General features: G+C 33.5%; 5 protein-coding genes and 2 pseudogenes across 6 annotated transcripts in view; 2 read left to right on the top strand and 5 right to left on the bottom strand.

Annotated features, from left to right (window-relative positions):
- LOC120188749 (chaperone protein dnaJ GFA2, mitochondrial-like) overlaps positions 1–6,218 on the top strand; it is a 12,527-nt gene extending 6,309 nt beyond the window's left edge. Inside the window, exons 12-18 of one of the 2 annotated variants that reach the window (XM_039192144.1) lie at positions 3,665–3,737; positions 4,231–4,322; positions 4,938–5,009; positions 5,365–5,418; positions 5,543–5,591; positions 5,825–5,891; positions 6,084–6,218. In XM_039192144.1, coding sequence (XP_039048075.1) covers positions 3,665–3,737; positions 4,231–4,322; positions 4,938–5,009; positions 5,365–5,418; positions 5,543–5,591; positions 5,825–5,891; positions 6,084–6,111 — 435 coding nt within the window. In that variant the 3' untranslated portion in view covers positions 6,112–6,218. The remainder of the gene's footprint in view (positions 1–3,664; positions 3,738–4,230; positions 4,323–4,937; positions 5,010–5,364; positions 5,419–5,542; positions 5,592–5,824; positions 5,892–6,083) is intronic. The other variant, XM_039192145.1, reaches the window with a different exon arrangement.
- A 2,424-nt stretch (positions 6,219–8,642) lies between these two features.
- LOC120189036 (zinc finger protein WIP2-like) lies at positions 8,643–10,098 on the bottom strand. Its single transcript, XM_039192376.1, has 2 exons — positions 9,606–10,098; positions 8,643–9,068 (listed from the first exon to the last, which is right to left on the bottom strand). Exons 1-2 carry the CDS (start codon positions 10,059–10,061, stop codon positions 8,643–8,645), a joined length of 882 nt encoding a protein of 293 aa, XP_039048307.1. The 5' UTR covers positions 10,062–10,098.
- A 15,903-nt stretch (positions 10,099–26,001) lies between these two features.
- LOC120188580 lies at positions 26,002–28,644 on the top strand (annotated as a pseudogene).
- A 535-nt stretch (positions 28,645–29,179) lies between these two features.
- Positions 29,180–30,361, bottom strand: LOC120188581. Its single transcript, XM_039191972.1, has 3 exons — positions 30,310–30,361; positions 29,841–30,107; positions 29,180–29,335 (listed from the first exon to the last, which is right to left on the bottom strand). Exons 1-3 carry the CDS (start codon positions 30,310–30,312, stop codon positions 29,180–29,182), a joined length of 426 nt encoding a protein of 141 aa, XP_039047903.1. The 5' UTR covers positions 30,313–30,361.
- A 2,501-nt stretch (positions 30,362–32,862) lies between these two features.
- On the bottom strand, positions 32,863–39,776 carry LOC120189170 (annotated as a pseudogene).
- Positions 39,777–41,164: 1,388 nt separating this feature from the next.
- Positions 41,165–45,916, bottom strand: LOC120189035 (carotenoid 9,10(9',10')-cleavage dioxygenase 1-like). Its single transcript, XM_039192375.1, has 14 exons — positions 45,604–45,916; positions 45,414–45,484; positions 45,276–45,290; positions 45,065–45,176; positions 44,684–44,783; positions 44,122–44,184; positions 43,844–43,954; positions 43,692–43,759; positions 42,957–43,107; positions 42,295–42,412; positions 42,114–42,215; positions 41,753–42,004; positions 41,502–41,613; positions 41,165–41,385 (listed from the first exon to the last, which is right to left on the bottom strand). The coding sequence occupies exons 1-14, from the start codon at positions 45,844–45,846 to the stop codon at positions 41,359–41,361; spliced, it is 1,545 nt and encodes a 514-aa protein (XP_039048306.1). The 5' UTR covers positions 45,847–45,916; the 3' UTR covers positions 41,165–41,358.
- Positions 45,917–62,228: 16,312 nt separating this feature from the next.
- Positions 62,229–66,731, bottom strand: LOC120189103 (carotenoid 9,10(9',10')-cleavage dioxygenase 1-like). The gene is made up of 14 exons (XM_039192439.1): positions 66,427–66,731; positions 66,237–66,307; positions 66,099–66,113; positions 65,888–65,999; positions 65,507–65,606; positions 64,945–65,007; positions 64,667–64,777; positions 64,398–64,582; positions 64,022–64,160; positions 63,360–63,477; positions 63,179–63,280; positions 62,815–63,066; positions 62,564–62,675; positions 62,229–62,447 (listed from the first exon to the last, which is right to left on the bottom strand). The coding sequence occupies exons 1-14, from the start codon at positions 66,667–66,669 to the stop codon at positions 62,421–62,423; spliced, it is 1,650 nt and encodes a 549-aa protein (XP_039048370.1). The 5' UTR covers positions 66,670–66,731; the 3' UTR covers positions 62,229–62,420.
- Positions 66,732–72,089: the final 5,358 nt, after the last annotated feature.

Here is a 72,089-nt window from a genome sequence, read left to right as displayed (position 1 = left end):
GAATGATTCACCTCCAAGTCCCACTCCTTCCCCACATAAAAATCCTTAAAAACCAGCATGATATCATCTTTCAAAATAGTCCAGAATTTCTTTAAAAACCCTAAGTTCAGACCATCCGGGCCAGGAGCTTTATTGCTATCCGAGTTAGCAATTGCTTACCAAATTTCCTCTTCCGAAAATGGCTTCTCAAGTGCTAAACTCTGCCCTTCCGATATTTTTAGAAATTCCGGACTTAATTCCTCAACCTCCAAGGTATTTTTTGATTAAACAATCCATTAAAGAACTCCACCACTAAAGCTTTAATAAAGCTAGGATCATCTATGACCTCATTATCCACTTTGAGGGACTTAATACCGTTTATCCTCCCTCTAACTGCAACACTATGATGGAAAAATCATGTGTTCTTATCTCCTTCCAAACTCCATTTCAGTCTTGACTTTTGTAACCAAATTGATTCTTTTTTCTTTTGTAGCTCCCATAATTCTTTCTTTGCTTCAACTAGTGATTTCATTGACACCGTGGAAAGACCTTGTTGCATTTCCATTTCCATGTCCTGAATTCCTTTCTCCAACGTTCTAATTTTTCCTAGCAGCTCTAAATAACTCCTCATAGACCATCTCTTTACCACATCCTTCACCCGCTTTAGCACCTTATACATGGGCTTCCTCTTTACAAAGTTTAACATGTTCCTTCTCCATCATCTAAATCCATCCTCCTCCAATACATAATTAAACATACTGAACGGTTTCGGCCCCCAATTACATTCTCTGTTCTCCAACAGAATAATAAATGGACCTTGCCTGCAATGATTGGCTTATCTTGGGTAAAAAAGCTAAAAACCTCTGATCTACCAAAAATCGATCCAGCCTCTCAAAAGTGGGAACTTCCCTATTGTTGCACCATGTAAATCGACCTTCAGATAGAGGCAAATCAAACAAATTCGCCTTACTCACAAAATCTCTGAAAATATTCATTGATACCGAATTCACAACACCTCCTTTTTTCTCTTCCTTTGACAAAACAACATTGAAATCTCCTCCTAAGCACACTGGGCTGTTAGCATTTTCCAAAAATGATAATAACTCCCTAAAAAACATCTCCTTATCTGCGTCCACACTCGGACCATACACATTAATGAAACAACAAATTCCTGGTAATCCTTCCATAATCCCTTTTATTGCTACAAATCTCTTATTAATGACTTCTTCCTTCACCTCAAGCTCCTTCTGATACCACAAGGTTATTAATCCACCAGCAGAACCTACAGCAGGAGCTACTATCGAACCAGTCAGAATTTTTCCTCCCATTTTCCTCACTAACATATGATTGACAACTTCCAATTTAGATTCTTGTAAAAATAAAATTATAGGTTTTTCTCATCAGTAAACCTCCTAATAGCTCGAGCTTTAACCCTCTTAGCCAAACCTATAACATTCCAAGACATTATCGACCACTCAACCATCATTATCATACCAAAACCTTACTTCCCTGTTCCAATTACCGTCCCTCATTCAAATTTCTCTCATTAACCAGAGGAACCACTTTTGTCATGAAAGTTTTCTCACCTCCTTTGAACTTAACACCCAACAATTTGGAAACATTCCAACATTCCAATGCCTCTGCCACCCCCCTCTCTCATTTGCTGTAAAGAAATCAGACTCCTTACCATTGCAACTCTTAATTTCCCACCTCCTAGAATAAACATTCTTATAAAAACCTCTCTCAACTTTACTAACCGACGCACTCTTCCTAGTATGTCGATGCAGTGTCGGGGAGACAGACCCGTTCTGCAAGTTTAAAGTAGCTTGTTCAACATTTTTCACTTCTACAGACTTATTACCAACTCTATTTGATCTCAAACTGCCCTGATCAGGCCCACTCACTTCTATCCTACCCATGCTGATATTAAGCCCATTATCTTGGTCAACCTTATCATGCCCCGAATCATGCCCCGAGGTGCCACCTCCCATGCTCATCTCCTTTTCTCTCCCTTCATTAAAAACCTCCGACACTCTCTGCTGACTGGGGACATCACCTATTGTTGTCTCCTTATAACAAAAGTCAACAGCCAAATTTTTTTTTATCCTACTTTTCCTTTCAAACTCCCATCGATAAACGTGCCACCCCCTTGTTGAGCATCCCGAACCCATGCTTCTACCCTGTTCTGAGAGTCTGACAAAGTCTGCTTACCCAACTGTCCTTCTTGACCTTCCTGATCATCCCGTTGGCTCTAGTCCGATGAATTCTCCTCCCAAGGATCCACTGTTCCGTCTTCTTCAACCACATCATCCAACCAGGAAAAAAATCTTCACTCCCTTCCACCTTAATCTTAATAATAAACGATCTTCTATAAGTATTAATGGTGACATGGGAAGGTATATCGAAAGGACTCTCCACCCTCAACAACATATGTGCTACTCTTTGAACTGTTTGCTCCTGGATTTTCACTAGCTTGCCCCATCTCGATGCCAAACTTGTGAAGAATGGAACCGACCAGCAGTTTAATGGAACACCTAACATGGAAACTGCACAGTAAGCTAATGAACACATTTCTCATCCATAACAGACTCCAGCCTTTCGAACCAGAAGGACAATGCCTCCCACTTATCTTCCATCGCTGCTTCTTTCTCCTCCACTGTCTGAAAGACTATCAAACAGGTGTTTTTTGCATAACCCCACATTACCACGTTGACATTGAATCCCTCATTCCTTAATTCCCTCTGCACAAAGTCAACTCGAAAATCGCCTTACAAATGCCTGTTAAAGACGATCTCAGCCATGTCTTTTCCTCCATTGGAATAAAAACTTCTAGAGGCTTTTTCACCTCCCTTTTATCTCCAAAGTTGCTCATTTGCTGGCCCTCAACTTTTTTCACCCCACTACCGTATCCTTATATGTCCTACCGACATGAAACTTGCTCAATAGCTCCTTCTTCCCAACATCATCAACTGGGGATATTGATCTTTTCCCTTTCGACTCCTCTGCGCCTGCATCTCTAGACCCCACCACGCTATTACGCTTCATGCTCCTCGTAGCACTATTCTTCTGATATTTCGCAATCGACACCGTTATTCTCCTTCCATCGACCAAGACGTTGCTCATCCTTTCCATTGCATTAAGCAAATCCTCCTTGCTTGCAAAATGCACAAAAGCAAACGTACTGTCCTTGTAGTTAGGTCTCCTATTAACAAACAGAAGGAACACCTTAATCACCTTGCCATGATAACTAAATGTTCCCATAAAGCACTTCTATGCACTGTCCTACTGAGATTATCTACGAATTCTACCCACGTTACTCCTCCAGGCACCACTCTACCTCTGCCTGAAGAACTGTTATCTTTTCAACTCCTCGCTCACTCTCTCTCTAACTCTCTCACTCATGTTATCTTTTTATTTTGTTGCTTCATGCTGTTTTTATTTGAGGGTTTTTTTCAATGGGATTGTTCCTCATGGTTAACAACATAAGTAATTCATTTTCCCATAAATTTGGATTTGACAATGATTCCTTCTTTCTGTTTTTTTGGATAAAATGCCTTTGAGCAATTAATGTTGCTTGTTAATTCATGCTTTTATATCAGAGAACTTATTTTATTTTTATTTTCTTCCAGTTTGATTTTTGTTTTCGAAATTCCATTTGAGATCTCTTACTTTTTGCTGGTTCCAGAAGCTTTGCAATTCATGCAATGGATCTAGATTAGTGAAAGGACAAAAAACAGTCAAATTGGACATAATGCCAGGTACTTACAATGTTAATGTCTATTGGTGTTTGCTTTGGTAATGGTTTAACTTGCCATATCCTGCATTATATGATTCATGGGGATATCTGTTGAGTCTCATGCAATGTGGATACGTGTGTCCCTTTAAGCCAAAAAATCGTATGCGGATCTGAACTGAAGGCATGGAAACTTGCATCTAATGAGTAGGTTGAGCAAATTATAAACCTATAAATGCTGCCTTTGATAGTTTCAAAAACATTTTCTTTTCGCCTTTGATATGGGAACCAGAGAAAGTGCAGTTACTGATACCTTTCGTCATGTTTTATTTATTCATCTTTTTCATGCTTGTTGACTATAACAGTGCATTGGAAAATCGCATTTTCATTTTCAATGTCGGAAATAAAAACAACAAAGTGGTGTCATTATGATCCTTTTTCACATCTATTATCGAAATGCACGGTCTTCTAGGTTTTTTTTATCATATGATTTACTCAAGGTTATATCCTGTTTTCAGGGGTGGATAACAATGAAACTTTGAAGGTTTATGGAAGTGGTGGAGCTGATCCTGATGGAACTCATCCCGGGGATCTTTATGTAACCATTAAGGTAACCAGTTTAGTCCTTGTCTGATATTTTGACCGTTTGCATAGCTTCAAGCAAAGGAAATAATTGTAAAATTTGAGTCTTCTAAAAACAATTTATTTGTAATCTCAATACATGCTTGTTTAAGAAATGGAATAAAATTATAGAAGATATTGAATTTTTTAAGTGTGTTTTTCTTAGCTTATTTCAAAAATGGCTAATGGTGGGTGAACTTGGCATCGACAATTTTAAAACTAGGCTTTAATAGACTTAAAAGAATGGTGATCAAATTTGACACAGTATATAGTAAGCCTTAGTTCATGCCATTGACAGAATCTGGCTATGCTTCAATTCTGGAAACAATAGTAAAGCAGTCAATATGATGTGTGCTGCAGGCTGGTTGTTTCGGATAGTTGTGATAGAAAATATGAATTAAAATTATCGGCTTTTTTTGCGTTGTGTATTGTTTCTACTTAGGAAGTTAAATCAACTAGATTGACGCTCTTACACCCCCCCTCTTCTACTGCCTTCTTGTTAGGTAACTGTTCTTGGTCTTTTACCCTTGCAGTTGGGCAATGGGTGTCTTTATTTTCATTTCTTAAAGATCATTGTCTCCATTGATCATGTTTATATTTGCAGGTCCGGCAAGACCCTGTTTTTCGTAGAGAAGGTGCCAATATTCATATAGATGCTGTTTTGAATGTTGCTCTGGTAGAACTGGAATTTTAATATTCTTCAAACAACCTATTAAGTGCCTCACACGTTGAGATATTGAACAATGCCTATATTTGATAGCACAATTCACGTAATTGCTCGTCTTCCATGGGATGTTTCTCTGATTTAAATGTTCATACAGTACCAAACAACTATTTTAGCTTTTATCAGCGTGCGTTTCTTTTGTTAGAGGTTTCTAAGTACTGGCAAATGGTTTTAACAAATCTAGGATCATATCCTATTCCTGTTGTTTGCTTCAGTATGCCTTTTGTATATGTCCTCCTGGTGAAGCTGGTACTTCTATCTGATTTATCTGACTTAATTTGAAAATTTTCCCTTGTTTTTTTTGCAGGCAACCTTGGGAGGAACCATCCAGTTCCCAACACTTACTGGTGATGTGCTTAAGGTTTGTTGGATCGAGTATAATTGGTTTAAAAGCATAGGAACTGGTCTTTAATCATTTCTTGTAGTTATAGCGAATGCTTATTTGGCTGAATGAATCTATGTTGTTTTCACTTTTCAATTTGCAGGTCCGCCCTGGCACTCAACCTGGCCAGAAGGTGGTTTTGAAGAATAAAGGTGGGGGGGGAAATCTGGGGATCAGATAAGCTATATTTGATTTATTTTTAAGTTGATATAAAAAAATATCATCGATCTGTTAATCAGTAATCTTAACTTAATTTTTTGAAAATGCCTTCCTCATTATAGAAATAAAGGGCCTCATTTATAAATAAGTATGGTTTTCGCCCTCTGATAGTAGTTGATTTTAGTTTGCACTCTCTTTGATACAATTTATGTATGATTGTTAACAGGAATCAAAACAAGGAACTCATACTCATTTGGTGATCAATACGTGCACTTCAAGGTTAGCATTCCAAAGTAAGTGTTATATGCCAAAAATATATCTTAAGTTGTTCCATCATCCGATACGTGTTTTTATTGTACTAGAGTCTAGAGCATATTCGAAATTGAAAGAGAATCAATTGATTTACTTGTAAAATCAATATAACTTCAAAAACACCGGTTATTACTGATAATGTTCCATTTCTTTTATCTTTGTGCCAAACCCAGCAAAAAGGAAATGACTGTTGATCACTGAGGTCTCTTCTTCAGCCAGATGCTCCAGCTGCGCGCTTATCATCTTCAGCTTGCTCTTCTCCATCAAACTCTTCGATTAATATGTGTTGTCTTGGCGTCAGATTCCTGTACATAAATCAATTGATTCTCTTTACATAGCAGATCAGTCGTTCATGGAAAGAAAGTAGAGATTCTGAGCATGTCATTAGCAGTTGTAAAGATTGCAATATGTATACCGCTATACTTTCAGAACAACAAATGTGTTGTTGAAAGTATTAACTGATCAATTGTTCAAGGAAAAGAGAAAGGATAGATACTAATAAGTCATTAACAACTTTTATAGCTGAAAAATACACCATCGAAGAATAAAGAAATATGAGAATGAAGTAAGAACATCAAGCAAAGACAGACTCTGAGCATTAGACAAAAATACCACTAAGCTGTATTATATGGATTTTCATTTCAATCTTCATGAGGTAAAGTCTTAAATTTGGTGTATCAACATAGTTTCATATTATGGTGATTGGAGAAATCACAGCCTTCATCCAATTCACTCTTCAGTTGACATGTTTTCTTGGAGATCACCATTATATCTTCACACTGATCCAATAAGATCTTTATTTTATTTCTGCATCATCTGTAGAAAACCTTTGCCTATTGTTGATATCTTATTCTGTTTCAAATATTTTCTTTTGTATGAACACAAGATAATTTCTAAGAATCTTTAGCAATCATTCCTCCCTCCTTTGCAAGATTACAAAATATATTTTCTGTAGTCTTGCATCATCACACCAAAGAAACTTATAAAACTTACTCAAAATTTGGAGGTTAGTTTCTTTAGCATGGGGCACCAATCGTGAGGGCTGTCTGTCAATGAATTGGACTCCTCCACTAAGAATACATTTATCTGCTCTACCAATCTTTCGACGTTTTCATTGAAGGATGATCATAGCAACAAGCAATTACTTGAATTTGTGTTCGTGCAAGTGTATTTGAGACTCATTAATGAAAATTTTTAATATTGGGAAGGAATGAGTCATTGGAGATAAAAAAAAATAGTTTGTATATGTAAAGAAGATACACAATGCTCCAAGAATGTGTTCATTTCATGTCTTTTATGAATATGGCAGTAGGCAGTAGGCAGCAGGTTGGAAGGATCGAAAGGAAAAACACACAGAAAGACAACAAGATAAAAATATATATAGAATAAAATATGCGTTTAGTACCTAAACTTTCAATTTTTTTCAAAAGCATACCTAACGTTTAGTTTTTGTTTCGTTTTAATATTCCTTCGTTAAAAACTTAACGCGTTTAGTACATAAACTATCAGTTTTGATCCGTTTTAATATTTTAACTTTTAGTTTTTTTTAAAACTCGACGTTAAGTTTTTAACGGGAGTACTAAAATGAAATAAAAACTAAATGTTAGGTATAGTTTAAAAAAAATAAAAATTTAAATATTAAAACAGACTAAAACTAATAGTTTATGTACTAAATACGCAATTTACTTAAAAATATAAGAGAGCTTGTGAAGTAAATGGTTTGTAGTTTCAGTAAATGGATGATACAAATGAGGAGAGAAAGACTATTTATATTTGATTCCTCTTACAATGACCGATATAAATCAATTTACATAAGCGATTAAGATTAAAACTCACCTACTACAAAATATCTTTTGAAATATTCTTCAGAAAGATGACATCTATTTTTTAACTATGATTGTCATCTCTTTAGCTAGGGTTTAAGCTCTAACTACGGATTAAGTGAACAGGCCTTTTAACGTATGGGGAAAACTCGAGTCTGAATAAAAAAGGTGAAATTTTAAAAATAAAGATCTTAATTAAATGTTAAAATAAAGCTAAAGAAATTAGAATAGTTAGATGAATGCGATTAAATGATTTGATAAGAGTTGCAAGATTGAAAAACACTAATAAAAAGGGTCTGAAACTGGCATTATGCTAACGGAAGTGAGACTAAGCTCAGAGATTGAAATATTGTTGATTTCTGAATAGAATTATTATTATGATTATTATTATTATTATTATTATTATTGGAGAGAACGATCATTAAATAAAATAAAATAAAAAGTTAATATTTTAAGTAATTATAAGATAATATATGTTTTAAATTTTTCTTAATCAATCATCGGTATACATTAAATGTAACATTTTAGATTTGGATATGTTAGAGAGAACGATCATTTTCATTATTTAAACCGCTCAATGAGTTCAGATACTGGGTTCTGATTATAAGTATTCTACTTACAGTCACTCACGAGAAGAATTGATTGGAATTCCCCCGCTGGACACTGCCTATTAGGTATAGAGACTATAGTCAAACATACCGGATAAAAGAAGAAAATAACTATATATACTTACATATGTGTGTATATATATATATTCGTGTCTCTTTCTCCAAACATGTAAACACACACTCACTGCATGTATATACAATAATACATAAACAAGCAACTCGCCGTGGCGACGCCAATGACTCTTGATGTCTGCAAAGAGGGGACCGGGGAATTGAAAAATGGAAGCAAAAGCCAGTTAATCTAACCCCCGAGCTCAAATTCAGACCCCGGTTCATCATCTTCATCTAAAGAATCAATGCCAAGTGCGCCATGACCGGGGCCAAAGGCCTTGATATGGTCTTTCAAAGACCTCTTGTGCTTGAAATCAGACCCACAGGTGCAATACCAAATCTTCCCACAGTTCTTCTCGTGTGTTCTCCAGTCTCCTTTCACCGCGAACGCCTTGTTGCATTTCCTGCAGGCGAAGGGCTTAACCCCGTGTTTCCGTTTATAGTGCGTTTGGAGGGTTCTGAAATCCTTTAGAGGCCTTGCTCTTGGATGCTCGATTTGGTGTTTGCAGCCCGGTGCACAGCAGTAACATGGGAGCCTTAGCATGGCTGTTGGCTGGCTTCCTCTAAGTGAGTCTGGTCCCTTTCTGTACTGTGATCCATGCCCCCACATATGCATCTGCACAATTTGAGAAGAAAGTTTTGGTAATTTTAACATGGCATGCCTTTGGTAATTGCAATAAATAACAATTACAGGTCTCTAATTTCGATGCTGGAGTGTCAGATTAATGCGATTTGTCTGTTTGGGATGCAAATCTAGGGTGTTTCCTTTTGCAGACTCGATAAATGACAAATCACTGGAGCATTCAGGTTAAAGACCACCTGATATCTGAAACCCTCCTGGAAAATCTCCACTCTTGAAAATTAACCTATAATTTGCACACTCTTCAAAATCCCAAGAAGTAAACATTAACATTTTCCAGGAAACATGACTACCCTAATGACCTAAACCTACCGAGTTGAGTTGAGTCTTCCCTGGTCGAACACGATGGATAAGTTTGCAAATAAGGCAAAAGGGTACTTAAAAAAAACGAAAGCTAATGTTAAACCTAGGCTCTGAGCCACTTAAGGCTAATGAATGGCAATCAAAGAGCGATGAAAAAAGAGGGAAATAAAGGAATTTTTTGCGGATCATGTCCCATGCAACGCGGCATACCTGCAGGTTATTGTGTCTGTTAAAGGTTTTGCAGCAGACATGACATGAAAACTGTGTCGGACCAACGAGAATCTGAGTAGGTGTAGGAATCCAGTACTGTCCCTTGCTTAATGGAAACCCAGAAACTGCACTATGAGCCGCCGGGGAGACCTCCCCAACCTTCAGATCGGAGGTAGGGCTAGGCAGCCCTATGTTTAGGGTTACAGTTTCAGCTTCATCGTCGGCCGCACCAGCGTTGGAGAACAACAGGCTCTTATCACCTTCCATGGAACTGCTTGAAGGTTCAGTCTCACTGCTCAGATAATTGATGAGAGGAAGAGCTTGTTTGCGAGGAGGTGAGCTTTGGGGTTCGATATTGGAAGATCTGTTTGTACCGAAACAAGTAGTATAGTGGGGATTTAGAGGTACGAAGTTGAAGCCTCCTCCGGTGAAGAGATTTGAACAAGGATCTGTCATGATTGTAAGATTGCCAAGAAAATAGAAGGAAATGAAGTGGGATTGACTGTAATCTGGCCACTGGAATGATGAAACACGCATTCATATATATAGATAACATAGATACATACATTCAAATATATGATTGTGTGGGAAGAGTAAATTTTGTCATTAATTACCTACCTAGCTAGCTAGGTGAAAGCTACAACTATAAAGGATAACTTAGATTTTAGGTAATTTAATCACTAGTTCGATTACAAATAAAACATATGTTTAAAAAATTATAATTTAGCCACTTAATTAAAAAAAATTATTATAAATAAATCATTTTGCCATTAAATTGAATCGGATGTCTAATGTAGTCCGGTACAATAACAGTTTTAGTTTTCAAAATTTATACTCCCTGTCCCATTAATTTTGTCTCATGTTGAGTCTATAATTTTAAGAGATAAATTTGACAACAAGTCAAGGTATATAAACAAGGGAAATGAAAAAATTATACTAAAATTTGATCGATAGATTTGACCGACATATTTTGATATAGGTGTAATAGAATGTGACAAATAAGGATAAAAATATATATAAATATTGTTATGTGTTGACTTTTTTAATAGGACATTTTGAATGAAATCATCTTAAAATCTAAAGAGGACAAATTTAATGGGACATAAGGAGTAAATCTTATCAATTTAATCACAATTCAAAAAATAATAATAAAGCTAACATTATGTTTGTCAATTTAATCTTTTTTTATGATGTTGTCAAACCAATTGAGTCCATCATATCAAGCGACATTTGAATAACTACATTATACCATAAAGAAACAATAACATATTTTTATAAGCCTTCCATCGATGAATATTATTCAATTATATAGTTGAACAAGTTCGACTTACACCTCACAAAGTACATGTGTAATCAAACTTATGACTCGAAAATAAGATTCGTTAACAAGTGATATAACATACATTCAATACTTCAAAAGCAACAACAAAACACGGAATAGGCTATCCTCTAAGGGTGCGTTTGGTTCACGGAATGTAAGATTACCAGTGGGAATAAAAGATTACCAGGGAATAAGATTATTGGGAATGTTGTATTTTGTGTTTGGTTGATTTAGCAGGAATGTAAGATTATCGTGTTTGGTTAAAGGAATAAAAGATTATTGAAATGTATATTTGACCAAATTGTCCTTATTATATATTTGTTTTTTTAATAAGTTGGAAAATATTTATATATTTTCTTTAAAAAATTAAATTCATAAAATTTATATTTTTTTTAAAAATTGAAAATATAAAAAGGTTTAATGAAAGGGTAAAATTTAATTTTAACCCTTGAACTTCATATAAAATTTTAATTATAGATTTTTTTGTAAATCTAAAATAGTTTAAGGATAAATTTATAATTTAACCTTCGTAGAATTTTGATTATTCAATGACAGAATAATGATATTTTTTAAAGAAAAAAATTTAAGGGCATTTTAGTCAAAAATGTCGGTAATCCAACAATGCCTAAGGAAAGGGAGGTAATGACATTCCCGGTAATATACCCCAAAAAATTCACTAGTGGTAATGTAAGATTCCCGGGAATGACATTCCCGACCAACCAAACGGGAGAATGTGAATTTCATTCCCATGAGAATCTCACATTCCCCAAACCAAACAAACCCTAGGTGTACAACACAAATCAAATTTCATAAGAAAGATTTTGTCTACTCCCCAACCAAGTGTCTCACAATGAATAATAAACACAATGACTCCATTGATAAAATTCAACATCGTATAAGATATTGAGAGCAACTCTAAGCAACATGAGGGTAATATAACAATTTAGGAGGAGAACAAACAATTTGAGATGTAAAAAAAAGATTAAATTTATTGATTTTTAAATACGAAAACTTGATTTTTTTTTAAAAAAAATTCAAATTAGGATTGAATTGATAGTATGTATAAGTTTTAAAAATTAATATTATTATTATATCAAGTCATGTTAGACTTTTATTTCAATTTTTATGGCGTAGTGACCTGATTATTATAATATTTTAATAGGGTTATTAAATTATAATTTTTAGAAGAAAACACGACTTATCTGTAATAGCGTAATAATTAAATGGCTTAGAATGCAATTACCCAAGTATAAGACTGTGGGGGAAAGTAAAGAAATTTACAACTATCGGTATGCTATGCCGTGCAGACAAGGAAATAAAGTAGAAGGCGGAGACATAAATCAGAGATTTAGACAATCAAGTTCCTCCTCCATGTCTCCTATGATTTTTAAAAAAAAGGAAGTCATGGAAATATAATAAATGGATGTTACCAAGATAGTTTGTTCAAATGGTAAGTAGTTTGATATTGTTTAAGTAGATTTTAAGTTTGATTCCTTATGTATCTAAAAAAATTTCGTTAGGAGACTCATCCACCAAAACTAGATGTACAATTCAAATCGATTTAGATTAATCCAGACGAAGCTTTGGAAATCGAGAGGACAACCAACAAAATAAACGGAGATCTCCTTTTATAGAATTTTTGTATGAATGTATTATTTGACGGTTGATATATGCTGGTAAAAAATCACAAAACGAAATATTAATTCTTAAGGATAAATAAACTTAGAAATTACGACAACAAATTATATATGATGTCGTGGTAAATTATTATTTTAGAATCAAATTTATCCTGATTAGTATAATTATTGTACTAAACAATTTCCTCAAAATTAATATTGTCTCGGTAAGAAATCGAACATCAAATTTGAAGTCGACGATTATAGTATTACTCTTCTCTAAAGGCAAAAGTCAATAAAATAAAAACCTTAAGCCGGGAAAGAAAGAACTTTTGAAAAACATAGGAAATGTAAAGAGATTTTAACTTAAAAAATCTGTTGTGGGATGATGCAAAATACTAGAACGACCCCGATATTTATAGGTTTAATTTAACAATATAAAACGTAAATTCACGCAGAATTACTGTAGTAATAGCAACTTTATTAATAGTTGATATAACCATTGTTGTAACAGTCGTAATTAAAGGTTGTGACAGCTCAAATAAATTCTGAATTAATATTACAGTAAATCCTGATTAAAATCTGATTTTAAATCAATATTACAACCGTTGATTATATGCAAATTAAAATTACCCAAAATCATGTTATAATATTCGTTCAAATTATAAGGAATACTCAACCATGTTTATAATTACAAAAGTGGAAAAAAAAGCAGATTTAAAATTTTAAAGAAAAAGTTTTTGTAAATTTTCTCTGAAAAGATAATACACATATGTTATACAAATGCAAGCCAAGCAATGCCAACATGAACTAGACAAACAAGGGTGATAACACTTGCATGCGTGAGACTTGTCATTCTACGTTCAACAAAGATAGGAAAGATATCTTATAAATTCATCAAGAAGTATTTTCCTACCCAATGTGAGATTACATGCATTTACTTTCTTTTAAGTATTACCAACATTCTCTTATCAATGTGTAAAAATATTCTTTCTGAAAAATGAAAATCATGTTAATTAAAATGTGAAAAGAGCAATAATGAGATTAACAACTTAAGTATTAGTGAACGTATCATAAAATAGTATGTGGTGAAAATGACTAATCATTCTCTTAAATAAGTAAACATATGTTGAACTTGTTAATAAGTATATTGAAAAGATGGTCCAATATATTTTATAAAATACAAACATACATTAAGTCGAGTCGAGTCGATCAAATGGTGATAGAGATTAGAGAACGCATGCGAGGTCCTTACCACTCAATAGTCGATAAAGAATATAAGAAAAAACATCTTATAAATCCATCAAGAAGCATTTCTCTACTTAACATAAATTACATTTACTTATTTAATATAAGTCGTTGGTTAAGGACGGGTCAGGATTAAATATTGGCAGGGGCCAAAATATTAGACTATTTAAGAAAAATAAAATGATTTATTAGGTATTCATAATCAAAATTCAACATGAACCAAGCGACCTTAGTGATTAAGAGATTATTGTTGTCCTTGAGGTCCCGAGTTTGAACATTGCGTATGTAAGAGCATAAGCGTCCATTGTCAAATGGTTGAGTTTTTATATAAATAATATCTTATATTCACCCTAGATTTATTTATTATAAAAAAACTGAAAATTCACAAGACAAAACCTAATTTGTCTAATATTTAAACTTACAATGATTTAAATTGTTACAAGACTAAAAATTTAAGAAGATGAGGTTATCATTCTTTAGTTCAGCCCTACTCGATTAAATATTTAATGAATTTTTATATTTTTTAATTCAAATATTTATTTTTACATAAACTAAAATATTATTAAACCAAAATTATATTGAATATATTAATTTTTTAACAGAGGTCAGGACCCCTTTGGGCCCAACATAGCTTCGCCCCTACCGCTAGTTTTATTAAAATAGAAATATTTTTAAATTACAAAGAAGTTTATAACTATAATCGTAAATTAAACACATAATAATTTTTTTTCTATAATCATTAACACAAGAAAACTAACCACTTAAGATCACAAATGGACCATCTAAAAAAAAGGTTAAAAACCTAGCCAAATAAACTTGAACAAAAGGTAGATACGAATAAATATGATTGTATAGACAAACTAATCACAAAAGAGGATCAAGCTATTGAGAGACTATCGACAAACTGTAAATCTGAGTCGTGCGACGCGAAAAAAACTATCAAATAATGCAAATCATGTATCTAATTCAATATGATGGTTTAAAGCATGGAAGATTAGCATGATAACAAATAAGCGTCATCTTGATCAGTCGTCATGGCGATGTTAAATCTAACTATGAGAAAAAAATACGCGAAAACAACAATCAAACGACAGAAAACATATCATAAAGACAGAGAAAAATGTGCTATAATGACAGAGAAAAATGTGTCATAAAAATAGAGATATTAAAATTTAAAAAAGAAACAAGAAAAAAATACATTATAATAAAAATAAAAGAAAAATAATGAATACCGACAATCGATAACCAACAATAAAATTGATGTCACTATCGATAAAAAAAATAACTATCACTAAAGAAAATAAAGGAAATTAGAACAAAACCTTAACATAATCAATTATAAATGAAATAAACCAATTACATACATTTATTCTCTTTAAGCATTGCCCATAATATCTTCATTATATTTTTGCTTGTAAATAGAAACCGATTATAAATGTTGAAGGATATTCCTTTTTTCTTTCCTTTGACAAAAACCGATCGATACAAAGAAAGTTAATCCAGTCCCGGGTTAATAGGGTCAGCAAAACAGTAAAAGTTGAATAATAAATAAGTAGTAATCAAGCCATTATTGACTTATTGGACAACGACATATACATCCTCACCATTAACATATTGCACTGATACAATGGCGAGATGTTCCTTTCGAGGACGGCCCGTACCACTTGAACCGGTTCTCCAAAAACAACTCATATCAATCACTCCAGAAGTTTCTAGTATCAACGTGAGATCGACACGTGGTGCTGATCATGAATCTGCACGAAGAGGCTATGCTAAGCTTTAACGAATTTGCAAATTTTGGTGTCGGTATGAGAAGCAAGAGAAGAGGTGACGCGTGGAAGCCATGAAAATGAAACCCAATTCAATTAAAGGGTAGGAAACACAACATGCACATTGTTAATACCAAATCAAGTATTATCCATAACAGTAAAGTCAGAAATAATAATTTGATTCGAATTTAACAAGTTTTATTTTTATTCAATAACATTATATCTTTTATTAAAGATTTGAGTTTGTGTCAAGTCAATTTTTATAAAATGTGAGATTGGATCCAATATGGGTTTAAGGTAGAAATCTCTAATAAGATACAATATATATATATATTTAAAGATAATTGTTAAAATATATGTATTTATAATTTATTTTTTTAATTATGTTCCTATTTTATTGAATAAAAATATTTTTTTATATTTATGTCGGGTCAAATTGAGTTAAATGAGAATTTTTATTTCAAAATTCAAATTTATTTCAAGGAAGATGGCATCTTTTTAAATTCAAATTAGATCAAATTCGAATAAGAAAAAACACTTCTCAAATAAAATTAAATTAGCCAATCACTCGATCTAATATAACTCATTACTATCCCTATTTATAATACGGGTAAAGTACACAAACGGTCTCCCGACTATAGGGTGATGCGTTGAGTACTATGATTATTAAAAGTTATAAATGATCTCTCAACTATAGAGCGATGTTTTATTGAGTCTCTGACTATTAAAAGTTACAAAATGATCACTCGACTATTCATATATTTCAAACTCGTTCTTTTTTATTAAAAAAATTGACAACTCTCCGAGCTGAATGTTAACATGTTGATTGATATATGATAAAATCATATTTTACTTATATCTATTGGAATCAATATTACTTTCAAACAATAACTCGAAGACATAATTTTCAAGCATTGGCTCAAAATCATAATGTAAACGAAGAGTCGATACACAAAATATAGGCCAAACGGTTTTAGGATCATATTTTATCATATATCAGTCAACAAGTTAACGTCCAACTTATATGACCATTAATTTTTTAACGAAAAAAGAGTTTAGAACATATAAATAGTCGAGTGACTATTTTATAATTTTTATTAGTGAGAGAACCTAATAGACCAATACCCTATAGTTGAGGGGCCATTTATATACTTTACCCTTATAATATTTACCCTTATAATATTTACCCACACGGGTGAATCGTTTGTCCGAAGAAGAACACACTTTATGACCCTTAATTTTATTTTATTTAATAATTAATTAATCAATTTGCCCAATATTTCACAAGATGTATGCATATATTTGGAAAGAGAGCGTACCAAGCAGCCCGCCTGCCTGCTTCAGTTCATGGCTTTCTTTTTTTTCCTTTTTGTTGTTTATAATTCATGACACTTTTATGGGAAAGTCTCATATACGGAAGATTTAATATACGGTTAAGGAAAGACGATATGGTTTTGTTATTATTTTTTTAATAAAATCAGTAAATGGAACAAACTGAATTAGTAGGATCGCTTTCATCTATGCAGTATCTGATTTGAATTAATCGATCAATAGATCAGATATTAACGATTGATTAAAAAAAGTCATATATATATAAAAAATTAATACAATTGTTGACGTAGTATTTTTTTATCTTTCTTCAATAATGATGTGGCACTTCATCATTCAAATATTAAAAGAATTGATGACGTAGTATTTTTCATTCTTTCTTTAATGATCTCTGTTTTGAAAATCGGACTGGACCGGTCGGTTCAACCGGTTCAACCGGGAACCGTTACTTAGTCCGGTTCAATTTAAACCGGTTGAACCGTTATTAGTGAACCGACCAGAACCGCTGAATCGTTCGAACCGGACCGGCTGAAAACCGGAAAAAACTTAGAAAAACCAGAATTTTTGTTTTTAAAAATTAAAATTAAACCAAACAACGTCGTTTGTTAAACGAGCCAAGTCGAACTCGAGTATTAATAAGCTCGACTCGAACTTGAAAACTTTAAAAGTAAGCTCAACTCAACTTAAACTCACAAGCTAAAAATTATCAAAGTTCAACTCAAACTCGAAATATAATATTGAAACTTGAACTCAAAAAGGCTTGAACTCAAAAAAAAATTAGAAGCTCGATTGAAGCCTAAAATTCGAGCTTTATTGAAGTGAAAGAATAGTTAAATAATTATAGTTATATAATTTTGTTATGATTTTTTACCCCAAATTTATTTTTTAATTATAGTTATATAATTATATTTATTATTTAATATGTTTTACCTTAAATATTATGTTGTAGTTAATTTGAATCATTTTGTTTCACTTGATTTTATGGTTTTTAACTTATATATGTTATGACTTGCTTTGAATATGACTTGTGATATAAAAAATTATTTTTTTTAAATATTTTTGGTATTTTTATTTAATTTTTTAAATAATTATGACGTCGTCCGGTTCTTCCGACCGGTCGGACCGGTTCGACCGGTTGAACCAGTGAACCGGTAGCATGACCGGTTCGCTAACCGGTCCGGTTCTGAAAACCATGTTAATGATGACATGTCATTACTTATGTGAGACGTTAATATCATCATTAAATTTTTAATGACAGGTATCAAACTAAAACTTAAACTAAATATTAAGTATGATTTTGAAAAAAAAGATAAAATTTAGGTACCAAAACAGAACAAATTAATAGTTTATGTAGTAAACTTGTATTTACACAAGTTGAATAACATAACAATCTACTGATCTATCAAAAGAAAGCTTTTCAAATTATGATTTAGGTAATGATCATTAGATTTGACGAATAGATCATGTCACATGCTTAACCTATGATCAATGTGTATTAGTCGAGAAATTACAGAAAGCTACCTGCTACGAAACAGACAATATTATATATAGATGTAATGTAATAATGCCTGTGATGGCGACAGTTGAGAACCTGGCCTTCATTGGCGAATACAAAATATTGATTGCTATGGGGAGCTTCCACCAGCCCCCCATAATCCATGATTGGAACTCACTGTTTACATCTAAATTTGACGTCATTCTCATTTTACTTTTTATTTATTATTATTCAGTGGATCATGGGTTTTCAATTTCAAAATCAACAATCATATGGTACAACTTTCAACGAATGACCAACTAATAAGCCCAGCCTTCACCCTCACTGCATTTTCTATCTCTAACTAAGAAATTGGTGTGGGATAACGTGATTACAGTTGAATCCTGTTAATGGGAAAATAGAACTGTGATCATTTTTGGTAAATCATATTTTTACTTGGATGAGAGTCATAGATGATTTTTAATGATGAAGATGATAAAAAGAGTGAGAATATGCGAGTCTCTCTCTCAATCTTACATTATAATAATATCGGATCTAAAAATGAGTAAATACATATTATTAATATAAATATTTTTTGTATGAAGTGAATATAAATAAAATTTTGAGTAGTCACAATCAATAAAATGAATAATTATTTAAAAGAAATTTAGATTTCATGGTGAAAAAGTATAATGGTGGATTTACTACTGCATGATGATTTATATATCGACCTTTAATGTTAGTGTCAGACTTAAGGTGATGATGATTATTAAATGTATTAGAAATATATTTATCTGTTAGACAGATCATATAGACATGATCACGTCAAAATTACTATAATTGATCAAATCATCGAATTATATAAAAACTTAAAATTGGGATTTAATAGATGAAAGAATGATAATGGAAAAGTGATTTGTTAAGAAAATTCGGAGACGGTATAACAAATCCATATGACCTATAGGCTACCTGAGAGGTGTAATTCAGTTACTCTATAATCGGAAGAGTGGGGGATCAGCTGCAGCATATCCCGTCATCTTTAAGTTTCTTCCCCTGCTTTCCATTTATTCCACCCTAACCAATATTGATTAAACGCAAGCAAACAAAACACAAATACTGATGTTTTGAGAAGTTAGCTAGTTTCTCTTCTCCGAAAACGACTGTGGGAAGGACCTAACCACATCACGATTCAATCTTCGTGCACACACAATGGACCAATCCTCCTCCCCTCTAATGCCCTAATTAAGCTATCGTCAAGAATAACCCTGCAGGTCAGTTTGGAGTTGTGATGCCTCAATTTCACTAAACCTGAGCGATTGCTAATTAAATACGTACGTACCGTCGTTTAGGTAAGCAAGTAGCAACTTATGTTTCCCCATCACGAAATGACTTGCATGAGGAAGACATGCGTAAAGAAAGCATTTGAATGGACGGATAGATAAGATAGGATGAAGACGAAGAAACTCATGAAGCCAGCCAGGCGGAAAACTGCAAAAACCTAGCAAGCGCTGGGGACACTGACTTTAGCCATCAACTGAGCAGACAGATTCAGGGGTTAGCACAAAGGAGAAATTGTGGCCGAAAACTGACCTCTCGATGCACAGATGGAAAGTGACACACCTTACCTTGGCTTTCTCAAATTAAATGAACCAAGTCCTGCCAAGCCATAATGCTGCAATCGCATAACGTTGTTTTCTTTGAAATTTAAATAAGGTTTAAGTATGGACAAAATGATTTAATTAGTCCCAATATTTATACAAATAATTATTTCGATTTTTATTTTTAAAAAAAATTAATTTCAACGTTTCAATCTTTTATTAAAATAACTCATGATGAGTGAAAATTGTTAGTTGACTAACAATAACACATATTATTAGCGTGTTATTTATACATGTATTTAATTACTGAATCAACACATATCATGTCATTAAAATAATGATATGATATGTATCATGTTACCTAAAATGATGATATAATATGTATCATATCACTAATAGTTAACTAATAATTTCTAACTAACAAAGATTATTTTAACAAAAAGTTCAGATGTTGAGAAGCTAAATTACTTTAAAAAAAAGGAGTTAAAAGGATAATTTAAATATTTAGACAAATTTTCATATTCTAATTTCGAAACATCGATTCTAATACTATTTTCATTTCGAAATTTCATTCTCCTTAATTTCTATCCAAATTCATCAAACCACTGACTTGGCAAATATAAAAAGATTCTTTATTCTTTTGGTCTTCATACGTTTACAGATTTTTTTATTGATTTAACTCCTAATTTTTAAAAATAACTCTGGCAAATAAAATAACTCTGGTTTGCGTCACTCTTTATATTTGATTAATTTTTTTTCTTTAATTTTATTTAATCGGTAATGACACTGATTTTGATGTTGTTTGTTGATCTTAAGGTTTTTTTTTTAATTTTTAATAAGAATATCTATGTATTTGTGACACATTTTTCTTTGTCTTTGTGGCACGATTTCGTCTTCTTTCTCGGTTGTTTGACTACTCTTTCATTTTATGTTTTTATCAGGGTTGGATTTGACGACATCTAGGTCTGTAAACGAACCGAACACACACGAACGTATGTATGTTCATGTTCGTTCATTTAATAAATAAACGAACACGAACATAAACAAACAATTTTTTTTGTTCATGTTCGTTTATTAAGGAATATAACTTGTTCATGTTCGTTCATTTAATAAATAAACGAACATAAACGAACACGAACATAAATGAACACGAATATAAATGAGCACGAACATAAACGTTGGAGACCCTACCTTCCATTGTTATTTCATGAAACACAGTTGACAATGCAAATCAACCAAATCTAAAGTGATAAATAACATAAGAGCTTATTAGCAGTGATGAAATGTTTGAAGATATAACTTGTTTTGAAGCTTTCAGTCTCCACTCTCCAGTGAACACTAGGATTTGGAGAAAAAATGGGGGAAAATGAATATTGGTGCGAGGTGCCTCACGGGTTAACATATTGGATTTAATCTCCAAATAAAATTGGGTTAATTATGGAGTTGGTATCATAATATCAGATTAATTAATATTTTTAAGATACTTACAAATTGATCACCAAAATTGATTTAAGAAGACTGGGTTAAACATAAATGAAGGAACATAAACGAACATAACTGAACGAACATAAACGAACATAACCGAACGTTTATGAACGTAAATGAACGAACGAGACCTATGTTCATGTTCGTTCATTTAATTAACGCCGCACGGTTCATGAACGGTTCGCTAGACGTTCAGTTGATTTACAGGCCTAACGACATCATGACTGATCATGATGGCGTTTTTTATAATCATATTGATCTTCCTTGCTCTAGACTCTCAGATTGAATTTGGATATATGATTTTACATCCGTGAATAGTTTCTCATGACAATCGGTTATGATTTTAAGTTATCAGTGGTCTTTAAATTGCTTAATCCTCTTTTATGGTTCGTTTACTGATGCGATATATTTATTCGTATATATTTTTTTATTAGAGCATTTTGGTTGGGGTTTTTAACTTTTTTCATGAATGGTCATTGTATTATCTAATGTGACTAGTTTCTTATGTTAATGTTAACATGTAAAAATGTTCAAATTATGTATTTAGTTTACTATAATAGTTGTAAACCTTTATTTTTTTTTTTAATTTTAAATATTTTCGTTTCATAATAAAACTAAATACTTCTATTCAAAAGGAAAAGAAATAAAAGAACTCTATTTAACATGTCCTCTAATGAACACTCACATAAAGGACTAAAAAGTTCATTAATTGTGAGTCTTCATTTGAAGAGTTTTTTTGATCAATGATTCAAACCAAGGGTTCAACTTGATTTTTAGATACAATTAGAGGGGTAAATCTGAGAAATAAACTTAAAATAAAAATATCATTAATTAATTGAACAATACAAAATTTAAGTTATCTATATTTATAGATTTTTAAGGGCCATATTGTAAAAAATGTTAACATAAAGGACTAAAAAGTTCATTTACTTTTTATAGTTATTAGACCAATAATTAATCTTATAAACTAAAATATAAATGTTAAATTTAAAACGATACAGAAGCTTTTTTGTGCATTTAGAGCATTTGAAAGCTGAGATGAAAAACAGGAGAATCCCGCATATCAAGGGAGCATGTGAGAGGATGATTAAATGTAAAAGATCAAAAGTCAAATCAAGTAACAGGGTACTAGGAGAAACACTGGCCTGGTTTCTTTTGACGGTGTTGCGGTGGGCCGTGTGCAAAGTGCTTTGAAGCTGAAGTCGTCTGCATTTGTAAATGCATGTATAATTGTGGTGGGGGCTGGGGATGCTGAGTTCAATAATGTGAGATGCAACGCAGTGCTTGCTTCAAATTTAACCTCTTCCCTGGATCCAAAACTGGTGTCAAATTAACGATAAGGTGCGCAGGGTTTTGTTAGTTATAATGATAGAAGAACTGGAATGGTTGTGCTACATCGTATTAAACAATTATGCTTCAGTTTTTTTAGAATGGAAGGAATGAAAAACAGTGGAGGGTCGAGTAAGTTGGGAATCTGTTTGCTTCCTAAAATCAAATGGTTGTATGGATTACAAGAATATCTTGTCATGGAATTAAGCTTGTATGATTCAATATATAAAGACTATTGTGATCAAGCATGGCTCTCTTTGGGCACCATGGTTTTACTTTATGTTATAAAAGATATTCTGCTCCTTTTGGCAACTCCGGGAAACAAATGAGAATTAAATAGGATTCAATTGAGTGTTAAGATTTGTTATTACAATTTTATTGATATGTTTGACTAGAAGATCAACATAGTTTGATTTCAATTAATCTAATGATTGATAATGACGGATCACAAAGTTCTAATTTTGTTTGGACCATTGCCTATTTTTGTTATAATTTCTTTATCGTTTGGTGGTTTCTACGATTGAAAAAATCATCGAACCACTTCTTTTATTATCTTTCTTCTGTTCAAACTCGTCAAAAAATGTTTTAATCTCTACAAATCTCAATCCAAACTAAAATTTAAAAACTTTTAACCCGTCACTGTCAATCATCAGATTAGCTTGAAACCAAACTATATTAATCTTTCGATTAAACAAATTTTTCTCACTATTAGAATTGATCGATGACTATTCTATTCGTACAACCAATGTTATCAAAATCGGACCGGATTGACCGATTCGACCGGTTGAACCGGGAACCGGTTGCCTGTCTGGTCCAGTCAGCCTCCAAAACCAGTTTTGCAATGAACCGCTAAAGGACCGGTAGAATAGGTTGGAAACCGACAAAACCGGTGTGAACTGGCGGTTCAACCGGTTCACACGGTTCTGTTTTTTAAAATTAAACCAAACGACGTCGTTTGTTATGATTTTTTTCAACCCCAAATTCATTTTCTGATTTTGCATATGGGTTAAGCCATTTTCACGAACGTTTACAAGAGGTGAACCCTATCCCTTTTCCACTTTGGTTTCCTTCATCACCGTTCTGTCTCCGTCATCATAGTCCCTCACCGGCGTTGTACTCCGTCATCAGTAGCCTACTCCATCACTGGCGCGCTCTACTCATCTTCCGCACAACATCACGACATCATCTTCTTTCGGTTCTTACCATGTCTCAGCCACAAGTATTTTCTTTAATCACAAGTATTTTTTTAGTGTTTCTGTTTGTGCTTGATTGAGTTCCTGCTAATAATGTTTACTTGTTTAGCGTTCCTGTTTTCACTTTTTTCGTTCATGTTCGTTTTATTTTTTTTAATTTTTTTTTCAATCATAAAATTAGGTTAATTAGGAATGGCAACGGGTCGGGTTTTGCTCGCCCCGTCCCCGAACCCGAAATGAATCCCCGTCCCCGACCCCGACCCCGACCCGATCCCCGACGGGTTTTTTATCGGGGCACCCCGTCGGGGATTTTTTTTGCCCCGTCCCCGAACCTGACCCGAAATATTATGCCAAACCCGAACCCGAAAATATTTTATATATAATTAATATAAAAAAATATAAATATTATATATATAATTAATAAAAAAATAAAATATATATATATAATCGGGGCGGGTCGGGGCGGTGATACCTTGCCCCGAACCCGACCCGAACAAATCCCCGAAAAATATCCCCGAACCCGAACCCGATCCGATATCATTCAACCCGACCCGAGATCTTGACCGGGTTTCGGGTTTCCCCGTCGGGTTCGGGTCATATTGCCATCCCTAAGGTTAATCTGTGTTTGTTTATTTTAGTTATATAATTATATATATTATTTAATATGTTTTACACTTTTACTTTTAATTGTTAAGTATTGTTTGTGACTTTAAATTTAATTTTGTATTTATTTATCATATTGCTAGGTGATGAAGATCTTGATGTTGTGGACTTTCAAGTTCAAAGTGATGCTATGGAGTTTCAAGTTCAAAGTGGTGATGGCGGTGGTAGTCCAACTAATGAAGAAGTTTTTTCCAATATTTTGGAATTTGAGGGAATCAATTTCAATGAATATTACGATGATTAATATTTTATCAATTATGTACTTTTTTATTTAGTTGTTGATGAATTTCATTAGGTATTGACCTTAAATATTATGTTGTAGTTGATTTGAATCATTTTGTTTCAATTGATATTATGATATTTAACTTATATATGTTATGACTTGTGATATTTTTATACCTTTTAATATTGTGAACTTAAAAAGAGTGTTATATATATATATATTAATATTGCTTTGAATATTATGTAAAATTTTAAAAAAATATTATTTTATATAAACCGGTTCAACCGCGGTTGAATCAGTGAACCAATACCTTCACCGGTTTAAGATCCGGTCCGGTTTTAAAAACATTGCGTAAAACATTTGGCCTTTACAACGATAGTAAATTTAGGAAATTATAGTTTTATTTTAGAGAAGACGACTTTAAAATTATATGTAAGTATTTCTTAACGACAACTAGTATAGTAATAGTAATAATAATAAAATTAAATTAAAAATCTAACGATAATAACACAAGTTTTAAAAGTTTGATGATCAAAGTGAAAATACTCTAAAAGTGTAGTAACTATCAATGTAGTTTACCCTAAAAAATTTACCTATTTTTTATTCAAATATTCGTCCAAAATATTGTTTATTGATCATCAAATGGAAAGGAAAGGAAAGGAAAGGAAAAAATAAAGGAAGATGCTGTAGCAACAGCCAGCAGCAAGCCAATTTGATATATTAAGGGTCCATTACCCCATATACCAAGAATAAAGTGGTGCATCAGTGGACTGAATATATGAAATTCTTCCTAAATTATTAGTCCAAAATCCAAATGGCAAGTGATAAAGATTAAAAAGAAATATCAATTATTTATGTGTCTCTCTAAGTTATTTGCGTTTAAATTAAGAATAAACTCTTAACATTTTTGTTAAAAAATATTCATTTTTTTCAAAAATATTAATGTTTAGTTATTTAATTTTTTGACAACCAAGAAGACTTAAGACATTTTCATTTTATTTTTTAAAAAATATTTTAAAAAGTGAAAAGGAAGATATTTGAAAATTAAAAAATATTATAAAATTAACATATATGGGCCTTGGCCTCCCACTCACACAAAGACAGCGCCAATAAAAATGGAGCAATAGTGCTATTTTCAATCCCTCCCCTCTCCCGTGTGGAAGACTCTTACTCCACAAAAATATCAGTCGACACCTTCAACAAATCTGTCTCACGCTCTTCTCAAAGGTAATTATCTCTCTCTAAGATCATCCTAAAAATATCAGATCCAATGTTATTTGTTTTGGCTTTTTCTTATTCTGTTAGATATACACTCTTACTCCGGTTTTATTTTACTGTATGTGATTTTTAGATCGTTTATTTTGTGCTCCTTTGGATTTGATTTGTTTTGAAATAAATTGTACCGCATTTGATCTGTTCAATACGGGGTTTTCTATTCCGTTGAAAGATATTTAGGCTTCTGTTAGATCTATCGTTGTTTGCTGCTCTTTTATTGTCAATCGGTGGTGTGGAATTCTGTATGACTGATATTCAATCCTAAATTGCAGTTGGATTCTGCGGATCTTTTGATTGATTTTATTTATAATCGCTGCATCTGTGTTGGCAAACATTTTAGTATCGTTAGTTGCATTGCTTTACTTTTAGGCGATCTAGAATTTTGCTTTTTTAAATAATTTGTTTCACTTCCTTCCGATTGTAACTTGGTTAATAATGGATAATGTAGTAGCGTAGCTATCTATATACATGCTAGGTTACTTATTATATTAGTCATTTGGAGGATGATTTAGGAGAAAAACTTGATTGAGACTGTGTTTAGGCATTTGGTTTGCTTTTCTTTTTCTCCGACAGTGTTTATTACTTGCCTTCTGCTTAGGATTGATGTGATGATTAAGTTATTGAATTGATGAGTATCTTTCCTTCTGCAAGAATAGAGTGTGAGTGATAACACCTGCAGGATGTCATGTCAATTTACTTTCTTGCATCTTTGCATTTTACCTGTTACAAAGGCATTGCTCACATGTAATCATGGACTTATATTTTACCGGACTTAGTTGCTGTAGCTGACATGGATGAATTGAATCATTGATATGTTTGTTTGCAGATGTTTTGTCTAATTTGGAGAAACACATTTGAAATTTTCTCTCATTATACTCTTTGTTTATGTGCTCGTTTGCTTTCTTGCAGGGAAGTCAGAATGGATCACGTCCAACCCCCAACTGTCATGCAGAAAGTAGCAGGCCAGCTCCTTTCTTCTAGCCTTTCCGGAGACGGTCAAGGGTGTGATGGGTCTTTCAGGAGGCCAGCTCTATACCAAAGACGGTTTGCATATGGGAATTATTCCAGTGCTGCAATGGGCTTTCCTAGTGTTCGTACTTATGGAGCCACCGGAGACTAGCACATGTCTCCATCAACAGCATCTGCCATTTGTGTTCAAGCTCCTGCTGAGAAAGGATTTAGCAGCTTTGCTATTGATTTTCTAATGGGTGGTGTTTCTGATGCTGTATCTAAAACCGCTGCTGCTCCAATCGAGCGTGTTAAACTTTTGATACAGAACCAGGATGAAATGATCAAAACTAGCAGGCTCTCTGAACCCTACAAGGGCATCGGTGATTGTTTCAAGCGAACAATCAAAGACGAAGGATTCGTTTCTTTGTGGAGAGGAAGCACCGCTAATGTTATACGTTATTTCCCCACTTAGGTTGGTACTTGTAGCTCTATTTCTTCTCATTGGTTTTGGTGTTGAATATCATATATTGCTCACTTGTTTTATGCTTTATTTTTTTTGTTCATTTTGCAACAGGCATTGAACTTTGCTTTCAAGGATTACTTCAAGAGGCTTTTCAACTTTAAGAAAGACAGAGATAGTTACTGGAAATGGTTTGCCGGAAACTTGGCATCTGGAGGTGCAGCGGGTGCTTCTTCCCTTCTCTTCGTCTACTCCTTGGATTATGATCGAACCCGTCTTGCCAATGATGCGAAGGCTGCGAAGAAGGGAGGGGAGAGGCAATTCAATGGCCTTGTTGATGTCTACAAGAAGACCTTAAAATCCGATGGTATTGCTGGCCTTTAACGTGGTTTCAATATTTCTTGTGTCGGAATCATCGTTTATCGGGTTCTGTACTTTGGAATGTACGACTCCTTGAAGCCTGTGGTTCTGACTGGAAATATGCAGGTTCGTATGATGTCTAAATTTACATTTTGTAGGATGTTTTTCACCTCACGACTGTGCCATCGATCCATTGCAATGTGGTAATGACATCTGTTTCCCTCTGATAATTACAGGATAGTTTCTTTGCTAGCTTTGCCCTTGGTTGGCTGATCACTAACGGTGCTTGGCTTGCATCGTACCCGATCGACACTGTTCGTAGAAGAATGATGATGACATCTGGTGAAGCAGTGAAATACAAGAGCTCTCTCGATGCATTTTCTCAGATATTGAAGAATGAGGGTGCCAAGTCTCTCTTTAAAGGTGCTGGAGCTAACATCCTTCGTGCCATTGCCGTTGCTGGTGTGCTTGCTGGATACGACAAGCTGCAGCTCATTGTGTTCGGAAAGAACTATGGATCTGGTGGTGCTTAACTTTCATCCTTTTATAGGAGAATGGCTTGTGTTTTTTTACGGTGATAAAAAAATCGACTATTTCGGGGAAAAAATCTTTAAATAATCCAAATTTAGAGAGAGAGAGAGAGAAATGGGGAAGTAGATTCTACACCCCAAACTATTTATATCTTTAGATGGGAATTTTAATTGGGGAGACTGAGAAGGTTAATGCCATTTTTGGAATTCTGAGAGCTCTAATTGTTGTGCTCGAAGTCGTTATCGTATTCGTCATTCATTATTGATTTGGTTGCTTGGCTATCATGTGTGGGCTTGTACAAATTTCCACCAAATTAAGAGTTGAATTGCATTGTAGCAATGAAATCAATTATGGTTCATAAATGTAAAAACAATGCGTAATTAAACTGGAATTTATGTTTATTTATTTTATAATATAAAATAGTTGTTTTTATATGATATGAATTATGAGGTTGGAAATTATGCCACATGAATGTTGGCTTTATGCTTTAATGCCTTCAATTGTGCGGTAAGATTCATAGCCAGATGGTCTGAAATCATTGGTTATTTATCCTCATCACTCCCTCAAACGTTGAACAAATAAACCCACTTTCTAAAGATACAACAGCTAAAGGAATTTATAAGTCAAGGCAGCCATTAAAAGTAAGCCCCCCCCCCCCCCCCCCCCCAAAAAAACACCCGTTGAAGGGAGCCAAAAAACAACCGAAAGAAACGTTCATGCACGGTAAACATATATATATATATATATATTTATTTTATTTTGCCTACTTTCCATTCCGTCCGTCTGTGTTGCGAGTGTTTCCCTACGACACATTGTTTCACGAATTGCTTGATCCCCTTCTTCTCTACGTGAGCCGCTTGCCTCCTCTTCTCTTCATCTAATTCTTCCTCCAACTTCACACACAGCTGTTTCAAAACATCACTGGTTAATACAATTAGGGGCATGGCTGAGCATGCGCTAAGTGCACGGCGGCCTCAAAAAACAAGACCCCGAAATAGAGTATATCTATCCGTGATTATCATTAAGAAATAGAAAAATATGTATAGAGCAGTGGTTAGATCATTGGGTCCATAACTTTGTTGATCCTAAATTCGAATCTCGTTAATAATCAAAATTATTTTTGAGAAAAACAAATTCAAATTTACAGTGTCCCAGAATAGGTTTTTTAAGTCAATAAAATTAGTCATTTATTACTTCAGAAAAATAAGTTCGAGATTTAAGGGCCTCCTTATAAGAATTTGCACGAGACCTCTAACAACCTAGCCACGACCTTGAATACAATTGACTAACCAACGTCAGTAGCTTCGACCAATAGGAACTGCCTGATTGTGGTGGTTTCAAGTCACATGAATCGTAAGCCAGAGATTTTACTTTTGTCAAAGTTTGTTCCAAAAAATAATTATAATGCACCTTAAGTATGCGATCCTCTGCTTGTTCCAGCCTTTGAATGAGCGTTCCTTTCACCTGAGTCTCCACTATCACATGATCCATCGGACGGCAGTACTTCTCCAGAGTCTTAGCGGTAGGCGAGAAATCGACTGACGATGGATGACCGTCTGTACATGTGCTGCTCAACGTTCCACTTGATGGGGTTGATGCACCTGAGCCCCTGGGGCTGTGAATCCTGTTGTAATTGCTATTATTATTGCCCCCTCTTATTTCCTCCAACTGCCTTAGCTGTGATCATCAAAATATTCGTGTTATATAAGTTAACGGGTAACAATACAGTATTACGAGAAATATCCGACAAGAAAAATCTTTGAAGTGTCGTCTATTGAAGTTCAAATAATTAATTCGAACCCTTACTCATATCTAATCTTAACAAGTAACTAATTAATGTGACGCAGCATGCATGGAAATGGAAAACCAAATACCATACCATGTTGTCTAGTCGATCTAGTCTAAGACAGAACCGGTTCTTCGCCAATGATATCCATCAAAACAAAGAAAGTTTTGGTTTCACGAGGAATGAATTTGGTGACCTTAAAACCAACTGTGATATATAATGTAAGAGACTATTAAAAACCATATATATATATATATATATGATTACACGTGGGAGTTTGCTAGCAAACTGTAACATGTGTCGTGACCGGAGTGTAGCACGTGTTTGAGCAGTGGGGACGATAACCATATTCAAGATGGATAATGTTAATTGATGAATTTACATGACGTGCAATGAGTATGAAGAGAACACGTGGCACTGCATACCGTAGCTGCTGTTTGTTGTATGTATGTATGTATGTATGTATGTATTTTAGTTGTACGAGAACCGGTATTTTCCAGAGGCTGTAACCATAAGGCATGTCCAAAATGTTACATCACACTCCTTATAAAAGAAGATATCATACGACCTATAGTCTCTACTGAAGTGCATTTCAGTTACGGTGTATAATTATAACTTTAGAGAAAATTCATGCGCTACGGCACCGCCAAAAACCCAACCGTCTTCGTTTCTCTACCACTTATAAATTCCAGCACAAAAATAACAGTAGCAAAAACGGAAAGAGAAGAGGGAGTTATAGATCATATATACTAGCAATCATAGTCATCTGCAATACAGCAATTCAACATATAATACACCAATTCGCAGCTGATTAAGACTACTGTACATGATCAAATTACTAATACAATTTAAAAGGGATGATACATGACTTTATGTTAAAAATAAATATTTAAAAAATTATATTTAAAAAATTTAAAGAATACAAAATTAAATTATTAAAAAATATATAAAACATACGATAATTTAATTTTTTTAGGAATACAACCGTAATCCAACACCCTCCCATGTCATCCCTCAATCTATGCATCAATTTTCTCTTCTTTTTGTTTATGATATTTTGTAATGTATTTGAATGGTATGTGATGGAATTGCATCATAACTTTTAGGGGGTGTTTGGTTCATGGAATGTAACATTATCTTCGGGAATAAGATTACCGGAATATTACATTACCTTACACATTACCGGGAATGTTACATTATTGTGTTTGGTTTGTTTGACAGAAATGTATGATTACAGTGTTTGGTTAAATGAATAAAAGATTACTGGAATGTATATTTTACTAAATTGTCCTTATGATATTTTTTTAACAAGTTGAATTCCAAATATTTAAATGAAAATATTTATATAAAAATTCATAGAAAATATATTATTGTATTATTTTCAATTTATATATATTTTTATTAAATTTAAATTCATAAAATTTATATAATTTTTTTACAATATTTAAAAGATAAATGGGCATATTAAAAGAGTAAATATACCATATATTCTTTTAAACTTAATTAATATTTAAAAAGTTATGATAATTTGTGAAAATAAATTTTTGAAATAAATTTGTGAAAACAAAAGATTATAGCTTTTGAAATAAAAGTAAGGATATTTTTGAAACAAATCTTTTGTTTCAAGGGCATTTTAGTCCAAGTTGAAGGGAAACAAAAAAATACCTAAAAAAACATGAGATTAACATTCCCGGTAAAAAGAAGAAATTTTTTATTGTTCGGAATATTTTATTACTCCCTATTGGCAATATTTTCCATCCAAAAGTGGGAATTTAAATTTAGAAAAAAAAATTCCCACCAAAAATCTTGAATTCCATGATCGAATCACCCCCTTAAGGTCATCATGGTATTATAATTTAATCTATAATTTAAAAACATCATTATTTTTAAAAAATAATTCAGTAATATCCATAAGATTCACAATCATATTTGTGACTACAACCCTAAATTAATACTATGGGAAACAAGGAAACCTCACTTAAAAACCAGTACAACTTGAAAGCTGGATGGCTAAGAATAGTAGTATTTATTGCCCACCAACATTTAATGGCGAAAGTTATCACGTGGTTAGTGAAGATGAAAGCATATCTCAGGTGCATGCTACTTTGGGAAGCTGGTGAATCAGACTTTGAAATTGAATGAAGAAAAGTTTCTAGCAAATTTAGAGCCGAGTAGTCTTCATTCAGCAGTTGATGAGTTTGTTTTTGCAAGGATCATGACATGCAGAACGGGGGGGGGGGGGGGGGAAATGTCTGGAAGAAACCTGAAGTCGGTTTGTTTTTGTAGGGATCATGAGCTTGTTTGGCAGTGGTACTAATTTTATCGTGCCGGAGAGCCAATCGGTGTATAAATCACAGCTTCAAGCAACATGTATAAATTACAACCAAAATGGAACTTATCTATTAAACAGTCGTTCGGGCAATCAAAAGGTTTTTTCTAATACCATAAACAAAGGCAGATCAGTGGTACTAACTTGTATTTTAATTAGAAATAGATTAATAGACTCCATGGTACTTCTACACTCCAGATCGTATATGCGTATATATACATATATATATTAGAACAAATACCAGTATTTTCCAGAGGCCTAACCATAAGGTATGTCCGAAGTAATACCATACCACCTATATTCTTCTACACAAGATGTAATTAAAGACAGCAATATCATAATTCATTCTCACCTGTCCTATTTGCAGCTTTCTATGAACTTAACAGTTGATTCCACAGAGTTGTACATCTGGCCCGGTAACTCTAGTGGTGAATGGATCGATCCGCACCCACAACAAAGAGAAAATGGAGGCAAGCAGAATTGACCATACAACAACGATGGTCGGTGTCCGGTTTTGCCGTCCCATCAGACCCTTCAGGAAGGGGTAGAGATGGATGATCACCCAGAAGGCGAAGAACAACTTACCGAAGAGAGGTCCCCATGATTGATAACCACTGTTGATGGCATAGGAGATTCCTGCAACCACCCCCACCAAGTTTATAATGAGTAGAGTGGTCGGAGGGATGAGAAGGGTCGTCCATTTGAACATGTAAAGTTCAGCAAAATCCGTCTTCATGATGCTTTTGAGGTAACCGTAAAGTTAGTGTCGATGCCGGCAAGAACTTTGAGAAGCCCTTGGAAAACAGCAAAAAGATGAGCTGAGACACCACCAATAACCCAAAACTGTTCATTTCTCCACCACTCATCGATTCCTACACCGCTCCACCTCATTTCTAAAATACCAGTAGCAAAGATGGAAAGAAAGAGGGATATAAACCATATACTTGCAATGTTACTAATCTGCAGTCATAACAAATCAAACAGAAATTAACATAAAATGCGCCAACTTGTAGATTTCACCATAACAAATAGTAAGTTTAATATGCTTTGAATCTAAAAATTAAAAGGAAAGAAGAACATATAATCACCCACTCCTAAATAACTTGCCTTGTCCAAATCCAAAATGACCCGAACACAGAATTGACCCAACCCATCCAATCGTCTATGTGCACATATGCAAATGAAACATGAATTATGTAGAAAAGACTAACCTGTGGGATAATGAACTTATTAGTGAGCAGACACACAGCAGGCAATGTGCAATACATGAGAAGAGGAATAGCGGTGATTGGGTAGATGGTAGTGTTAACATATGCGAACCGTTCAAGCCACTTCAGCCTACCACCATAACCATACCAGATAGGGCAATGCCTACTTAAAAGAATTTCCACAGAACCAAGGGCCCATCGAAGCACTTGGTTCAGACGATCTGAAAGATTAATAGGAGCAGAACCTTTAAATGCTGGGCGTTTTGGCATGCAGTAAATTGACCGCCAACCACGGGCATGCATTTTGAATCCTGTAAGAATATCTTCTGTAACAGAACCATAGATCCATCCAATCTGCAGGCAAAAGAAAACAATGAAAATTTAACTCATTATGGCAGATTGAAAGGCAAGATTTTAAGAAGATTAAACAAAAACATACTCATTGAGGGCAAGAAACAATCTTGCACATGCAACAAAAATTGAAATTTAAAATGAAATAGAAGCAAGCATTTGTTCAACTACCCAGAATGACGACATATTTATAAAATTCAAATTTGAGTTTCAAAAACACAGATAGTCACTGATCTAGGGACACAAAATTGCACCCAAAACAAGCTCATATTCATCTATACCACTTTATTGGTTATTATATTATACTCAAAACAAGCCCAAAAGCAATAATTTTAAATATTCAGTACATTACTAACATAACTTCAATAGCCACGGAATCCAGCAATCAATTTTACAAGCAAAGGAATCACACTGTTGTAAACATTTCAGTTGCAATGAATAAAGGAAAGGAGATAACTTACCTCACTTCCCCAGTCTGTTTTGTCCTCGTATCCACAGCTGATAACATGAATTGCTTCCTTAAGAAGTGTTTCTGGTAGTTTAAATATTCATACATTACAACATAACTTCAATAGCCACGGAATCCCGCAATCATTTTACAAGCAAAGGAATCACACTGTTGTAAACATTTCAGTTGCAATGAATAAAGGAAAGGAGAAACTTACCTCACTTCCCAGTCTGTTTTGTCCTCGTATCCACAGCTGATAACATGATTGCTTCCTTAAGAAGTGTTTCTGGGGTAGCAGACTGAGGGACACCACCATTCTCCATAAGTGTAGAGGCAACAAAAACAGCAGACTGACCAAAACGTTGCTCCAGGCTCATTTGCGACATTAGTAGCGACTTCTCATCATCAAATCCAGCACCTGATTTCACATGTGTATGATATGTATGGGACTTTTCCTCATTTGGCCAAAAAAACATGAAACTAATAATCACCACTTAAAAGACAAGGAAGAGCACAGTTTACCTTCAACACCCTCCTCTATATCATCTAGACTGAATACTGGCATAGTAGGATCAACAGGTTTGCCAGATTTCTTCTTGTCCGATCCCCTTTTACTTGATTTTGAACTCTTCTTCCGAGAACCTCCACAAAGAGAAGAGAGCACCCCTTCTTTTCTATGCTTAGGCTTAAGTGGAGGTTCATATCCATATAATGCTGTTCTATTGAAGACACATCCCGTACCAACATAAACAGGCCCTTGAATGCCATCCAGACCCCTCAAGTTTATCTATAATTTAGCAAAATACATAAGATGTGTCGAAAGGAATTATATCACCAGCATGATCTCTAAAAATCTGATACACAACTATCATTCTACGTAACAGTATCATCTACCAAAGTGAAACAATTTGCTTGCTACAAGATTTCGCTTACATCAAAGAAAACAGTATTTCTGTTGGCATATCGATCATTCTGATCAATACCATCAAATCTTTGTGGAAATTGAACATAACAAACTTGTTTCCCAAGGTTTGGATCCATCAGAAAACACATAGCCTCCCTTAAGGCCTTGCTATTATTTATGTAGTGATCACAATCAAGATTCAACATGAAAGGCCCATTAGTAAGAACTGCTGACACTCGAACCTGCAAAAACGATTCATTAACAACTAGATTGATCATGAAAGACAACAGAGACTAGTAATAAGGCGTTAAGAAGCAACTTACAAGTGCATTCATAGCACCAGCTTTCTTATGGTGTTGGAATCCAGGACGCTTTTCACGAGAAACATAAACCAACCTTGGCAGCTCATTGCCATCAGAATCAAGGCCCCCACTCTGGCCTAAGAAAACCTACAAATTTACAAAACCTTATTGTAAATAATAATGGATCCAAATTGCTCCCAATAAAAATTATTTTAAATAATGAAAACCAGGTGGATAACAGAATAGTTATGCAATACACTTGAAAATAGAGTGGAACAACTCAAACAGATTTGTTTTCCTCACGTGTCCATTAATATCCCACTGGTGGAGTTTTTCAGGTCTGCTTTGCCGTTGAGTGCATAGAATCATATAATCCATATATAAGGAAGATATGCCATCTTGATCAGGACTGATGCATGTGTAGCATATCTATGAATGCAAAAATGTCTTACCTGGATCATTCCTGGATGGTCTCTGGTGTTATTACCAGGCCATGGTGTACCATCCTGCATAATCCATCCTTCTTCAGGAACTTTCTGTGCCTTTGCAACAAGCCCATTAACACGAACTTTAAATTCTTCATATTCTCTCTGCAATAGAAACAAAGAAGCAAACATGATGAAAATTTGAATATGGACCACAATATGGCACATCCAAACAGACCATTACCTTCATAGCTCTACGATCTTTAACAAAAGATGTTTGAACTTTATCTTTCAGGTAGTCAATCTTCTGTGCAAAATACCATTCTGGAGCCCGAGGCTCAATGTTATATTTCTTGCAGAAAGGTACCCATTTCCTGGCAAACTCTGATGTCTCAGACAGTGCTTCAAAAGTTAACATGGCAGCACCATCATCAGAAACATAGCAAGAGACCTTGTCAACTGGATAATCAACAGCAAGAATGGAGAGTACAGTGTTGGCTGTCACAAGTGGGGGCTCCTTTAATGGGTCGACAGTACTCACAAAAATGTCAACAGCAGCTAATTCCGATGGTTCTCCTTCACGGTCATATCTGTAATACATCCAAGGAATTGAAATCACAAAACAAGAAAAATTGTAGGGACTGTGTTGACACAACTACTTAAAATATATTAGTGAGGATTCATGAAATTGAAGGGACAAAACATCCCACCTTAAGGTAAGCCTATCAAGATAGGTTTCACGGTTAACAGGAAGCCATTTGGGGAACTGATCCAATATCCAGGATATTGCAAACCAAATCTCACAGATCACAGATATCAACCACAGAGCATAGGCATTTGGAACAGGGTTTGTTATCCGATAGTGCAAGAATATGCAGAGAATAACGAGACGCAGCAGGATGACCATCCGATAGGGATTTATTTTAGATGAGGGAATGGAAACCTTCCTTGATAGAGGCTGCCGAGCTTCATCATTCCTGCAAATTAAGAAGCAAATGTGTTCAATTAAACTTAGGCAGGACAGATTTGTAGCAGGACTGAGCTCCCATACACCAGGAATTTCACAGTGCTTTCTTAAATCAGGTTCTCCTAATTCAAAAAAAATATAGATGTATATGTGTGTATTCTGTATTGCAGGATTTAGGAATACCCTAGACAAAGGGCTGACGTGTAATCACAATCCTTGCAATTTTTTTTGTCGGTCATGGACAACTATGCACAAGAACAAATAACCTCATAAAAGTTCAAAATTAAACAGATAAAAACGCACAATAAAGAGTCATCCACAAGCACATCAGTGCTGGCATCAATATCTCCAGCCCCTCTTTCAGAAGCAGCCTGACATGTACTCAAAGGAACAACATTCTTCTCCTGCTTCATCTTCCAGCCATCAACTCTCTCCTTCCAGGCAACATTGCCTAATCCTGGTGAACCGAACTCCCTCACTGGATCCACAACCCTAATATTCGCTGCACAGGAATTACAATATCTATATCACTCAGCCATAGGTACCTATCAACCAAACAATAATTTTCTTTTTGTGAAATTAATTAATTTCATCCAAGGAAGAGAATTCATACATTTCCCACCAGCAACGCCAGGAGATGCCATAGAAAACCGCTCAGGTGATGTAGCAGATAACTCGCCAGAAACCTACAATATTCCGAGAGGAAAGCAAAGTTCCAATCCATCATTCCATGCATGAACAATTACACAGCAAATCACTAGCTTTTCAACAGCTTTTAGACTTACCTCCTGCCCACAGGTGAGCAGAGGAATATGGTTATGAGAAACTTCTTTATCATAATTAGGAGCACCAACATCCTCCCCTCTACCATATTTTGCACGCCAGCTCTGCATTCTTTCTGCAATTTTCTGCTTCTGGTCTTGGTTTTCTGAAGAGTAATTGAAATCACTAGCATCTTCATCTGCATCACCATCCTTTTCTCTGTCTCCAAGAATAGCAGAACTACCTGGAACCAGTAACAACTATAACTGGAAAACCACTGGTAATTATTGATAAAATTGAAGGGTGATTTGATAATAACGTGAAAATGTATTCAATACATAGTGTTGATGAGAAAATCCTAAAAACAACAAAATATCTCACAAATATAGCGTATTTATGGAAATTTGGAAAACCATGCCAAAATCTAGTTAAACTCCAATGTTCAAAGCACCTTTGTGTCTCTTGTATCTGGTTTTGCATTGAGGGCATGACTGATTCCCATCCTTCCTTTCGTATTCATAGCAAGGCCTACATACAGGAAATGCACATACATCGCAAGCAATGAATGGATCCCCATCCATATTTTTGCCAACATTATCACCACAGATTTGGCATGTCTGGCTACCCAGATTCTTCACGAGCTTACCCTGATCAATCAAAGAGTAAAAATTCACATATTTAGCAATAGAAATGGACAACTTCCTTGATCCACGTATAAAAATAAAAACCTACCAAATATGTCCAACTATAAGTTATAATAAAAGAGAAAGTACAGGGAAATCATCACAAGTGGTTATATCTAGGTTGTGATTGTCATAATAAATTGAGGAAACCAATTGCAAACAAAGTTAATTCAAACTCCCAGACCTGTTGCAAGTATTTCGCTTTATCGGGGTACCTTAAACTATCTAATCAATAAAGCAAACTGCAAGACAACTGTAAATATTTCTCTCATTACATACCCCGATGTCTCCTTCCGATTCCATTGTCACTTGCTTCTTTCTTTAGTCGAGAAAAAGGGATATAACTGGTTGTCAAAATATCAAGTTGTTGTGTGCATGCCTTCACTTTAATTAATCCCCCACTTCAAGAGTAACTTGTTGAGCTCAAATCTGAAAAAAAAAAAAAAATTATGGAGAAGAGATTTTAGTTCACCAGCTAGAATTTCCAATGCCTCAGACACTACTCCCAAGAAAGAAATTTTAATTAAAAACGCAACTAAATTTGAAGCATCTTATTCTTAGACCCGACTGTTTATATTTTCTTCTACTGTGCGACAATTGATACTTAATTGAGTTTACGAAGTCAACAGGATCATATCTAATTTTTTGTTCAACGGAATATTCCAAGACATGCGACGAGTTACCACGATCTGAAATTTCAACGCGAAATAAGACAGATAAAATAGAAAGAGTAGAGTACTCCAGTTATAAATTATGAGCCAAACAGTTCTAACGAAATGCGATGCTAATCAAACGCAATATATTTCAAAATATTGAAACAAATCCGCGAATAAACTAAGAAACATAATCCAAAGATAAGGCTATCCATTAGCTATCCACAAGTTTTAGCGAGAAAAACAAACATGAGAAAAAGATATTGAGACATAAAAGCGAAATCGAACTCAAAAGCGACACCATTAGCTTCAGTTTCTTGCAAAAGGAGGCCAAATCTTCATCAGATCTTGCAGGAAAGCCACGAGAGAAAGGGAAATCTGAGAGAGGAAACTGATGTACTAACCTTGCAAATGAAGAATTGAGGAAAGGAAAGAGACAAGCAATGCAGAGTGACAAACAGGTCACACACTATTTCTTTCTCCAGATAAGGTAGAGAAAAACAAATGGAATGATTAAAGGGAAATAATTGCTCTAAGCACGGAAATGTATTTACTTAGAAGAAACGATAATGACAGAGCAACTACGAGCTCCTTCATCAACACTCCAACTCCCGGACCCGTTCATGTGTTCATGTGTTGGGCCAGGCCCATTATGGTTCAAAAAATTGAAGTCTAAGTTCAAATTTATCTCCGCTAATACTTATTATTATTTATAAATATAAATAATTAATATATATTAAAAATATATCTTATGCTAATATTTATATATGTTACCTTATATGATCTGTCGATGTAATTGAAAATAAGTATTATATATGAGTTAGGATTTATTTATACGTTAAAAATAAATCTTTATTTTTTATCTTATACCTTTGGTTTGTTTTTTTTCTTTATTATTTTTCAACTCTTATAATTTTTTTACGAGAACAATGAGTGATTTTATCTACTTTTATAGCAGGTTATTTGTTTGCTTTTGTAGTACATTTTTATTTAGGGTTAGATTTGTCATTTACTCATATCTAGTTAACTTTTTTTTCATTAAATATTGATTTATTCATGCTTTGGACCTTCGAGTCGAAGATTAATAGGTGCTCATAATCCTTGCAAATGAGTAGCGATTAAGTTGTGATAATATCAGTTTGTTAACAAGCAATCATTATTATATATACTTTTATGTTAGTGTTTATCATTAATTGCCGACAATGGTGTTTATATGTATAGAACATTTGATGAAACTATTCATGAACAAAAAATTTATGTTGGTTTATTAAGTTAAATAAATGAGTATGAACAAAAAAATTATATTCATTTAATAAACAAACACAAACATGTCTTCGATTCCTTTATATTCACAAACAAACTTGTTTAAAATTTTGTTTACTAACTCGTTTATTTGAACAAGAGACGTATTTGCATCTACACATAAAGTGATCTACAAATAGAAGATGAAACATTTCATTCAAGAAAATTTGACGAACCTAAACTCTTTGAATTCTCTATTCTCTCTTCAAATCCTTTCTACAATCATTATAACCACCACAATTTTCAGCCTAACTTTTATTTACTTAAGCCATCCATCCTTTCTACCATCTCATCTTCCTCCCCGGCATCTCTCTCTCTCTGCGACACTTCATTTTAACTATTTTGTCACACCCATCGCCTTAAAAAATAACCCCTCAACAATGCATGCTCTTGCTAACAAAGTTTGTGGTGTCGGCTTTTCTCATCACTCCCACTATGTCGTGCCAGGCAGAAAGGTAAATGCAAAGCAATATCATAAATTTTGGGTTACTATGATCCTAAAAGCCAGTGGTACTGGTATATGCATCACACACTCGATAACTTTAGGGAAGAATGAGCAGTGTGTGTAGGCCTATGAAAGTTATCAACCCCTGGTCCTAAGAACTCAATACAAATGAAGAAACCTCATCCAACATCGGATATATAAAAATTATAGTATCTTTTACCCATGCGCAAACAGGTAATAGTTCTGTATACTGGAGAGGCATTATTATTACAGGATATATATAATAATGTGTCTGTCTATTAAACAAAGGCAATTGCATATCTTCATTCCTCTGCTGGCCGAAAAGAAAAATCCCAACCATTTCTATATTGCTTGCTCTTGAAGTTGTTCCTGTTCCACAGGAAGCAAAAGAGTAAAGATAAGATCACAGAATCAAAAATGCAGACAGATTTTATCATCTCTTGATGAAAATTGTTTATTATCCCACTCTTATATACCATACTAACCTCTGTCACAAAGAATGCATGGAACCCATAAGGAACCCTGTGGGGTAGCTCGACAACCGCAACAGGATCTGCTGACATTGTTTTTGCATCAATCACATTCACTGCAGATTTTCTGTTCAGTCAAAAACAATAGTCAGATGCGACCCTATCAAATTGAGAGTAGTAGCGATTCTCCTTTTCAGTTCTCACTCATACATAAAGAGTAAAATGAAAACGATAAATTAAATAGCAAGAGTAAGGGACAGACATACCCGGTATTTTCATCATGTACAAAGAATATCAAGTAGCCATCATCCTCTTCACCAGTGGTCCCCGGTTCACAAGGCACAAAAACAGCTTCTGAACCAAATCTACCAGGACCCAAGTCAAAGACCCCTGCAACATTTCCCCCAACTTCAATCTTTGTTTTTCCGACCTCTGGTTCCGTGTGCAGATCAAATTTCACAATCCCTGTGACTTTTGCAATGCTGTCCAAAATGGTTCCATACACATACCTTTGTTTCCTAAATTCACACAAGAGAGAAAAAAAGAGTAAGGTATAAACTTTGATCAAAGAAGATAAGCATATCATACAGCAAGGTATGCTCCTTTGCATGTTTTCAGATTACCTACCTGCCAGTGTAGTATTCGTTCACCCTGGGGAAATCTACAGCAGAAGCAGATAATTTCTTTTGTAGAGCACAACCACTTTTCATGTTGAATCTCATCTCATACCTGATTTACATGATAAGAATGAGAAACAACTTTCTCTACAAAACCATTGCATATTCTCATAATAGGTCAGAATTCTCACAGCTCATTTGTAAAATTATCAAGCTTATCTTTGACCTCCCCATTGACCATGTCCAGATCTGGATTTTGAAGGCGGCAAGTGATCAGAACAACTTCATCTCCCTCCTCCCAAGCATTCGCTAGTAACAGAACATAACAAAAGCAGTAAGATTCTAGCCCCTCCATGCTCAAAGATCAAATATTAAGCATATAATAGTTTTTTTTAGAAATATAATGAGAATAAGTTATGTTTCAAAGAAGACTTATATGCCCTTTCCATTGGTAGCCGTACTTATAGTAAGTTTAACTAATGGATTGAATTCCTAAGAGAAATAAAGAAAAGACTTGAAACATCAAGGATTGAGTTGAGGAAGTTGCGGAATTGTCTTGTCCTAGATAATTGTTAAAAAGAAATAATGCAACCATTTCAATTAAACTGATAAAAAATGTGTCAATAAAAATCATTTTCTAGCAATTACTCCTTTCTATTATGGAAAAATGAAGAAACCTGAAGCTAAGTTTGGTATCAAGAAGTCCCTGGGCAGGTCTTGCATAGCTGACTTTGATGTGTTTGTTACCAGTGAGAATATGTAAAAGGCCATGCATTGAATATTTGTAAACTCAAACTACCAACAGAAGAAAGTTTTTGTGGGTAAAAGAAAAACAACAAGACGAATACAATACCATTATGGAAGATAAAGCAATTAGGAAGCTCAAACCATCTGATTAGGCGATCATCTTTTGCATATCGTGGAAGCACACCAAAACGAGCCTTCTTTGAAGCATCAAATGAGTATATCAGCTTCTTTTCTTTAACCATTTCCTGAAAATTTAAATGTCAACAGTTCCAAGATGCAATTATTATTCTCAACAAAAATGACAGAAGCCAAGATTCCATTATGTCACATAAGTAGTCTTAGTTACCCACCAAAATAAAAGTTTTCAAGGAGGAACCAGACAACATTTTAGGAACCCAAGTCAAATATTAACCTCGTACAAGGGTTTGAAAACAGGTATACAACAACAACAACAACAACAAAACCCAATTCCCATATGTATGGGGTAAGGGGGAGGTAGGGTAGTAGGCTACCCCCAACGCCAGGTTGAGAGTAGCTTCCGTGGAAGACCTCCGGCAGTCAGAAAATTAAAAATTTAGATAAAATGCAATGCATGTATAAATAAATACATAAATACATAGCTAATCAGTATTCATATGCCGTCATTAAAATCATATGTGCGTCTGTAACTGGAATTTATCCCTGCATAATAATCCCTGCGAAAGAATCTCTGCATATAGACAGAAACATAAGATCCGTCTAATTTAAAAGAGGAAACATGAAGAGAATGATACACAGAAGTCAACGTTAGCAAGCCCAGTTCTAATCCTTAATAAATACCAATAACAGAAACGTATTAAACATCTTTTGAAATAACTCTGTATGTAATATAAGGAGGTTCGTGTCCATAGCCAAAAGTAAACATCTCACCTGTATACAGAAATATCATAAATCCAAAGCATTTTACCACTCGGTAACTAATAACTTATCTCGTTTTTAAATAATAGGTCTCACCAGTGACTGGATCAACCTTCGGATGAGCAGTGAAGGAATGTGATAATCGCTTGTCATAATCAAGCATGCCAAGAGTTTGGAGATCGCCATCCTCCAAAACTTTTAGGACATCTGTTGTAAAAGTGACTACAATTTAATACCGAAGTTTCATCGAAGTAAAAAAAAAAAGAGAACCCAAATAAGAAAATAATAAGAATCGTAATAGATGTGAAGGTTAGCATCCTCAACCTTCTTAATTATTTCTTGAAAGAAAATCAAAAGAGAGAAGACAAACTTACAAGGTTTATCTGCCTCTTGAAGTGCCAGAAGTTTCCCATGGTGATATATAAGAGCTGTATTAGCTGTTCAAATGACGGTATGCCAGGTCAGAGTCACAACAATAAGACAAACATTTTAAAGCAGGCCAACTACCAGTAATGAGCAACAACGAAAAGGAAAGGGTGAGATTTTTTCAGATTCCATTTTACGAGATGCATTGACACTGTGAAGGATTTATGGAATAAGTTGAGGGACACATAAATTTTGGAGCCCCCACCTGGGAATGTACTAGATCATCACATGTATCAGAACGAAGAAGTAATACATAATCCATTCTCATTCACTCAGTGTTCTACCAGCATTTCCTTCCTTCGAAGGTTTGGAGAAATAACACTCATCTTAGAACCATTCACCCGTATCTTTACTTTCAATATATGGAACAGACACCAGGGTATACAAATACTAGCACTAAATAGACAGAAAGCACAAATGCATCAGAGACATCATGCATATAAGGGAATATTAAATGCAGTCCATTTCATCATCTTTGCAAATAGCAGAAACAGAATAAAAAAAATTTACCAGTCCCATTCCCGTATGATAGATCTAACACTTTAGCCTTTTCTCTCAGCTTATATATATTGACCATGAGCAGTCCAAATAATCCTTTAAGGTCTCCGACCTGAAAAAGATCATATTCAAGAAGAAGATAACGACATGTCAAGCATTGACCATAGGGGTTTTCTGCAGTTAAAATTAAATTTAATGCTTCTAATTTCGCACGTCGTGTCATTATTGTTTAGTTTTCAAAATGCCCCACCAATTAGAAGCTGCTCAGAGAAATAAAAACATAGCCGGTACAAGTTTGCTAGCATTATAATAATAATAAATTTCATTAATCATAATTAATCAGTTGAAAACTTGTTCAACCATTTAGTCAAGAAGGCAACTTGCAAGATACACCTTCATAAATTTTGCCCCTCCGAAATACTCTTCCTGTTTAAGACGTGATGTCTTGACATAACGAGACACGTATGTCGCCTTTCCATCCTTGATGCGCATACCATGAATCATTCTGTCAATTCCACAATCAACAAACAGGGTTCCCATTTATGTTTACAATCCAAATTTGCAAAGAAATTAACTGATCCTATATAAAGCAAGGTAAACATACCCATCTCCATCAAACCTGTAAGAAACATAAATAAAAAATTAAATATAGAAAGAATTAGATGTGATGTTATATGGTTATTAAATAAAAAATCGAATATTCAATCCACAAGAAAACCATATGAGTTGGAAATTCACATACCAGTGATATGCAGCAACAGGGGCAAACTTGGGGTTGGGCCCAACCCTTACGAATTCGCCATTCAAGCATTCCTGGAAAAACATCTATTAGTAGCATACAACGAATAGACAATTGAAACAAAAGTTAAATCATTTAATTAAGTAATCCAAAACTACAATCAGTTTTAGCTAAGCAATCAATCGTAGCTTACAGGGAGATGGCCTTTGACGGGAAGATATTGGGTGGGTGGAGTTTCCGTCGGAGCAGGCGCGAAGTTACCGGAGAGATAGTGTTGAGGCTTAGAAGAATCGTACATAAATTTCACTATCAACTGCTCAAACCAGTCAATCAGCGTCGCACTTAGCCCTTTCTGGGGCTTGGGGTTCACCTCCACGATTCCCTTTCCACCTCCGACGCCGTCACCGTTCACCAGCTTCACCTTTTCCTCCGCCATTTCTCTCCAATGTATCCAACTGATAGTGGTAGGAGACAACGGCAAGTATGTGTGATTATTGTATATCAGTGGCTCTTGCTTTATTTGGCGTACTATGTGCCACGTCATATAGGATCATTTTCCCACATATTTTTATATTTATACTTAACTTTAATTTATTAAATAATATTTTTTTATTTTATGTGATTAATATTAAACAATATTATTGTAATTGTTGTCCCTAGCCCGACGTCAGTATTTGGTAAAAGTATAAATTAAATTAAATATTTGATGCTTAATTATTCTTTGTGGGGATCCTTTATGTTACCAAACAAAACCTTGTGCACAAAAAGACAATTGTTAATCATAATTAATACAGATAAGTTCATGTTAATCTCCATAATTCAAAGTTTTATATAGAAATAATAAAACTAAATAAATCTATTAAATGATCTCAATGATAAAAAGATAATGCTAATCTCTTTTAAAGACTTAGATTAAAGTTACTACATCTACAAAATATATGTACATTATCAATAGATCAAATTTTTTTTAACAAATACTACCTTATTTATATTGATATTATTTCCTATATACTTTGGAAATAATTTTAAAAAATGTAAAAGATATAGAAGAAATCTTTGTAATAAATTTAATATTAGAAAAAAAAGTATACAATATATTAAAATTATACGATTTTCTCTAATTCCAAAATTTTAATGTCTCTATAATTTTATGAATTCGTTCATGTTGCTAATTATTTATATTATCTTTGTTATTATCATTTTAATATCACAATGAATGATATAATATTTTGACACACTCATACTTTTCTCAGTAAAATTTATATATCTAAACCTGTAATTTATATTTATATAAATAATACATATACCAATAATGGATATTCAAATTGATTATTTAAACTTTTATAAAATAATAATTTTAACATTTAAATTTATAATGTTTAAAATTACTCAGGGCTAGTCTTCAGCCAGGGCAAAAGGGTACTCGCTTAAGGCCCACAAATTACAAAAATTATTAATATATTTTTTTATTTTTATAAGAAATTTTTAAAAAATTGTAAATAAGTTAATATTTTAAAAAAACTATAAAATAAAATAGTAAGGTCCATAAATTTATTAAGGTGTCAATTGTAATTACTGAATTTTTATATTAATGCTAATAAATAATTAAACTTCAAAAAAATAATTACAATTTTATATTACATAATTTTAAATTTTTTTAAATTAAAGATTAATTTTTTAATTTCACCCCGAAAAAAAATAACCAGAAAAGTTCATCCTGAATTCACGTATAACAAAGTTTGAGTATACAATCAAAACTATCAATCACGTAGAATGAAGGAAAGGTACAACATATGAGATAATAATCTTGCAAAGAAGGGTTTGAGTCCACCAAATCATACGTGGCCCAGTACGGGCAACACACGTAGCTGTGGCTTTGAAACCAAAGCCTACATGCAACGACAACCGCAACCTTAACTTATACGACTCATGGAATTTGGAGAATACCTAAAAATTGACGCTACCAGGAGACAAGACTTGACAGACCTCTACCACTTGGCCATAAATACCACACCGCCAATTTATGCATATATATATATAGAGAGAGAGATAAAATATATATTCCATTGATATAAGGACACATTTAGAAATTTATCAATCAATTAAATACATATATAATTATTAATAATAAGTTAATTTAATGGAATGTACTAATATTTTAAGTAAAATAAAAAAAAATCTTGATTTTAGTATTTGTGAATAGAGTAAATAAAGCTGAAAATATCAACTTATAATAATATAAAAATCTGAACAATTATTTGGTGCATTGTTAATAAAAAAGATAATTCAACGAACTCTCATAATATATTTAGATTTTAGTTATTTAATTTTAAAAATTTTAAATATATTCTAAGGATATTAGTCAGTATATTAAGGGTGTTTATAAAATTATTGTTTTCAGCGATAATGTACTAAACAATAATTTATATATAAGATTATTAAATATTAAATATATTAAGTGTACATGCTGACTCAATTTCATGTATTGACTAATGATTTTCATTTATGTAAGAGTTTTTTTTATCTCCAAATGAAACGTTAGGAACCAAAATTTTCAATATATATATATATAGGAAAATTATCATATAATCAAGCGTTAGGTATTATTTTTGTCATTATGTTTTTTTATATAAAATACGTTCCATCCTCACAATTTTACATATTGAAATTATTTATTTTTATATGTTTTTATCTTCTTCTTTTTTAGATTTTTTTGGCTTAATCGAAGAGAACAATATCAAATACATAATGATTCAAATTTTTGAGACTAAGTATGAGAGTCAATCTAATATTTTTATGGCTAAATTTGAGAATATGGTTAAATTTATTAGATAAAATATAGGTGTAAAAAAAACTAAATCTAATTAATCATAAAAGAATTTGAGTTAAAACTAAAAAAAAGTAAAAACAATAAAAATAATTATATTATAAAAACATAATTATTTTCTCTTAATATCTTATCACACGATAGGATTAAGGAGAAGAAATTGAGTAACTAATCCGTCCTTTCATTCTCTCTCAAGTTTTTTCCAATATAGAACTTTTGATCTTAGAAAATTTATTTATATTTGATCAACCACATGGGGATACAGAGATAAAATTTATTTTGCATCATCATCTTTAAATTAAACTTTATCAATACTACTTTTTTCTTGCAAGTTGATGCCATTTCACATTATTTTTCAAAAACTTGACTTTCGAACTTATGTTATATTGAAAGTTGTCAGCCATGCAAGCACCAAAATGGTTTCAATAATGCACCGAAAGTGCATTAGTTGGCAGCAATGATAAAGTGCATTAGTTGGCAGCAATGATAAAGTGCATTAGTTGGCAGCAATGATTCATCAAAATTATTATTTTTGGCAATGGTAAAATCTCACATTTAGTCATTGTACTTTAGGGTATTTTCAAGATTAGTCCTTAAGTTTCAACTATAAATATCCTAACCCATTTAGCTTCAAAACCATCCCAAAACATTCTAGCTTTCTCCCAATACTAGAGAATTTAGAAAGTTTTCTTGAGAGTTGTTTTCTCATTTTTATCAAGAGAGAGTTGGCATTGTTTTCTCCTTGTTAGATTGAGAGAAGTTGTAATTTCTATTTTCTCATAGTGAAATTCTTCTACCTTTGTCCGTTATTTTTACCCTATATTATTTAGGGGATTTCCACGTAAATTTTGTGTATTCTTTATCTTTATTTTTTATTTTCTCAAATTATCAGTTGCGATTTTGCTCTATCCGATAGCCGTATTCCGCAACAATTGGTATCAAGAGCCAGATTAGAGTGTGTAATATCTACTTATTGTCTTTGTGGTTGCCACCAAAAGGTGGATAATCCAACATAAGAAAGTAAGAAGGTATTACCCATTATTTGAAGGTATTACCCATTCTTTGAAGGTATTACCCATTATTTGAAGGTTCTAGAGAACTATTCACGATAGTGAAATAGTGAGAGCCATCCTTAATAGAAGCTATGACAACGAAATTTGATATTGAAAAGTTCAATGGGAGAAATTTCTCATTGTGGAAATTGAAGATGAAGGTCATCCTGAGGAAAGACGGTTGTCTAGCAGCTATCAGTGAAAGACCGGTAGATTTCACAGATGATAACAAATGGATCGTAATGGACGGGAATGTTAGGAAAAACTTTCATCTAGTATTAACAGATGAAGTATTGTCAAGCATCGAGGAGAATAAGACAACTAAGGAGATATGAGATCATCTCACCAAACTGTACGAGGCCACATCGTTGCACAATAAAATTTTCCTTAAGAGGAAATTATACTTTCTGGATGTCAGAATCTACTTCAGTGACAGAGCACTTAAACACATTGAACACTTTATTTTCTCAACTTACATCCTTAAGATGTACAATAGGAGAACAAGAACGTGTTGAACTTCTACTTCAAAGTCTACCTGATTCGTATGATCAACTCATCGTCAACTTGACAAACAGTAATGTCACCAGTCTAGTCTTCGATGACGTTGTAGCTGCTGTTCTTATAGAAGAAAATTAGCGTAAGAACAAGAAAGACAAACAAGTAAATCTGCAACAAGGAGAAGCGTTAACAACGATGAAAGGGAGATCAACATAATGTGGCCAAAGCAGCAGTCACAAACATGGTAGATCGAAGTCGACAAGCAAGAAGAATTTAAAGTGCTACAACTGTGGAAAGAAGGGTCACTTGAAGAAAGACTGTTGGAGTCTAAATAAAAACATCCACAAGGCAATACCACAAACACTTCAGATGATGGAGATGCTCTATGTTGTGAAGCGTTAACCACCGTGGAAGGTAGAAAACGATTTGTAGATATATGTCTTATTGATTCGGGAGAAACATATCACATAACCTCAAGAAGAGAATGGTTTCATCATTATGAACTTGTCTCAGGAAGATCTGTGTATAGTTGCAATGATCATGCCTTAGAGATCGTTGGCGTGGGAACCATCAAATTGAAGATGTATGATGGAACAATTAAAGTTGTTCGAGATATGCGACACGTTAAAGGCCTGGAGAAAAATTTATTATCCTACGGATTGTTGGATAATAATGCAAGCAAGATTGAAACACGGAAATAAATCATGAAGGTGTTTCTTGGAGCGCTTATGGTGATGAAAGGCGAAAAGATAGCAACAAACTTGTACATGCTAAAGGGAGAGACTTTGTTAGAAGCAGAAGCCTCTGTTGCCTAATGTAGTTTAGATTTTACAATGCTATGTGTTGAGTTAATCGATCGACGGAATCGACCAAGAGGGGGGTGAATTGGCAATTAAAAATTTCGTGGAAGCTTTTGCAGAAAAATTGAAAGTAATTGCACAGCGATTTACAGTGGTTCGACTTTCTCAAACAAAGTCTACGTCCACTACCTTAGCTATCCACACTAAGGATTTTCCAACAAATTCACTAATTTGTTCTTTCTTTTGAGGCCAAAGAGATAACCTTACAAAATCCCTCAAGAGTATACCCCAACTCTTGAGAACACTCTTTTTCCCAAAGAGAAGATTACAAATTTGCAAACTTACAAGAAAACCTCACAAGGTAAGATGTTTGCACAATTCTAGAACAAGAAAAGAACACTCAAAGATAATTACAAATGAGAACAAATGGTGTTCTTGAAAGCAAAATGAATATTGAAAGGAAAATTGGCTTGATTTGCACAAACTTGGTGTTTGATGCTTTCTCTCTTGTTTCTCTATAATTTCTTGTTGATCAAGGGCTTCAGAACTTGTTTAAATACACCTTGAATCTCTTCTGAACGTTGGGGATGATTAGTGAAGATCATATAGTCGTTTTAGTGTGAAAACAATTAATAAAACAGTTTGGAGCGTGGGGGGAATCGGTACCCCCTATGGGGAATCGGTTCCCTAAGTGTAAAATTCAAATATTTCGACCGTTGAACAGGGGGAATCAGTACCCCCTATAGGGGAATCGGTTCCCTCCGAGCATTCTGGAAATCTCGGAGCCAAACCCTTCAGGGGGAATCGGTACCCCCTTGGGGGGGAATCGGTTCCCTCTGAGCAATCTGGAATTTTTGGCTTTTAAATGGTTCGAAATACTTTGAAAGATTATTTTGAAATTGTTTTAAGATTAAAACTTATTTTTACACTTAAGTAAGGATTAAAAATGATTTTTGAAATATTTTGAGTAATGTTTTGATATTCGAATAATTATATCGAATATACTTAGAAAATCATTTTGGAAAATCTTAAAATTTATTTAACTTAATTTGTTATATCGAAATATCAAAATGTTTTCAACAATCTCCCCCTTTTTGATATAACAAAACATTTTAGTAATTTTAAGATTTTGAAATCAAGTTTTGAAATTACTCCCCCTTACTTTAATACTTCTCCCATTTATCATTTTTAAAAACACACACTTAAAACACACTTCTCCCCCTTTTTGTTAAATCAAAAAAAGACTCAAATGAACGTGAAAAATATTAAGCCAATTGATTAGGTATATGTATGCATAAGCTGCTAAGATCACAATTAAGAGAAACGTTAGCCATTAGTTCCGTAATCAATAATCATAAATAATGTGATATGGCAAAATTAGTTATATTGCTAATAATGCTGTAAATGATGCAATAACAAATAAAACACACCAAACATATAAGTTCACACCATCCATAAATCCAAAATCCAACAATCCACAAATTAAAACATAGAATCAAACATCCGTAGGAGGATCGAGAGGAGGAAAATGAGCTCGCATAGCGGCCATTTCGTTAGTGAGGTCATTAATACGTGCATTGGTTGCTTCATTATTTGCACGCATTTCCCGAAGAATTTCTAATTGTTGAGCTCCCATTGTGGATAAATGGGACTCTATAGAAATAAAGCGCGAATCCATGGTCGCATATCGGTAATCAAATGTCTCCATAAAAGATTAAAAATATGGAGGTATTTGAGTCGATTGTTGTGCTTGCTCTTCGGGCTGCTCCTCGGCCTGCTCATGTTCAGCTTCAGCTTCATCGATGTCTCGCATTAGTTGCTCAAGCTCGAGATCTTCGTCAGCTTCGGGTGGAGCTCGTGAAGAACTAGCTCCCGGAGTAGTTGCAGAAGATCGAACCCATTCCCCGTTTCCTTATCCTTAATCCATCCCGCTCTCGTTAAGGAAAGAAGGTTAATTTGTTTCTTAAGAGGAAAAACGGCATCTAGACTGACTCTAAGCCAGCTTTGGAAAACAGATTACTCAAAATACAACCGTAAACAAGAGATGAACAAAGTTTTTTATTAGGAACAAGATTTACGGTTTCAACAATTTCAGCAAAAATAATCTGAGGTAGGTTGATTTTAATATTGTTTTCGAAACAATGTAACCACCAAAGATCTAAGGCTCTAAGAGTAGAATAACGACCTCCAGATGGTCGAAACCACCAAGAAATCATTAGATGAAGAAAACGTTCATGAAGGTCTAGAACACTTGCACTATCCCTTCTTTTATAACGAGATCCTAAAACATGTTTTTCATTTGAAATCCCTTCATTATCTAATCCGAATGTATTGGCTATGTAAGCCGAGTCAATATATAAGAATTGTCCTAGAAGGTAGGAACGAATTCCTATGGTTTCGGTTTCAGTTTGGTCTTTAACACAAACGGCATTAGAATAGAAAATACGAACAAGTTGATGGTAAACGATGGGTTCAAGGTCAAAGAGTTTATCAAATTTCCACTCTTGTAAAAGAGGAAGATATTTAAAATTGATAGCTAACATAGCTTGACGAGAAGGAATACGTTCTTCCCGGATTTTGTAAGAGTCGAAATATTGATAATATCAAAAACGATGGTTTCTAGGACCAGGATGATTGAAACACGAATTTTGGATAGTCAAATTAGGATCAATAGGATTAGGATTAGAAATTGGAATAGGTGGAGGATTTGGAGGTGGATTTGGTTGTCGGTGTGAACGACTAGATGAAGACCTAGCACGTTTAGGATTAGACATGGTTTAGGAAATCGGAATAGAATTGATAACCTGCAATTTTAAAAACAAATGTATGCAATTCAATTAATCCCAAAACTCAATTGAGTCCTCAATATTTCAAGGTTCTCTAAATCAATCCTAATGGGCAAAGTTTTTGAAAAACTTTTGAAAAATATGGTTTTGAGAAACAATATATGTATAGTTTTTATAACAACAACATAATTTAATCAAAACACAATAATTTGAAAATTAACATTTTTTATTTCGAAAATTTAAAAAAATTTGGAAAATTCTTGTGTTTTTGATGAAATTAGTTGTAACATCTAGTTTTTAATCACTAAACAATCAATGCCCGATCACTATTTTAACCTAGAACTAATTAAAACTAATCCTATGTTCAAAATCAATGTAATAGAGAGTTTAGAAAAATTTACCTTGAAAGATGAAGATTGAGGGGATTTGATGTTGTTTGCACGATTTTAATGATTCCAACAGGTTTAGAAGATGATATTTGAAGCAAATTCTGATTAATATCGTTGATTTGAGGCAAAAATGGAGATTTGAGAGATTTAGAGGTGAAGAACGACGGAAGAAGAAGAAAAGGAGGGTTTTGGGGTTTTTTTTTGGGTGTTCTGCCCGATTTAACAGAACCCCAGGGGGGTATCGATTCCCCTGTGGGGGGAATCGGTTCCCCTTCAAAGGGGGAATCGGTTCCCTCATGGGGGGATCGATTCCCTCTGCACCAAAATGCTAAAATCCGACTTTTAAGCACATAAAATGCTAAATTAATCTTTTCTAGTGGTATAGGCAACTCATATATTGAAAAATAATTATGTTCAAACAATTAAATTAATCTTTAAACATTATATGAACATAAAAATTAATTTTCACTAAGAATCATAAACTCCCCCTAACTAATAGCAAGAATGCAATCAAAAAATATTATTATAAGCATTTTTCAGTATTTATTAAAAGTGCTAAATTATTTTAAACACTAAGTGAAGATAGGTTAGTTAAACCTAATTCTCTTCTAAGTGTCCAAAACCTTTCCTTGTCTAAGGGTTTTGAAAAGATATCCGCTAATTGATGCAAAGTATCAACATATTCTAGAACTACATCTTCCTTAGTGACATGGTCTCTAATGAAGTGATGTCTTATTTCAATGTGCTTAGTTCTAGAGTGTTGGATGGGATTTTTAGTGAGACAAATAGCACTAGTATTGTCACACTTGATAGGAATGGTACCTACTTCAATTCCATAATCAAAAAGTTGTTGTTTCATCCATAAAACTTGTGCACAACAACTACCGGCTGAAATGTATTCTGCTTCAGTGGTAGATAATGCCACACAATTTTGTTTCTTTGAAAACCAAGAAATCAGCATATTTCCAAGGAATTGGCAAGTACCGGAGGTGCTTTTCCTATCTAATTTGCATCCTCCATAATCCGCATCAGAAAAGGCATGCAAGCTAAAGCTAGAGTCTCTAGGATACCAAAGTCCTAAACTAGGAGTGTCCTTAAGGTATCTAAAGATTCTCTTAACAGCTAGTAAATGTGATTCTTTAGGACATGATTGAAACCTAGCACACAAGCAAACACTAAAACATAATATCCTGTCTACTTGCGGTTAGATAAAGCAATGAGCCAATCATGGATCTATATAATTTAACATCCACACATTTACCTCCTTCATCTAAGTCAAGCTTTGTTGAAGAGATCATTGGAGTGTTATGAGGTTTCCCATTTTCCAGTCCAAACTTCTTGAGCATATCTTTGACGTACTTAGCTTGATTAATGAAGATACCATCTTTTCTTTGCTTGATTTGGAGTCCCAAGAAAAATGAGAGCTCCCCCATCATGCTCATCTCAAACTCACTTTGCATTAGCTTAGAAAATTCTTGGCAAAGAACATCATTAGTAGAACCAAATATTATATCATCAACGTAAATTTGAACTACTAATAAATCTTTACCTTTTCTCTTTAAAAACAATGTAGTGTCAACCTTTCCTTTTAAAAAACCTATTTCAATTAAAAAATTTGACAATCTTTCATACCAAGCTCTAGAAGCTTGTTTTAAACCATAAAGAGCTTTTGTCAATTTTAAAACATGATCCGGAAAATTTGAATCTTCAAAACCTGGAGGTTGTTCCACGTACACTTCTTCTTTTATAAAACCATTTAAAATGCACTTTTAACATCCATTTGATATAATTTAAATTCATTGAAACATGCAAATGCTAATAACATTCTAATTGCTTCCATCCTAGCTACGGGAGCGTATGTTTCATCATAGTCTATGCCCTCTTCTTGAGTATAGCCTTGAGCAACAAGTCTAGCCTTGTTCCTCACTATATTACCACTTTCATCAAGTTTATTTCTAAAAACCCATCTAGTACCTACAGTAGATTTATTACTAGGCCTTTCAACTAATGTCCATACTTTACTTCTCTCGATTTGATTTAATTCTTCTTGCATAGCCATAATCCAATGTTCATCTTTTAATGCTTCTTTGATGTTCTTAGGCTCTATGCATGAAATAAATGCAACATAATTACAGATATTTCTAAGAGAAGATCGAGTAGTTACCCCTTTTGATGGATCACCTATAATTTCACCATCCTTGACATAGTTGTACTCTCTTGGAAAAGATACTTCCCTTTCTTCACTGGTTGGATTCTCGAGGGGATCATGAGTTTCCTCATCTTTTGTTTCTTCCTTTGATGATGATTCTCCAACGTCATGTCTAACGTCATTTGCTTGTACAATACCTACATCATCATTAACAGAAGAATCCTTCCTCGGAAGGGGATTATCATCGAAAACAACATGTATAGACTCTTCTACAACTAAAGTTCTTTTATTAAATACACGATAAGCTTTAGAATTTAAGGAATAACCCATAAAAATTCCTTCATCACTTTTAGCATCAAATTTGCCAAGGTTTTCTTTACCGTTGTTTAAAACAAAACATTTACATCCAAAAGGATGAAAATAGCTAATGTTAGGCTTTTTATTTTTGAGAATTTCATATGGAGTTTTCTTTAAAATTGGCCTAATCATTACTCGATTTACAACATAACAAGCGGTATTTGTGGCTTCCGCCCAAAAATATTTTGGCAAATTATTTTCACAAAGCATGGTTCTAGCCATTTCTTCTAAAGTTCGAATTTTCCTCTCAACAACTCCATTTTGTTGAGGGGTTCTAGGTGCTGAAAAATTATGGCTAATACCATTAGAATTACAAAACTCAATAAATCCAAGATTTTCAAATTCAGTTCCATGATCACTTCTAACACTAGTGATAGAGTAACCTTTTTCATTTTGGATTATTTTTGAAAATGTGATGAAATTTTCTAATGCTTCATCTTTAGTACTTAAGAATAGAACCCAAGTGTATCTAGAATAGTCATCTACCAAGACAAATGCATATTGTTTTCCTCCCAAGCTAGTAGTTCTAGTTGGCCCAAAAAGATCTAAATGGATCAATTGTAATACTCTACTAGTTGATACATCATTAATAGATTTAAAAGAAGCTCGTTTTTGTTTTCCTTTAGCACAAGCATCACAGATTTTATCATTATCAAATTTAAGCTTAGACAACCCTCTTACTAAGTCTCCTTGAATTAACCGTTGCAAAACACTCATACTAGCATGACCTAGTCTCCTATGCCATAACCAACTATCATGCTCATCCTTAGCAACTAGGCATAAATTAGTCATATCAATAGAATCTAAATGCACCATGTAAATGTTTCCTATTCTATGACCAACAAGCATAATCCGATTAGATGCAATGTCAATGACTTTACAACCATTAATTTCAAATAAGACATTGAATCCTTTATCGCATAATTGACTAATACTCAATAGATTATGCTTTAATCCATTCACATATAAAACATTCTTAATTTGTATGGAAGAGGTATTACCTATTGTACCAATACCTTCAATGTGACCTTTTGAATTGTCTCCAAAAGTCACTTCTCCTCCATTTTTGGCGTTAAGCTCAATAAACCGGCTTTTGTCTCCGGTCATATGTCTTGAGCATCCACTATCAAGGTACCATGAATTTGAATTTGTTTCCCGTGCCTTGTAGCAATGCTCCTTTCCCTACAAACATAGATTAATTTTTGATTTTTGGTACCCAAATTCTTTTGGGTCCATATTCATTAGTTTCCAAAATCCTAGTCCCCTTAGGTATCCATTTGTGTAGGATATTTTTATCTTTAGTAGTAATAAGTTCTTTAGGAACCCACATACTTCTAATGATTTTTCCATTAGAGGTTCTTTGGGGACCTCTATGATTGTAGTTTCTAAAACTTTTTCTAACAAAGTTGGATTTTGAATTTCCACCTTTTTCAAAATGTTTTATTCCAACTTTATCAAAAGAAGTTTTAAGATCATCAATTTTCTTTTGATGATCATCATTGATCTTTAAAAGTAAATTTTGCAAATCTAAATTTTTCTTTTCAAACTCTTCTAGTTTGATTTGCAAATCTTTGATTTTACTTTCAAGATCGTTATTGGTTTTGGATATGAGTTTGTTTTCATTTTTCAATTTTGAAACATCATTTTTATATTTTAAAAACAATTTCTCATAATCCGAAGCCAACCCATTGTACTCCTCAAATAACTCATCATAAGATAAATCATCAAAATCGGATGAGTTAGAGGTTACCTTAGAATCTTCCCCGAATGCCATCAAGCACAAGTTTGCTACTTCTTGTTCCTCTTCATCGGAACTTTCTTCATCGCTCCATGTAGCCACATGAGCCTTGTGCTTATTCTTTGATTGACCCTTATTCTTCAATTGTGGGCAATCATATTTGACATGCCCCGGCTTTTTGCATTCATAGCAAATGATTGGGTCCTTCTCTTTTGGTTCATTTTTTAGACCTTCATTTCGTTTGAATTTTCTTCCTTGGTAAGGTCTCATCATTTTTCTGAACCGTTTGGCAAACAATGCCATTTCCTCGTCATCATCATCATTATTAGAATCACTCTCATCTTTTGTGGATTTGAGAGCAACTCTAATATTTTTCTTCTTTTACTTTTCCTTTGGTGTCTCTTCAACTTTATCAAGGTCCACCTCATCTTCAAGCATCATCTCATGAGTGAGGAGTGAACCGATAAGTTCTTCAAGAGTTAAGGACGATAGGTCCTTAGACTCGATGATTGTCGTCTTCTTTGATTGCCATGATTTTGGGAGGGAGTAGACTAACTTCCTCACAAGCTTTTCATTTGAGATGATCTCTCCATATGATTTGAGACCATTGACAATCGTTGAAAATCTATCCGTCATAGCTTTGATGTTTTCATTTGGTTTCATCCTGAAATTTTCATAGCTATGCGTTAGAATACTAATTTTTGATTTCTTTACCTCATCTGTACCTTCATGTGTGACTTGAAGCTTGTCCCATATTTTTTTGGCGGTTGTACACGATGAAACTCTTCCGTATTCATCTGGTCCAAGAGCACAAAAAATAATATGGATGGCTTTGGAGTTGAGCTGGAACATTCTTGTCTCTCCTTCACTCCACAACCTTGGATGAGTGAGAGGTTTGATGTATCATTCTTCTACAGCATTCCATGCTCCCATGTCACTTGCTTGAATGAAGTACATCATTCTATTCTTCCAATAGGCATAGTTAGCTCCATTGAAGAAAGGAGGCTTGTTGACGGGCATCGAATCGAGACCAGAGTCGAAGTTTGAAGCGGAGGCCATTGATGACTTTAATAATCGATATAACTCTTCCCGAATTGACTCAAGAAGCGATTAAACCTTCAAATGAGTTAGGCTATGATACCAATTGTTGAGTTAATCGATCGACGGAATCGGCCAAGAGGGGGGTGAATTGGCAATTAAAAATTTCGTGGAAGCTTTTGCAGAAAAATTGAAAGTAATTGCACAGCGATTTATAGTGGTTCGACTTTCTCAAACAAAGTCTACGTCCACTACCTTAGCTATCCACACTAAGGATTTTCCAACAAATTCACTAATTTGTTCTTTCTTTTGAGGCCAAAGAGATAACCTTACAAAATCCCTCAAGAGTATACCCCAACTCTTGAGAACACTCTTTTTCCCAAAGAGAAGATTACAAATTTGCAAACTTACAAGAAAACCTCACAAGGTAAGATGTTTGCACAATTCTAGAACAAGAAAAGAACACTCAAAGATAATTACAAATGAGCACAAATGGTGTTCTTGAAAGCAAAATGAATATTGAAAGGAAAATTGGCTTGATTTGCACAAACTTGGTGTTTGATGCTTTCTCTCTTGTTTCTCTATAATTTCTTGTTGATCAAGGGCTTCAGAACTTGTTTAAATACACCTTGAATCTCTTCTGAACGTTGGGGATGATTAGTGAAGATCATATAGCCGTTTTAGTGTGAAAACAATTAATAAAACAGTTTGGAGCGTGGGGGAATCGGTACCCCCTATGGGGAATCGGTTCCCTAAGTATAAAATTCAAATATTTCGACCGTTGAACAGGGGGAATCGGTACCCCCTATGGGGGAATCGGTTCCCTCCGAGCATTCTGGAAATCTCGGAGCCAAACCCTTCAGGGGGGAATCGGTACCCCCTTGGGGGGGGAATCGGTTCCCTCTGAGCAATCTGGAATTTTTGGCTTTGAAATGGTTCGAAATACTTTGAAAGATTATTTTGAAATTGTTTTAAGATTAAAACTTATTTTTACACTTAAGTAAGGATTAAAAATGATTTTTGAAATATTTTGAATAATGTTTTGATATTCAAATAATTATATCGAATATACTTAGAAAATCATTTTGTAAAATCTTAAAATTCATTTAACTAAATTTGTTATATCGAAATATCAAAATGTTTTCAACACTATGGCATCAGAAACTTGGACACATGTCAGAACAAGGAATGAAAGTCCTTGTGGAGCAAAAGCTATTTTCAGGCTTAACAAATGTATCACTTACTTTATGTGAGCATTGTATAACAAGTAACCAACACCGATTTAATTTCAACACATCAAATTCTAGAGGCAAAAGTGTTCTAGAATTGGTTCACTCTGACGTATGGCAAGCACCAGTTACATCCCTATACGGAGCAAAATACTTTGTCTCATTTATTGATGACTACTCTAGGAGATATTGGGTGTACCCTATTAAGAAGAAGTCATACGTGTTTTCAACTTTTAAAAAATTCAAAGCACGGGTGGAACTTGATTATGGAAATAAGATCAAGTGTTTCAGAACAGATAATGGAGGAGAATACACATGTGAAGAATTTGATGACTTTTGTAGGAAAGAAGGCATCAAAAGACAATTCATAGTGGCGAACACTCCTCAACAAAATGGAGTGGCAGAGCAGATGAACAAAATCTTGTTAGAAAGAACAAGAGCAATGTTAAGAGTTGCAGACCTAGAAAAATCATTTTGGGCAAAAACAGTCAATACCGCCTGTTATTTGGTGAATCGAGCTCCATCAACTACAATAGAGCTGAAGACACCAATGGAATGATTAAAGGGAAATAATTGCTCTAAGCACGGAAATGTATTTACTTAGAAGAAACGATACTGACAGAGCAACTACGAGCTCCTTCATCAACACTCCAACTCCCGGACCCGTTCATGTGTTGGGCTAGGCCCATTCTGGTTCAAAAAATTGAAGTCTAAGTTCAAATTTATCTCCGCTAATACTTATTATTATTTATAAATATAAATAATTAATATATATTAAAAATATATCTTATGCTAATATTTATATATGTTACCTTATATGATCTGTCGATGTAATTGAAAATAAGTATTATATATGAGTTAGGATTTATTTATACGTTAAAAATAAGTCTTTATTTTTTATCTTATACCTTTGGTTTGTTTTTTTTCTTTATTATTTTTCAACTCTTATAAATTTTTTTACGAGAACAATGAGTGATTTTATCTACTTTTATAGCAGGTTATTTGTTTGCTTTTGTAGTACATTTTTATTTAGGGTTAGATTTGTCATTTACTCAGATCTAGTTAACTTTTTTTTCATTACATATTGATTTATTCATGCTTTGGACCTTCGAGTCGAAGATTAATAGATGCTCACAATCCTTGCAAATGAGTAGCGATTAAGTTGTGATAATATCAGTTTGTTAACAAGCAATCATTATTATATATACTTTTATGTTAGTGTTTATCATTAATTGCCGACAATGGTGTTTATATGTATAGAATATTTGATGAAACTATTCATGAACAAAAAATTTATGTTAGTTTATTAAGTTAAATAAATGAGTATGAACAAAAAAATTATATTCATTTAATAAACAAACAAAAACATGTCTTCGATTCCTTTATATTCACAAACAAACTCGTTTAAAAATTTATTTACTAACTCGTTTATTTGAACAAGAGACGTATTTGCATCTACACATAAAGTGATCTACAAATAGAAGATGAAACAGTTCATTCAAGAAAATTTGACGAACCTAAACTCTTTGAATTCTCTATTCTCTCTTCAAATCCTTTCTACAATCATTATAACCACCACAATTTTCAGCATAACTTTTATTTACTTAAGCCATCCATCCTTTCTACCATCTCATCTTCCTCCCCGGCATCTCTCTCTCTCTGCGACACTTCATTTTAACTATTTTGTCACACCCATCGCCTTAAAAAATAACCCCTCAACAATGCATGCTCTTGCTAACAAAGTTTGTGGTGTCGGCTTTTCTCATCACTCCCACTATGTCGTGCCAGTCAGAAAGGTAAATGCAAAGCAATATCATAAATTTTGGGTTACTATGATCCTAAAAGCCAGTGGTACTGGTATATGCATCACACACTCGATAACTTTAGGGAAGAATGAGCAGTGTGTGTAGGCCTATGAAAGTTATCAACCCCTGGCCCTAAGAACTCAATACAAATGAAGAAACCTCATCCAACATCGGATATATAAAAATTATAGTATCTTTTACCCATGCGCAAACAGGTAATATTTCTGTATACTGGAGAGGCATTATTATTACAGGATATATATTATAATGTCTGTCTATTAAACAAAGGCAATTGCATATCTTCATTCCTCCGCTGGCCGAAAAGAAAAATCCCAACCATTTCTATATTGCTTGCTCTTGAAGTTGTTCCTGTTCCACAGGAAGCAAAAGAGTAAAGATAAGATCACAGAATCAAAAATGCAGACAGATTTTATCATCTCTTGATGAAAATTGTTTATTATCCCACTCTTATAGACCATACTAACCTCTGTCACAAAGAATGCATGGAACCCATAAGGAACCCTGTGGGGTAGCTCGACAACCGCAACAGGATCTGCTGACATTGTTTTTGCATCAATCACATTCACTGCAGATTTTCTGTTCAGTCAAAAACAATAGTCAGATGCGACCCTATCAAATTGAGAGTAGTAGCGATTCTCCTTTTCAGTTCTCACTCATACATAAAGCGTAAAATGAAAACGATAAATTAAATAGCAAGAGTAAGGGACAGACATACCCGGTATTTTCATCATGTACAAAGAATATCAAGTAGCCATCATCCTCTTCACCAGTGGTCCCCGGTTCACAAGGCACAAAAACAGCTTCTGAACCAAATCTACCAGGACCCAAGTCAAAGACCCCTGCAACATTTCCCCCAACTTCAATCTTTGTTTTTCCGACCTCTGGTTCCGTGTGCAGATCAAATTTCACAATCCCTGTGACTTTTGCAATGCTGTCCAAAATGGTTCCATACACATACCTTTGTTTCCTAAATTCACACAAGAGAGAGAAGAAAAAGAGTAAGGTATAAACTTTGATCAAAGAAGATAAGCATATCATACAGCAAGGTATGCTCCTTTGCATGTTTTCAGATTACCTACCTGCCAGTGTAGTATTCGTTCACCCTGGGGAAATCTACAGCAGAAGCAGATAATTTCTTTTGTAGAGCACAACCACTTTTCATGTTGAATCTCATCTCATACCTGATTTACATGATAAGAATGAGAAACAACTTTCTCTACAAAACCATTGCATATTCTCATAATAGGTCAGAATTCTCACAGCTCATTTGTAAAATTATCAAGCTTATCTTTGACCTCCCCATTGACCATGTCCAGATCTGGATTTTGAAGGCGGCAAGTGATCAGAACAACTTCATCTCCCTCCTCCCAAGCATTCGCTAGTAACAGAACATAACAAAAGCAGTAAGATTCTAGCCCCTCCATGCTCAAAGATCAAATATTAAGCATATAATAGTTTTTTTTAGAAATATAATGAGAATAAGTTATGTTTCAAAGAAGACTTATATGCCCTTTCCATTGGTAGCCGTACTTATAGTAAGTTTAACTAATGGATTGAATTCCTAAGAGAAATAAAGAAAAGACTTGAAACATCAAGGATTGAGTTGAGGAAGTTGCGGAATTGTCTTGTCCTAGATAATTGTTAAAAAGAAATAATGCAACCATTTCAATTAAACTGATAAAAAATGTGTCAATAAAAATCATTTTCTAGCAATTACTCCTTTCTATTATGGAAAAATGAAGAAACCTGAAGCTAAGTTTGGTATCAAGAAGTCCCTGGGCAGGTCTTGCATAGCTGACTTTGATGTGTTTGTTACCAGTGAGAATATGTAAAAGGCCATGCATTGAATATTTGTAAACTCAAACTACCAACAGAAGAAAGTTTTTGTGGGTAAAAGAAAAACAACAAGACGAATACAATACCATTATGGAAGATAAAGCAATTAGGAAGCTCAAACCATCTGATTAGGCGATCATCTTTTGCATATCGTGGAAGCACACCAAAACGAGCCTTCTTTGAAGCATCAAATGAGTATATCAGCTTCTTTTCTTTAACCATTTCCTGAAAATTTAAATGTCAACAGTTCCAAGATGCAATTATTATTCTCAACAAAAATGACAGAAGCCAAGATTCCATTATGTCACATAAGTAGTCTTAGTTACCCACCAAAATAAAAGTTTTCAAGGAGGAACCAGACAACATTTTAGGAACCCAAGTCAAATATTAACCTCGTACAAGGGTTTGAAAACAGGTATCTGAGAGAAAAATAAACACAAAGCTCTATTGAAGGTGACATACCTTTGGTCTAAAATGCAAAGGAAGATCCAAGAAAATTGCATAATTTTCAGTAATTGCAAAGTCATGCATCATGATTGGATCTGCTATTGTTATTGGTACTGGGTCGTGCATGAAACCATCTTTTGAAATAACTCTGTATGTAATATAAGGAGGTTCGTGTCCATAGCCAAAAGTAAACATCTCACCTGTATACAGAAATATCATAAATCCAAAGCATTTTACCACTCGGTAACTAATAACTTATCTCGTTTTTAAATAATAGGTCTCACCAGTGACTGGATCAACCTTCGGATGAGCAGTGAAGGAATGTGATAATCGCTTGTCATAATCAAGCATGCCAAGAGTTTGGAGATCGCCATCCTCCAAAACTTTTAGGACATCTGTTGTAAAAGTGACTACAATTTAATACCGAAGTTTCATCGAAGTAAAAAAAAAAAGAGAACCCAAATAAGAAAATAATAAGAATCGTAATAGATGTGAAGGTTAGCATCCTCAACCTTCTTAATTATTTCTTGAAAGAAAATCAAAAGAGAGAAGACAAACTTACAAGGTTTATCTGCCTCTTGAAGTGCCAGAAGTTTCCCATGGTGATATATAAGAGCTGTATTAGCTGTTCAAATGACGGTATGCCAGGTCAGAGTCACAACAATAAGACAAACATTTTAAAGCAGGCCAACTACCAGTAATGAGCAACAACGAAAAGGAAAGGGTGAGATTTTTTCAGATTCCATTTTACGAGATGCATTGACACTGTGAAGGATTTATGGAATAAGTTGAGGGACACATAAATTTTGGAGCCCCCACCTGGGAATGTACTAGATCATCACATGTATCAGAATGAAGAAGTAATACATAATCCATTCTCATTCACTCAGTGTTCTACCAGCATTTCCTTCCTTCGAAGGTTTGGAGAAATAACACTCATCTTAGAACCATTCACCCGTATCTTTACTTTCAATATATGGAACAGACACCAGGGTATACAAATACTAGCACTAAATAGACAGAAAGCACAAATGCATCAGAGACATCATGCATATAAGGGAATATTAAATGCAGTCCATTTCATCATCTTTGCAAATAGCAGAAACAGAATAAAAAAAATTTACCAGTCCCATTCCCGTATGATAGATCTAACACTTTAGCCTTTTCTCTCAGCTTATATATATTGACCATGAGCAGTCCAAATAATCCTTTAAGGTCTCCGACCTGAAAAAGATCATATTCAAGAAGAAGATAACGACATGTCAAGCATTGACCATAGGGGTTTTCTGCAGTTAAAATTAAATTTAATGCTTCTAATTTCGCACGTCGTGTCATTATTGTTTAGTTTTCAAAATGCCCCACCAATTAGAAGCTGCTCAGAGAAATAAAAACATAGCCGGTACAAGTTTGCTAGCATTATAATAATAATAAATTTCATTAATCATAATTAATCAGTTGAAAACTTGTTCAACCATTTAGTCAAGAAGGCAACTTGCAAGATACACCTTCATAAATTTTGCCCCTCCGAAATACTCTTCCTGTTTAAGACGTGATGTCTTGACATAACGAGACACGTATGTCGCCTTTCCATCCTTGATGCGCATACCATGAATCATTCTGTCAATTCCACAATCAACAAACAGGGTTCCCATTTATGTTTACAATCCAAATTTGCAAAGAAATTAACTGATCCTATATAAAGCAAGGTAAACATACCCATCTCCATCAAACCTGTAAGAAACATAAATAAAAAATTAAATATAGAAAGAATTAGATGTGATGTTATATGGTTATTAAATAAAAAATCGAATATTCAATCCACAAGAAAACCATATGAGTTGGAAATTCACATACCAGTGATATGCAGCAACAGGGGCAAACTTGGGGTTGGGCCCAACCCTTACGAATTCGCCATTCAAGCATTCCTGGAAAAACATCTATTAGTAGCATACAACGAATAGACAATTGAAACAAAAGTTAAATCATTTAATTAAGTAATCCAAAACTACAATCAGTTTTAGCTAAGCAATCAATCGTAGCTTACAGGGAGATGGCCTTTGACGGGAAGATATTGGGTGGGTGGAGTTTCCGTCGGAGCAGGCGCGAAGTTACCGGAGAGATAGTGTTGAGGCTTAGAAGAATCGTACATAAATTTCACTATCAACTGCTCAAACCAGTCAATCAGCGTCGCACTTAGCCCTTTCTGGGGCTTGGGGTTCACCTCCACGATTCCCTTTCCACCTCCGACGCCGTCACCGTTCACCAGCTTCACCTTTTCCTCCGCCATTTCTCTCCAATGTATCCAACTGATAGTGGTAGGAGACAACGGCAAGTATGTGTGATTATTGTATATCAGTGGCTCTTGCTTTATTTGGCGTACTATGTGCCACGTCATATAGGATCATTTTCCCACATATTTTTATTTTTATACTTAACTTTAATTTATTAAATAATATTTTTTTATTTTATGTGATTAATATTAAACAATATTATTGTAATTGTTGTCCCTAGCCCGACGTCAGTATTTGGTAAAAGTATAAATTAAATTAAATATTTGATGCTTAATTATTCTTTGTGGGGATCCTTTATGTTACCAAACAAAACCTTGTGCACAAAAAGACAATTGTTAATCATAATTAATACAGATAAGTTCATGTTAATCTCCATAATTCAAAGTTTTATATAGAAATAATAAAACTAAATAAATCTATTAAATGATCTCAATGATAAAAAGATAATGTTAATCTCTTTTAAAGACTTAGATTAAAGTAACTACATCTACAAAATATATGTACATTATCAATAGATCAATTTTTTTTAACAAATACTACCTTATTTATATTGATATTATTTCCTATATACTTTGGAAATAATTTTAAAAAATGTAAAAGATATAGAAGAAATCTTTGTAATAAATTTAATAGTAGAAAAAAAAGTACACAATATATTAAAATTGTGCGATTTTCTCTAATTCCAAAATTTTAATGTCTCTATAATTTTATGAATTCGTTCATGTTGCTAATTATTTATATCATCTTTGTTATTATCATTTTAATATCACAATGAATGATATAATATTTTGACACACTCATACTTTTCTCAGTAAAATTTATATATCTAAACCTGTAATTTATATTTATATAAATAATACATATACCAATAATGAATATTCAAATTGATTATTTAAACTTTTATAAAATAATAATTTTAACATTTAAATTTATAATGTTTAAAATTACTCAGGGCTGGTCTTCAGCCAGGGCAAAAGGGTACTCGCCTAAGGCCCACAAATTACAAAAAATTATTAATATATATTTTTTATTTTTATAAGAAATTTTAAAAAAAATTGTAAATAAGTTAATATTTAAAAAAATTATGAAATAAAATAATAAGGTCCATAAATTTATTAAGGTGTCAATTGTAATTACTGAATTTTTATATTAATGCTAATAAATAATTACACTTCAAAAAAAATTAATTAAAATTTATATTACATAATTTTAAATTTTTTTAAATTAAAGATTAATTTTTTAATTTCACCCCAAACAAAAAAATAACCAGAACAGTTCATCCTGAATTCACGTATAACAAAGTTTGAGTATACAATCCAAATTAACAATCACGTATAATGAATGAAAGGTACAACATCTGAGATAATAATCGTGCAAAGAAGGGTTTGAGTCCACCAAATCATACGTGGCCCAGTACGGGCAACACACGTAGCTGTGGCTTTGAAACCAAAGCCCTACATGCAACGACAACCACAACCTTAACTTATACGACTCATGGAATTTGGAGAATACCTAAAAATTGACGCTACCAGGGTCCAGGAGACAAGACTTGACAGACCTCTACCACTTGGCCATAAATACCACACCGCCAATTTATGCATATATATATATATATATATATATATATAGAGAGAGAGAGAGAGAGAGATAAAATATATATTCCATTGATATAAGGACACATTTAGAAATTTATCAATCAATTAAATACGTATATAATTATTTTAAGATTATAATTATTAACAATAAGTTAATTTAATGGAATGTACTAATATTTTAAGTAAAATAAAAAAAATCTTGATTTTAGTATTTGTGAATAGAGTAAATAAAGCTGAAAATATCAACTTATAATAATATAAAATCTGAACAATTATTTGGTGCATTGTAGATTATATTAACAATAAGTTAATTTAATGGAATGTACTAATATTTTAAGTAAAATAAAAAAATCTTGATTTAGTATTTTGAATAGAGTAAATAAAGCTGAAAATATCAACTTATAATAATATAAAAATCTGAACAATTATTTGGTGCATTGTTAATAAAAAGATAATTCAACGAACTCTCATAATATATTTAGATTTTAGTTATTTAATTTTAAAAATTTTAAATATATTCTAAGGATATTAGTCAGTATATAAGGGTGTTTATAAATTATTGTTTTCAGCGATAATGTACTAAACAATAATTTATATATAAGATTATTAAATATTAAATATATTAAGTGTACATGTTGACTCAATTTCATGAATTGACCATTTGTTAACTAATGATTTTCATTTATGTGAGAGATTTTTTTATCTCCAAATGCAACGTTAGAAACCAAAATTTTCAATATATATAAATATATAGAGGAAAATGATCATATAATCAAGCGTTAGGTATTATTTTTGTCATTATGCTTTTTTTTTATATAAAATACGTTCCATCCTCACAATTTACATATTGAAATATTTGTTTTTAGATGTTTTTTCTTCTTCTTTTTTAGATTTTTTGGCTTAATCGAAGAGAACAATATCAAATATATAATGATTCAAATTTTTGAGACTAAATATGAGAGTCAATCTAATATTTTATGGCTAAATTGAGAATATAGTTAAATTTATTAGATAAAATATAGGTGTAAACAAAAAAAAAACTAAATCCAATTAATCATAAAAGAATTTGAGTTAAAACTAAAAAAAAGTAAAAATAATAAAAATAATTATATTATAAAAAATCATAATTATTTTCTCTTAATATCTTATCACACGATAGGATTAAGGAGAAGAAATTGAGTAACTAATCCGTCCTTTCATTCTCTTTCAAGTTTTTTTCCAATATAGAACTTTTGATCTTATAAAATTTATTTATATTTGATCAACCACATGAGGATACAGAGATAACATTTATGTTGCATCATCATCTTTAAATCAAACTTTATCAATACTACTTTTTTCTTGCAAGTTGATGCCATTTCACATTATTTTTCAAAAACTTGACTTTCGAACTTATGTTATATTGAAAGTTGCCAGCCATGCAAGCACCAAAATGGTTTCAATAATGCACCGAAAGTGCATTAATTGGCAACAATAATAAAGTGCATTAGTTGGCAGCAATGATTCATCAAAATTATTATTTTTGGCAATGGTAAAATCTCACATTTAGTCATTGTACTTTAGGGTATTTTCAAGATTAGTCCTTAAGTTTCAACTATAAAAACCCTAACCCATTTAGCTTCAAAACCATCCCAAAACATTCTAGCTTTCTCCCAATACTAGAGAATTTAGAAAGTTTTCTTGAGAGTTGTTTTCTCTTTTTTATAAAGTTTTATAAAGATGTTATGCATTAAAGATTGATATCGATTTAGAGAGATATCATTAAAACTTTGAAATTACTTGCATAAACATTAAAACAAAATTTAGGTCAAAAATCAAATTGTTGAAAATTTATCAATGGTCTAAATGAATATCAATACGTTAAAATTTTGACCAAGTTTTATTATGTTGAACTAAAATTCTGAAAAATAAATATAACTTAAAATGTTCATCATAACAATATTTTCAACATACATGAGAATAAAACAATTGTGCAAAATCAAAAATTATTCAACATTTAAAACCTCATGTATGCACAAACTAAATGAGCAACAAATAAAATATACATTAAGTTTAGAGGTTACCCATTCCTTTTCATGTGTGGCTAGAGCATCTTGAATATCATCATCTTCATCACCATTGCTCCCACACATCTACAAGAGACATTTAGGTGGATTTTGGTATCCAAATTGCTTTGGATCCTTGAACATTAGTTTCAATCCCTCTTGTTCCTTTTGGAACCCATACTTGTCTAATTTTAAATCGTTTTCCTTTCTTTAAAGGACAAGTATGTTCCTTACGACCATGATAATGACAATGTGAGCATATTGTCATTTGAATTATTGAATGATTTCTTTTTCTTTTGTTAGGCATTCAAGCTTAACTTTCAATCGAAATTTTCTTTTTCAATATTTTCAAACTTCATTTTTGAAAATTCTAAATCCTTCTTCAGCATTTCATTTTGTTTTTCAAATCCATTTTGATTTCTAAAAGAAGGTTATTAATTAGAAAATTTCTTTTTCAAAGTTTTCAGATTTTATTTGAAAGCTCTAACTCCTTTTTCAACATTTCATTTTGATTTTCCAAGTCTGTTTTAGCTTTCAAAATAAACTCATTTTTAGCTATAATCTAGAAATCAATTTATTGTATTGGAGTTCATGGTCTCAAACTCCGAAACACATTTATTATAAGCATATTGTAACTCACTAAAGGATTTGAATTTAATCTTTGAGTTAGAAGATACCTTTGGCTCTGTGAGAGCTAATAGAGACATCACTTTATTGGTTCTTCTTTTTCCTCGTCTCTATAGATCTCCTCAAGCTTTTCCCACATTTCCTTGGCACTTGAACAAGAAGAAACTTTATATACATTAGGATCAATTGCACACACATGTGCATAGCCTTTGATTTTGTTGAGCTTCATTCCGTTCTTGAACACTCCACTTCTTTGCCTTCTTAGTAGGAGAGGAATATCCTTTCTTGATCATCCAAGCTTCCATATCAAAAGCTTTGATGAATATCATCATACACCTCTTCCAACGACGATAATCTGTTCCATTGAAGTGAGGAGGCACGTCAATTGGTCTGGATTTTTCCATGGAGAATGAACCGGAATTGGACGCCATCTTTATCGATTTAACTCTTCCTGGATCTACTCAAGAGGCGGTTAAACCTTCAAATGAGTGAGGCTCTGATACCAATTGTTGAGTTAATCGATTGACGGAATCGGCCAAGAGGGGGGTGAATTGGCAATAAAAATTTCTGTGGAAGCTTTTGCAGAAAATTAAAAAGATTTGCACAACGATTTAGAGTGGTTCGACTTTCTCAACCAAAGTCTACGTCCACTACCTTAGCTATCCACACTAAGGATTTTCCACAAATTCACTAATTTGTCTTTCTTTTGAGGACAAAGAGTAACCTTACAAACCCTCAAGAATTATACCCCAAATTCTTGAGAAAACTCTCTCCCAAAGAGAACAATACAAATTTGCAAACTTACAAGAAAATCCTCACAAGGTTGATTGTTTGCACAATTCTAGAACAAAGAAAAGAACACTCAAAGATGAATACAATTGAGTACAAAGTTTCTTGAAAGCAAATGAATATTGAATGAAGAATAGGCTTGAAATGCTCAAACTTGAGGTTTGATGCTTTATCTTTGATTCTCTCTTGATTCTAGTTGCTTGATGTTTCTTGTTGTTGATCAACGGCTTCAGAACTTGTTTAAATACCCCTTGAATCAATTCTGAATGTTGGTGATAATTAGTGGAGTCAATAGAGCCGTTTAAGTGTGAAACAATTAATTTTTCTAGGTGCGTCTCATGCATCGATGCATGATCAAGG

The sequence above is a fragment of the Hibiscus syriacus genome, unplaced genomic scaffold (assembly GCF_006381635.1).
Source record: "Hibiscus syriacus cultivar Baekdansim isolate YM2019G1 unplaced genomic scaffold, ASM638163v2 tig00116951_pilon, whole genome shotgun sequence".
NCBI lineage: Eukaryota > Viridiplantae > Streptophyta > Magnoliopsida > Malvales > Malvaceae > Hibiscus > Hibiscus syriacus.
This window is presented reverse-complemented; position numbering and strand designations above follow the sequence as displayed.

Coding starts and splice junctions, on each gene's coding strand:
- LOC120189103 (XM_039192439.1), bottom strand. CDS start 66,669: ATGGCGGAGGAAAAGGTGAAGCTGGTGAACGGTGACGGCGTCGGAGGT. Junction 64,161..64,397: donor CTTTGCATTTTAGACCAAAG/GTATGTCACCTT, acceptor TTAAATTTTCAG/GAAATGGTTAAAGAAAAGAA. Junction 62,676..62,814: donor GTACATGATGAAAATACCGG/GTATGTCTGTCC, acceptor TTGACTGAACAG/AAAATCTGCAGTGAATGTGA.
- LOC120189035 (XM_039192375.1), bottom strand. CDS start 45,846: ATGGCGGAGGAAAAGGTGAAGCTGGTGAACGGTGACGGCGTCGGAGGT. Junction 45,485..45,603: donor CCGTCAAAGGCCATCTCCCT/GTAAGCTACGAT, acceptor ATGTTTTTCCAG/GAATGCTTGAATGGCGAATT. Junction 42,005..42,113: donor AACGAATACTACACTGGCAG/GTAGGTAATCTG, acceptor GTGTGAATTTAG/GAAACAAAGGTATGTGTATG.
- LOC120189036 (XM_039192376.1), bottom strand. CDS start 10,061: ATGACAGATCCTTGTTCAAATCTCTTCACCGGAGGAGGCTTCAACTTC. Junction 9,069..9,605: donor ACAGACACAATAACCTGCAG/GTATGCCGCGTT, acceptor CAAATTGTGCAG/ATGCATATGTGGGGGCATGG.
- LOC120188581 (XM_039191972.1), bottom strand. Junction 29,336..29,840: donor CAGAGGATCGCATACTTAAG/GTGCATTATAAT, acceptor GTTTTGAAACAG/CTGTGTGTGAAGTTGGAGGA.